Genomic DNA, 72,089 nt, shown 5'->3' with positions numbered 1-72,089 from the left:
TCTTCTCTGAAGAAGAAAAAAATGGCCTATAGACACATGAAGACATGTTCAACATCTCTGGTCATAAAAGAAGTGCAAATCAAAACTACTCTAAGAGTCCACTTCACTCCAGTTACAATGGCCGGGATCAGGAAAACGAATAACAACAGATGCTGGAGGGGATGTGGCCAGGAAGGATCACACTACACTGTTGGTGGGTGTGCAAACTCGTTTAACCACTATTTAAAGCAGTGTGGCAATGCCTCAAAAGGCTAAAAATATAACTACAATATTACCCAGCAATTCCACTACTTGTCATTTACCCAACCATCCAGAAACAAGGGCATACTAAATGCACTACCACAACAATGTTCATTGCAGCACTATTTACCATAGCAAGGATATGGAACCAACCTAGATGTCCCTCAGTTGATGAGTGGATCAACAAGTTGTGGTATTTGTACACAATGGAATTCTATGCTGCTGTCAGAAAACATGACATTGCCCCATTTGTTAGGAAATGGAAAGTCTTAGAAAAACTCATATTAAGTGAAGTAAGCCAGACTCAAAGGAACTTAGGTTCAATGGTTTCCCTCATTTTTCATAATCAGTAGAAACCTTGGGCTCTACTAGCAGAGATCTGCAATAGAGCAAAACCTTGATATATAAGGCCATATAGGATGAAGCTAATTGAAAGGGCCTCCAGGATATTGAAACCAAGTCATATAACGAATGATTGTTGTCCTTAATGTACTATGTTATCTCTCATCTCCTTTGCTGTCCCTTGGTTATCTCATATTGTTACAGTACCTCACTTTGTTATCTGATGTATTAAATTTATTTGTATTTGGTTATTTGAAATTGGATAGGGAAAGGGGAAAACCAAGACGGGTGGGGGTTGGGGGGGAGGTAATGGGTACGAAGACATGTGAAAGGGTATCAATGTATGTGAATTAATGCACCTTCTCTCTGGCAAATATCATGTAACTCTTTTATTAATTACAATAAAAAACTGAGCCATGAAGCCAGGCTCTGGTGTCCCACTTCTGTAATCCTACCTACTCCAGAGACTGAGATCTGAAGATCATGGTTCAAAGCCACCCTTGGCATGAAGTCTGTGAGATGCTTATTTCCAATTAAACATCAGAAAACCAGTAGTGTCACTGTGATTCAAGGAGTAGTGCAGTAGCCTTGAGCTGAATTCTCAGGAACAGCCCTCAGACTCTGAGTTCAAAAAGAAAAATTCAAACTGATCTCAGAGATAATCACATGGCATTCTGTCAACCATGGCTCATTGTTGTGTGGTGTTCCTCTCACAGACAGAAGCAGCAGCCTCCAACACCTCCTCCATCTCATCGTCATCATCATCATCATCATCATCATCATCATCATCATCATCATCATCATTATCATCAACATCCTCTCAGTAAAGCCATCCTCATGGTCCACAAAACACACCTCCAAATCCCTTCTCCATTCACTCTCAGCACTCACTGGCTTAAGCTGCCTCTCTCTTCAGCCATGATCCGGGTGGACAGGCCTGAGGACCCCAGACTTGCCGTGTAGCACCAGTTCATCCTCTGTCCTCAGAGTGGATGTGAAGACACCATGGAAGCAGAGCTGGGGGACGCTGACAAGGAGGAGGCAAGTCCTGCAGGCAGGAGAGTGAAGGGCACAGAGCACTGGCTCCCCCTCCAATTCTAGGTGGCCTTGGAGGACTGAGGCCCATAGCTCCCAATTAGCCAAGTTGAACACATCAATGACCAAGTCTCTGTGGACATTTCAAACAGAGAGCTGAGAGTACCTAAAGGAAATCCATGCTAGGTTCAAGACTCTCTGTCTATACAGGTGATTAATACACTAAAACTTCTATCACTTATGCTTATCTGATGGAGAGATGGCATGGACTTTTCACACTCCTTATAACTGATCTCCAAACTGGGGTGACTTTTAATGAATTTTCATTGTTCTCTATCCATACCATGTATCTTCAGAATTATTATGATTCTAACTTCAAAGTTTACATTTTTTCTAATTTTATTTTGTTTTATTATTCATATAAACATTTAATCAAACATTTTCTTTTCTTCCCACCCCCAAATGCCTACAGACAACATTCCATGATTTAAGGATATATAAACCCTGAAGCAGTATAAACCCTGAAATTACAAATACAATAAAGACAACGAGTTGAGAAGTTGGGTATTAATTTTCCAGGTCTGTCTATTCCCTCACAAACAGTACAATATATTTTTTTCTGATGGGTGTATACAATTTCATTGTGGGTTTTTTTGTATTTTTTTATTGTAATTACTAAAGGAGTTACATGATATTTGCCAGATAGAAGGTGCATTAATTCACGTACATTGATACTCTTTCACATGTCTTGGTACCCATTTCCCTCCCCCCCCCCCCACACCACCCAACCTTCTTGGTTTTCCAGGTCTCTCTATTCCCTTACAAACAGTACAATGTATTTTTTTCTGATGGGTGTATACAATTTCATTGTGTTTATAGACCACATTTTCTTGAGTCATTCATCCACCGAGGGGTATCTCGGTTGATTGCATATCTTGGATAAGCAAACAATGTTTCCATGAAAATGGTGGTACTGGCAGTTGCAGTGGGGAAATGTTTGTAGTGGATTTTTATCAAATGACCCAGAGTGGGAATGCTGGGTATTGAGAATCTCTGTTCAGTCTTTTAAGGAATCTCCATAGCTTTCCAGAAATTTTACCAACAACATAGGAATGTCCCCTTCTGGCCACAACCCCAACAGCATCTGTGATTATCAGTTTTCTTCATAATGGTCATCTAACTTAGGTTTGGTGGAATCTCAAAGTTTTTTGATTTGAATTTTTTGTCAGTAATGGGGCTTGAACTTGGGGCCTGGGCACTGTCCTTAGACACTTTTTAGTACTCTGCCATTTGAGGCACAGTGCCACTTCCAGCTTTTTCTTTGTGTATGGTGCCAAGAAATTGAATCCAGGGCTTTGTGCATGGGAGGTGGGCACCCTACCATTAGGCTATGCTCACAGCCCCACTTCCTACTTTTTTCCGTGCATGTGGCACTCAGCAGTTGAACCCAGGCTCTATGCATGCTAGCTAAGCAACCTAATATCAGATTAACATTTGTCCATTCAATAAAATCTTCACTGTTACCATACCTCTGCTGTGTTGACGAGTGCAGGAATTCCCTCGGCTGTAAGAGATGTTGTGGCAGATCCTAAGCAGATGGCAGGGAAATGAGGCAGAGGCTAAAGCTTTATGCTTCTCACATGAGGAAGGAAAGAAGTTGTTTTCTGATACACAACAAATCTACATAGGGATCTAGAAATGGACATCCTTATGTGTTGGAGAAAGACAACAAGACTCTGACCTTCAATTAAACACCAAAAAAGTTGAAAGTGTTGTTATGTCTCAATGAAAGGAGGGCCAGCCTTGACAAAAAGAGAAAAAAATCAGGAACAGGGTAAGGTCCAGAGTTCAAGACCCAGAAAAAAGGATTGCAGTGCTAAATTTCAGAAATCTTAACAGCTTCAGTTTTGAAATCTCACTGCTTGAGATCTCATAATCTCTGTGACTTCTTTCTTTTCCCTTTTTTCAAAATTTTACTACGGTTAAAAGCTGTACCAGAGGATTCAACTTGTCATGTTTAATTATGAATTCTATGATCAAAGTCATTCATTTCACGGTTCTTATAGACTCTCTCATGCCCTGCCAATCCCCTCACTTTGTCTGGATCCCTTTCCACATATGTACCTGAGCAAATGCAGTCATGATATTCTTTTGAACTCAGGATCTGGGTGTTGTCCCTGGTGCTGGTTTTGAACCATGACCCTCAGATCTCAGCCTCCTGAGTAGCTAAGATGACAAGCATAAGCCAGCATCACACAGCTTTATTTCCCTTTAGAGTTTCCTGATGTTTTTAACCATTCTGAGTATATTTTATTTTGTTTATTCCAGTTTCAATAAATAATGAAAATCCCAACTATGTGTCAAATAATACCTGTAGCACCACTATACATTACAACAAAAAATAAAAAGATAAATTTTGAAAAGTGGACACAAACAGATCATTTTTGTTTTGGTAGCACTGGTGTTTGAACTCAGGGCTTTCTGATTTCTTGGCAAATGCTTTCTTTGTTTTTAGTAATTTACAGATGGGATCTGGGACTTTTTGTTTTTTTTTTAAGGAATTTATTAATGTTGATTTTTTACATCGTATTTTAAATGACAAGTTTAACAAACAAGTGTTCAAGAGGGAATCTCTCTTTACAATCACTGGGACTTAGTATGTAGAACTTAATCAAAATTAGGCTAAGGTTTTGTATGTCATAGAAACATATTAATTTAAGAAATAAGACATTTTGTCTATAGAGTCATAGGTTTTTATGTCTATATAGTTACGTTTATATTTCCAATACCATGTCCATAGCATTGGGTATGCAAATATTGTGTCCTGCTCTTGTACTCTTAATAGCCACATATTAGGGATACCAAACGCCTTTTGTTCCTTAGGTCTTGACTTGTCTCACTCAACATGATTTGCTCTAGATTCATCCATTTCCCTGCGAATGCCATTGTTTTATCTTGTCTGTTGGCTATGTAGAATTCCATTGTGTATACATACCCCATTTTCTGTATCCATTTATCTGCAGTAGGACATCTGCATTGTTTCCATCGCCTGGCTATTGTGAATAGTGCAGAGATGAACATAGCTGAGCAGGTGTCCTTGTAATATCTTGGGTCATGATGTTTAGGATAGATGCCGAGATGTGGTATGGCTGGATCATAGGGAAGGTCTATTTTCAGTTCTTTAAGAAACCTCCACACTGCTTTCCAGAGTGGCTGAACTAGTCTGCATTCCCCCCAGCAGCGTACTAGGGTTCCTTTTTCTCCACAACCCCACCAGCAAATGTAAAAATATGGAACACTTTATGAATTTGCGTGTCATCCTTGCGCAGGGGCCATGCTAATCTTCTCTGTATAGTTCCAATTTTAGTATATGTGCTGCCGAAGCGAGCACGATCTAGGACTTTTTTAATGCACAGGTCTGCCCTGATGTTTATATCTCAGGGATGAGCCTCTAACTGCCTGCTCATAAAAGCAAGGTTAATGATTTTTGTTGTTTGCTTGCTTCTTTGCATCTTGGTTTGTACCATTCCTGGGGTTTGAACTCAAGATGTGGACACTTTCTCTGATTTTTTTTCCTCAGGATTATTTTTCTGCTTCTTGAGCCATAGCTTGACTTTTGCTCTGTGTGTGTGTTGTAATTGAATTTAAAACTCATAGGTGATGATGGGAGGGAAGAACTGGGACAGTGGGAAGTTAGGAATTACATTATCCAGAATGAAATGCACTCTTCGCCTGACTTATGTAATGGTAGCCCATTTATATAACACCTTTAAAATAACAAAAGTCATCAGGGGAAAAATTAAGGCACTAGTTTATAATTTTTAAATTAACTCAAGCTAAAACACAGGACAGAGTAGCTGGCTACAAAATAACATGTTCTGCCTTCAAAGTCTGTCCAATAGTATTGAGGTAAAATGTACATATTACAAAATTTGCCACTCAATACTTGCAATATTCTTTGTTGGGACTGACATCTGTAAACATTCATCATTCTTTACAAACTAACAATTTAAACATTACAAAGATATATTCCTCCTTAAGGAATCCATCCTGACATATCCAGAATGGTTTTCCACTGCCAATGGATTGTACTAATTAAACTAGATGCATACAGTATTCAGACAGGTAGAATTTATAGGACTATATGCTGAAGATTCTTGCTTCTGTCAAAACCACATAACAAATGAACTTCCTACCTGCTGGTGTCTACTCCTGGTTTTTACAACCTGCTCAGGGCACTTTTGAGGTCCCTGTTCCTCAGACTGTAGATGAAAGGGTTCAGGAGAGGAGTGTCCACTGTGTACATTACTAAGAACACAGCGCTGCCCTTGGGAGAATGTGACACAGCTGACTCAAAGTAGACACCAAATGCTGTCCCAAAGAATAAGCAGACCACGGACAGGTGAGAACCACATGTGGAGAAGGCTTTGTACTTCCCGCTTGAAGATGACGTTCTCAGTACAGAAGAAATGATCTTGTACTAAGAGAAAAGGATCCCTAAGAAAGGAAGGAAACCATATATGGTACCCATGATGTATTTAAATAAATTACTTCTGAATGTATGCTCACAGGCAAAATCCAGAACTTGAGAAGGGTCACAAAAAAACATGGGATTTCCAATTGCTTGAAATCGGTCATCTGTAACACCATCCACACATGCAGTTGTCCTTCCAAGGTGCTGGCGACAAATGACAGCAGAATCAAGAAGACAAAGAGACAAGGGTTCACGATGAGTGGATAATTCAGGGGGTGACAGATGGCCACAAAGTGGTCATAGGCCATGGCAGTAAGAAGCAAACATCCATACAAACAAAAATGAGAAAAATAGACATCTGTTGAGGCAGCCCACATAGGAGATGGCTCTGCTGTGAGTCTGGATGTCCACCAGCATCTTGGGGACTGTGGTGGAGGTGAAGCCAATGTCAGCTAAGGACTGGTTGGAGAGGAAGAATTACATGGGGGTGTGGAGGTGGGGGTCAGAGGTGACAGCCAGGATGATGAGCAGATTTCTGACCACAGTGATCATGTACATGGACAGGAAGAGCCCAAAGAGCATGGGTTGTAGCACAGGGTCATCTGAGAGTCCCAGGAGGTAAAATTCTGAGATGTGTGTTAGATTACACATCTCTGCATTAGTTGGAGATCTTCGATATAAAGAGAGAGCAATACTTAATGAAGAAGTCAGAATTCAATAATCATTCTGAACTCAAATATGCACAGTTCATAACAATATTCTGTCCGATACTTTTCAATTATCACAAACTCAATCATCCTAGATTTTTTTCTTTCTCATTGATTCCCTTTCATGTATTCATTTTAAATACTCAACTGTGTTAGGACATTATAGGTAGTGTTTTCTGATCACAGGAAATACAGCTTATTCTTTATTACAGTCTATTTCACAGGTGTGATTTTTTAATCTGTAAAATTCATTTTCATCCAATATGTAAAGAAGCATACCTACATGCTTCATTTTATGATACGAAAATAGTGAATAGGGCCATAGTGAAAAATTCGAATTGACCTACTCATTAAAACTCTGTAAAATATACAGAGCTGCATGATCCAAAGCAATTTCACATCAAGAGTCCAGGACTAGAACATCCTCTACCATTTCTGCAATACCCCAGGATATTTCTTCATCCTTGCTTTTTTTTTCTAACTTTCATCTTTGTTTCCCTGCATCCCCCCTTTTTCTCCCTGTCTTTCTCTGTCTCTGTCTGTCTTTCTCTGTCTCCGTCTCTCTGTCTCTGTCTCTGTCTCTCTGTCTCTCCGTTTCTCTCTCTGTCTCTCTCTGTCTCTTTCTGTCTCTCTCTCTCTCCCCCCCTCTCTCTCTCTCTCTCTCTCTCTCTCTCTCTCTCTCTCTCTCTCTCTCTCTCTCTCTATCTATCTATCTGTCTCTGTGACATTCTATAGAGCAGACTAATAATTTTTACATTTTTCCCTACTGCTATTCCTGAGACTCCTCTAACAGGATACCAAATTACTGGCTTGTCTTCATTATATTCATTATGTAGAAGCAGTCCTTGCAGCTGTTAGCTCTTTAGTTAGGAAACAAGGCATTTGACTGTATTTCTTGACAAGAAGGAAAACTCTAAATCACGAGGAATCTTGCAGAAAGCACACTTGTATGAATTGTGTGGTACACTCACTACACACTTGGTTGTGTTGCTTCTCTGTTGGGTCAAGTTCATGAAGTACAGATGAAAAGAGTGTTCCATGCCTGAAGTGTATGAAATCCTCAGGCTCAATCCTAACACTGGACCATGAGTAGGGCAACACATGAGTATTTCCAACTGGGGCTAATATTGCATTGGAGATATTTAGGGAGATGTCAGGGGACTGGCTGGTAACAGGCTCTTCAATGATTCTGGATGCAAAATTCACAGAGCTCACAATTTGCCAAACTGATGCCGAACAAATCATCTCTAGGCAACCCATAACATGGAGGGGATGAGGGAGAACAAATGCTTTAAATATAGTTTTCAAGCATGTCCTTTGGTAAATGAAACTGGTCTGTCTATGCAAAGATGACAAGATGAAAAGTATGAGTAATTATAGACTATACAGGAAGGCTATTCTGCATTGCAAACCCTTTGGAGAGTTCCTAGACAGTTCATAAAGGAAATATCTAGAATATCAGTGTCTTGAATAGGGGACTGGCAGGAAGGAATAAATCACATGGAATCATTGAACAGAGAGTGAGAGAATTTTTGTCACCATATTCAATGTGCATGTATAAAAGGAAGGGTGGATATTAATGTGGCAGGTGGGGGAGGGGGAGAGGGAGTATTTTGGAAGGTGTGATTGGGTTTAAGATGCGTTATACATGTACATGAATGTCTTAAATGGAAAGTTCTGTCTACAAGCAAGTGAAGAATTAATATCTCCACAACGAGGCTGCACTGCTGGGTCACATCTGTGATCCTACCTACTCAGGGTGCTGTGAGTGAAAGAAAAGGATTTTTTTTCATTAAAGATTTTATTAACATTGATTTTTACATCATATTTCAAGTAACAAACAATTGCTTAAGAAGGGAATCTCTATATACAATCACTGGGACTTAGGTTTTAGAATTTAATCAAAATTAGGCTAAGGGTTTGTATGTCATAGAAACATATTAATTTATGAAATAAAACATTACGTCTATAAAGTCATAGATTTTAATGTCTATATAGTTATGTTTATATTTCCATTACCATGTCCATAGCATTGGGTATGCAAAAATATTGTGTCCTTGCTTTTCTACTCTTTGGATCTAATAGCCACATATTAAGGACACAAGGCACCTTTTATTCTTTTGTTCTTCACTTGTCTCACTCAACATGATTCTCTCTAGATTCATCCACTTCCCTGTGAATGCCATTATTTTATCCTGTCTCTTGGCTCTGTAGAATTCCATTGTATACATATATATATATATATATATATATATATATCACATTTTCTATATCCATTCATCTGCAGTAGGACATCTGGATTGTTTCCATCACCTGGGTATTGTGAATAGTGCAGAGTAAACATAGCTGAGCAGGTGTCCTTATCATATCTTGGGTTATGATGTTCAGTGTAGATGCCTAGAAGTGGTATGTCAGGATCGTAGGGAAGGTCTATTTTCAGTTCTTTAAGAAAATTCCACACTACTTTCGAGAGTGGCTCAATTAGTTTACAATCCCACCAGCAATGTAGTAGGGTTCCTTTTTCTCCAAAACTCCACCAGCAACTGTCATTGTCTGAGTTCAAAATCTTGAATTCTCTCTTTACTTCCCTTGCCTATTTGGTGACTGGTTTGTTGGGTTTCGGGGGGGGGGGGGAATAGTTTCTCGAGTTCCCTGTAGATACTGGATATTAATCACTTGTCAATTGTATTATTCGTAAATATCTTTTCCCAGTTGGTTGGCTATCTCCCTATTTTGAGATTATATTTTTATCTGTACAGAGTATTTTATTTTTTATTGGCACTGTTATTTTCAATATATTTTTATTGTAATTCATAGAAGGGTTACATTACATTCACCAGATGGAAGATGCATTACTACACATACATTGATACCCTTTCTCATGTCTTGGTGCCCATTTCCCACCCATATTCACCCCCACCCTCATCTTGTTTTCCCCACTTTCCTATCCAATTTCAAATAACCAAATATGCATACAGCCAATATATCAGATAACAAGATGAGATACTGTAACAATATGAGATAACCAAGGGACAGCAAAAGAAATGAGAGATAACATAGTACATTAAGGACAACAATCACTCATTATATGGCTTTTGTTTCTATATCCGAGAGGTCCTTTCATTTAGTGTCATACTGTATGGTCTTATGTATCTACGTTTTGCTCTATGGCAAATCTCTGCTAGAAGAGTCCAAGTTTTCTACTGATTCTGGCAAATGAGGGAAACCAATGAGCCTATGTTCCTTTGAGTCTGGCTTACTTCACTTAATATGATTTTTTCTAAGTCTTTCCATTTCCTAACAAATGGAGCGATGTCATTCCTTCTGAAAGCAGCATAGAATTCCATTGTGTACAAATATCACATCTTGTTGATCCACTCATCAACTGAAGGACATCTGGGTTAGTTCCATATCTTTGCTATGGTAAATAGTGCTGCAATGGGCATTGTTGTGCTAGTGGATTTAGTATGTCCTAGTTTCTGGATGATTGGGTAAATGCATAGCTGTGGAATTGCTGGGTCATAAGGGAGCTCTATGTGTAGTCTTTTGAGGGACTGCCATACTGCTTTCCATAGTGATCGAACGAATTTGCACTCCCACCAGCAGTGTAGTAGTGATCAATCCTGGCCACATGCCCTCCAGCATCTGTTATTATTAGTTTTCATGATCCTGGCCATTCTAACTGGAGTGAGGTGGAATCTTAGAGTTGTGTTGAATTGCATTTCTTTTATGACCAGATATGTTGAGCATTTCTTCATGTGTCTATAGACTATTTTTGTTTCTTCTTCAGAGAAGACTCTCTTTAAGTCTTTGGCCCATTTTTTAATGGGATGGTTGTTACTTTGGAGGTTAGTTTTGGAGTGATTTAACTTTTTGAGCTGTTGATATATTTTAGATATGAGGCCTTTGTCTGTTGTATGGTTAGCGAAGATCTTCTCCCATTCTGTAGGGTTACTAATTAATTTGCTAGCTATGTCCTTTGCCATACAAAAGCTCTGCAGTTTAATGCAGTCCCACTTATACAGCCTTTCTCTGATTTGTTGTGATTCTTGGTCCTTATTAAGAAAGTTTCGACCTGTGTCAAGGAAGCCAAGTGTATCTCCTATTCCTTCCTGTAAAGTTTTCAGTGTGTCAGCTTTTACCTCGAGGTCTTTGATCCATTTGGAGTTAATTCTACTGCAGGGTGACAAATAAGGATCCAATTTTAGATTTCTGCAGGTGCTTAACGAGTTCTGCCAGCACCACTTATTGAAGAGGCTGTCTTTCTTCCATTCTATTTTTTTGGCTTCCTTGTCCAAGATTAGATGGCCATAGGTCTGTGGTTTAATATTTGGGTCCTCAGTTCTATTCCATTGGTCTTCAGGCCTGTTCCTGTGCCAGTACCAAGCTATTTTGATACTTATAGCTCTGTAATGGAGTCTAAAGTTTGGTATTGAAATTCCTCCTTCGCTGTTCCTTCTGCTAAGAAGTGTTCTTGCTATACAGGGTCTTTTATTATTACATACGAAATGTGGACTACCTTTTCGATTTCTTTAAAAATGATATTGGGATATTGATGGGTATTGCGTTGAATTTGTAGATAGCCATTGGCAAGATTGTCATTTTCACGATGTTGATTCTTCCAATCCAAGAGCATGGGAGATTTTTCCATTTCCTCACTGCTGCTTTAATTTCCTTTTTCAGGGTTTTAAAGTTTTCATCAAAAAGGTCCTTTACATTCTTAGTTAAGATAATTCCTAGGTACTTTATTTTTATTAAGGCTATTGCAAAAGGAGTTGCTGTCCTGATTGTTGTCTCATTCCCCTCACTGTTGGCATAGGCGAAGTCAGTTGATTTTTGAGGTTTAATTTTATACCCTGCTACCCTTCTGAAGTTTGGAATCAGCTCAAGAAACTTGGGAGTGGAGTCTCTAGGATTCTTTAAATACAGAATCAAAAAGTAAGATCCATCGTTCTGCTGTCTTCATGAGACACATCTTGCTCAAAAACACAATCATCTTTTGAAAGTGAGAGTTTGGAACAAAATTTATCAACCTCCATAAAGAGGCTGGAGTTGCCATCTTCATATGAGATAAAATAGACTTCAAACTAAAATTAGTGAGAAAAGACAAAGAAGGTTACTACATACTAATATATGGATCTCTCCTCCAATAGGACATAACTACCTAAATATCTACACACCTAATCCTAGAGCACCGAACTTCCTCAAGCAAATTTTATATTCTTTGAAACCATACATACATCAAAACACAGTGATTGTTGGTAACTTTAATACACCATTCTCACCTATGGTCAAATCATCAAGGCAAAAACTCAACAGTGAAACCCTAGAATTGAACAACTGTATAGACCAATGAGATCTAACAGGTATCTGCAGATTATTTCAACCCGTAACAACACAATATATGTTTTTTTTAAGCAGTAGGTGGAACATTTTCCAAAATAGACCACATTTTAGGGCATAAAACAAACCTGGGCAGATTCAGAAACACTGAAATTATTCCCTTATTCCCTGCAATCTCTCAGACCACAAGGGCATCAAATTGGAACTGAACACCAGCCTCCACCAACGAAAACCCTGTAATTCATGGAGATTGAACAATACACTGTTGAATCAACAATGGGTCATTGAAGATACCAGAAGAGAAATCCAACATTTTATGAAATTCAACAAAAATGAGCACACAAAATACGAGCTCCTTTGGGACACAGCAAAGGCAGTATTCAGAGGAAAGTTGAAACCTCTGAGTCCCTACAATAACAAATTGGAAAAATCGCAAACACACAATTTAACGTGTCACCTTAATTGCCTGGAAGAAGAGCAACAAACCAACCCAGATCCAACTAGAAGGGAGCAAATTATAAAAATCAAAGCAGAATTAAATGAATTGGAGTCCAAAAAACTGTAGAAAGTATCAACAAAACAAGGAGTTGCTTCTTTAAAAAATTAACAAAATTGACAGGCCCTTAGCAAATCTTACCAAGTAAAGAAGGGAACATACCGAAATAAACAAAAAGACAGATGAGAATGGTAGTATCACGACAGAAATTACCAAAATCCAGAATATCATGAGGGAATACTTCTCAAACCTTCATGCCAACAAATTTGAGAATCTAGAAGAAATGGATGAATTCCTAGCCATTAACATACCCACACTGAACCAAGAAGACCTAAACCAACTAAATAGGCCTATTTCAAGTACTGAAATAAAAATGGCAATAAGAGAACTTACACCTAAAAAAAGCCCAGAGCCAGATGGATTCACAGCTGAATTCTATAAAGTTTTCAAAACAGACCTCACAACAATACTCCTCAAGCTCTTCAATGAAATAGAAAATGAAGGCTCTTTGCCAAACTCATTCTTTGAATCTTGTATAACCCTCATCCCCAAAACAGACAGAGATTCATCAAAGAATGAGAACTATAGACCCATTTCCTTGATGAATTTTGATGCAAAACTTCTCAACAAAATATTGGCCAACCGTCTACAACAACTCATCAAAAAATTATACGCTATAATCAAACAGCATTCATCACAGGGAGGCAAAGCTGGTTCAACATATGCAAATCAATTAATATAATTCAACACATCAACAGGAGCAAGGACAAAAATCACATGAATGTCTCAATAGATGCAGAAAAGGCATTTGACAAGATCCAACACCCTTTTATTCTAAAATCATACTTAATGGCGAAAAGCTAAAGACATTCCCTCTAAAATAAGGAAGGAGACAAGGATGCCCACTCTCTCCACTCCTCTTTAACATAGTATTAGAATTCCTAGCCAGTGCAATAAGGCAAGAAGCAAGCATAAAGGGGATCCAAATAGGGAACGAGAAAGTAAAACTCTCCCTCTTTGCAGATGACATGATTCTATATTTAAAGAACCCTATAGACTCCATGCCCAAGCTCCTTGAGCTGATTCAAAACTTTTGAAAGGTAGCAGAGTGGAAAATTAACCCTCAATAATCAACTGCCTTCCTCTATGCCAACAGTAAGAGAAACGTGGCAAGAATGAGGAAAGCAACTCCTTTTGCAATAGCCTCAAAGAAAATGAAGTATGTAGGAATTAACTTAATTAAGAAAGTAAAGGACCTCTTTGATGAAAACTTTAAAGTCCTGCAAAAGGAAATTATAGCAGAAATGAGGAAATGGAAAAACCTCCCATGCTCCTGGATTGGAACAATCAACATCGTGAAAATGACAATATTTTTAGGTAGTCCCATTTATCGTGTCTCCCTCCAATTCTGTTCAGGGTCTTTTCCCTTTGCCTACGAGTTCCAGTTTCTGTACCACTTTATCATGTAGCAGTTTCAGTTTCCAATCTGACACTGAGTTAATGCTTGTGCATGGCGAAAGGCTAGGGTGCCTGTGGCTGCCCACTTTTCCCAACACCAATAATTGAATAGACTGTGTTTGCTCCACTGTATATCTTCGGCTCCTTTGTCAAATACAAGTTGACTATAGTTATGTGGTTTTATTTCTGGGTCTTCTATTCCGTTCCACTGATCTTCTGGTCTGTTTTTGTGCCAATATCAAGCGGTTTTTCTTATTATGGATCTATAGTAGAGTTTAAGTCTGGTTGTAATACCACCTAGAATTGTTTTGGCTATTCTAGGTCTTTTCTTGTTCCATATGAAACCTTGGATTATATCTTCTATTTCAGTAAAGAATGTCTTTGGCATTTTGATGGGGATTGCATTGAATTTTATATCAATTTCTGCAGTATAGCCATTTTCATTATGTTGGTTCTCCCTATCCATGATCATGGGATGTCTTTCCCATTCCTAGTGTCTTCTTGAATTTTTTTCATTATGCTTTTATAGTTCCAAGATCAGGCTTTTAAGCCAACATGGGCAGGAAAGTCTATGAGACTCTGATATCCAATAAACAACTCAGCAATGGCTGGAAATGGCACTGTGGCTCAAGGTGTAGAACACTGGACTTCAGCCAAAAAACTCATGAGCAGTGTCTAATCCCTGAGTTCAACCACAAGGACCAGCAAAAAAAAAAGGTTAAAAACAGAATGTAACTTGTATTTAACTCTCATCAATAATTTGTGTGATATGCAAAATTTTATTTTAAAATGTCAGTTAAATGCACGTGGTAGTATGCTATAGCAGATTCCAGAAGTGACATCAGGACTCTCATAGCCTCCCCATAATTAAAAACTTTGAATTATGAGGCACACATATCATATGATTTATTTTAGGCCGTTTCATTTGTTTCAACCATATTCTACAGGCCCATGAACTTTCTGTCATGTGAGAGAATGTAGTTAGCATTTTTCTAGGTAAATTTGCAAGGAAAGGTCATTTATTATTTTTTCTCCTGATCCAAAACACTAACAGCCAGGCTCTGTTGGTCCACGGTTTCTACCCTAGCTGCTCACAAGGAAGAAATCTCACGATTTGCATTTTGAGGTCAGCCACAGTTGGGAATCCCATAAAACTGTTATTTCCAACTAAACACACACACACACACATACACACACACACACACACACACACACACATATACACACAGACTCAGAAGTGGGGTGTAGTTCCAGTGATAGGTCACTAGTCTTCAGAAAACAAATTTATGAATAGTAACAAGTCCTGAGGACTGGTACAAACAAATAACTAACTCTCCACACCAACATAAGATGCAACTTTTATTAACCATGAGACAGAGGCTCACATGTGCCATAGTAACATCACAGCATCTGGCCAGATCTGTAGATAAAGGCTTTTAAGGTTTCAGATTGAGTAATTCGGCGTATAAGTGACCATTGAAATCAGCATGGAAATAACCACACTCCTTTCAAGGAATAGTTTTATTGTTTTTAAGTGGATGTCAAAGTGTTCACAATTTAGTATGTCACTTTATGTATCTGGATCCGCGTCACACCTTTCATCATTCCACCCCATATCTCTCAACCCTACACATCCCCTGATTGTCCTACATTCATTTTCACATATAGTGGATAATATTGAATATGCTTACTGAATATCATGAGTGTTTTCTCCCTTACCATTCCATCTTCACCCTTCTACACCCTTCCTCTTGGTTTGATCCCCATCCCCAACACCGCAAGTAAAAGCTACTTCATAGTTTTTAGGTTACCTAATAAGTTCATGGCTCAAAGAATCACACCATTGCAATCGTCCCCTGTATAGTCCATTGTTTGTCAATGCATTTGTTCATAGTCACCTGTGATCCAGCAGGTCTTTATATGTATATTTGTAAAATGGTACTCTATTCCACATTGCTCATTTCAAACAACTTCTAGGTACTCATGTTAGACATTCAAATATATTAGAATAGAAGGGGGTGGGCATGTGGCTTTGGGGTAAATGCTTGCCTAGCAAGTAGGAAGCACTAGGTTGACCGACTCTGTACCACATACACAGAAGACTCTACAAGTGGTGCTGTGACTGCAAGTGGTAGAGTGCTAGCTTTGAGAACAGAGAGGCTCAGGACAGAGCCCAGGCCCTGAATTCAATCCCCAGGACTATGAAAAAAAAACAATCAGGAAAGAAAAAAGAACGAGAGAAAGAAAGAAATACAGAAAGAAATACAGAGAGAAAGAAAGAAAGAAAGAAGGAACTAAAAGAGAGAAAGAAAAAAGAGAGAGAAAGAAAGAAAATGAACATTATATGGAATGTTTTTGGATCAAAGAACAATAGAGGCTCCTCTTCCAAGATCACTGGAGAAAAATCCACAGAAGTCATCCTGGTTGGTGAAACTCAATCTCATCCAACCTATAAAGAAACACCCATGTATACTTTCTTTATTAATAAAGAAATAGTGGTATTTTCTGAAGATATGACCCTTGTAAACGTTCTGGAAAACATAGACAATTGGTTTCCCACCCTTAATTCATACAGAGAATTCAGCACTAGAAAATACTATGCTGAGCTGTCTATCTCTAAGGAGGTTTCGTTTCTTCATCCTGATTCTTCTTCCTGTTTTTCTAATTCCCATCCTGGTTCCTTCCTTTTCTTCCTTTCTTCCTTCTTTCCTTCCTTCCTTCCTTCCTTCCTTCCTTCCTTCCTTCCTTCCTTTCCTCTTTCTTTCTTTCTTTTTTTCTTTCTTTCTTTCTTTCTGTCTGTCTGTCTTTCTTTCTTTCTTTCTTTTTTCTGTGTGTATGATAGCTGAAGGACTTGTATTCAGATTCTAGGAACTTCACTGAGATTTTTCTTCTCTTTCTACCCCTTGAGTCACACCTCTACTTTTGGCCCTTGGATGGTTAATTGGAGATAAGTTTCTCATGGCATAGTTGCCTCTTTTGGCTTCGAATTGGGATCCTAAGATCTCAGTGCTTTGAATAGCTAGGAACACAGGTGTGAACCATAGGTACACAAAATAAACTATACTTTAAGAAAACAATCACTAATTATATGGCTTTTTTTCCTATATCCTGGAGTTCCTTTCATTTAGCGTCAAAATGTATGGCCTAATGTATCTAGGTTTTGCTCTATTGTATATCTCTGCCAAGAGATCCCAAGGTTTCTACTGAGTATTTCTCATCTCTTTTGCTATCCCTTGGTTATCTCATATTGTTACAGTATTTTACCTTGTTATCTAATATATTGTATATATGCTTAGTTAGTTATTTGACATCAGTTAGGGAACAGGGCAAAAAAGATGAGGGGTGGAAGTGGGGGGAGTGAAAAGGGGACCCAGACATGAAAAAGGGTATAAATGTTTGTGAAGTAATGTACCTTCTATCTGGTGAATATAATGTAACCCTTCTTTTATTTACAATACAAATAGATGAAAAAGTAACCAAAACTTTTTTCCAGTTTACACAACCTAAATGCCTCAAGTGGGAGAGCAATGTTCTTGAGAATAAGAGTATCAGGGACAATGCACAGGCCCCAAGTTTAAGCTCCACAGCTGAACAAAAAACACAGCTTTCTCTCTTCAGAATGGATTATGCAGTGCTGAGAGCATGCTTAGGTGATACAGTGCTTGCCTAGCATGCACAAAGCTATGGGTTTGATTGTTTGGTACCACATTGATAGAAAAAGGAAGACGTGGCTATGTCTCAAGTCGTAGAGCACTAGCCTTGAGAAAACCCAAGGACAGTGCCCCAGAGCTCAATTTAGGCTGCAGGATTGGTAAAGAAGAAAAGACAAGAAAAGAAAAGGAAAAAGAGGGCCGGGAGTTTGGCCTAGTGGTTAAAGTGCTTGTCTAGTGTGCATGAAGACCCGGGTTCGATTCCTCGGTACCACATACATAGAAAAAAAAGCCGGAAGTGGTGCTGAGGCTCAAGTGGTAGAGCTCTAGCCTTGAGAAAGTCCAAGGCCAGTGTTCAGGCCCTGAGCTCAAGCCCAGGACTGGAAAAAAAAGGAAAAAGAATCTCACAGAATATATTCTGGATAGGTGGACATGGAGGATTTCCAGCTGCAGGATCATATGGTGTTGGAGATTTGATGAGATGCCAGAGGACAGACTGATGACAGGCTCTCCTACCATCATGGAACCTGATTTACAGAACTCACAATTAGAAAAATTAATCCAAAGCTTACAAATCCAAAACAAGTCACTAACTTCGATGAGAGGTAAAAAAAATGTCCCAAACAATAGATTTTATATTTGTCCTCTGGAAAGCAAAGCTTCCAAGTTCTATGCCTAGATGACAGCATCAAAAATATGGCTAATTGGGGCCAGGAATTTGCCCTGGTGATGGAATGTATGCCTAGCATACATGAAAATCTGGATTTGATTTCTCAGTAGAAAAAAAAGTTGGAAGTGGTGCTGTGGCTCAAGTGGCCTTGAGCTCTAGCCTTGACAAAGCCCAAAGACACAAAGACAGTGTCCAAACCCTGTGTTTAAGACCCAATACTGGCAAAAATGTGGCAAATTATACCATATAGGGGAATGCAATTCCAAGGTGTAAGACTTTTGAGTAGTCCCCAGACAATTTAACCACAGAAATATTCTGAATATCACTGTCTTGAGTAGGGTTCCATTAGGAGGTACGAGAACGAATGGAAACAATGAGCCATAGGAGAATGCAGTTGTCGGGGTCCTTCGTCCCCAGTCCCTCTTGAGGAGGGATGGAGAAAAGCACACCTCAACCAGTCCAAGCTGCGAGAGGAGAGGGCCCACTGTCCTCCCGCACTCAGCCTTGCTTCTCCGGAGCACGAACACAAACGCCACGCAGCTTCATCAAGGCAGGAATCTCTCTAAAACTCCCCTCCTTATATTGGGTGTGGGAGCCTATCAGCACAACAGATGGGCAGGATAAAGAGGTCTACTTGTTTACCCCTACTACAGGTCTCAGCAGAAAGTTATTAGAATGTAAGTAAAGTTTGCTTGATGAAGTTTGGAGCTCCGGGATTGGGTGTGTAAATATTTAGGATCGTTATATCTTCCTGGAGGAAAGATACCTTTAGTAGTATGTAGTAACCTTCTTTGTCTTTTCTTACTAATTTTGGTTTGAAGTCTATTCTATGCTGCTGTCAGAAAGAATGACATCGCCCCATTGGTTAGGAAATGGAAAGACTTAGAAAAAATCATATTAAGTGAAGTAAGCCAGACTCAAAGGAACTTAGGCTCAGTGGTTTCCCTCATTTGTCATAATCAGTAGAAACCTTGGGCTCTACTAGCAGAGATTTGCAATAGAGCAAAATCTTGATGCATAAGGCCATATAATGTGAAGCTAATTGAAAGGACCTCCAGGATATTGAAACAAAAGCCATATAATGAATGATTGTTGTCCTTAATGTACTATGTTGTCTTTCATCTCCTTTGCTGTCCCTTGGTTATCTCATATTGGTATAGTATCTCACTTTGTTATCTGATATATTGAATTTATTTGTATTTGGATATTTGAAACTTGATAGGGAAGGGGGGAAAACCAAGACAGGTGGCGGGTGTGAGGGTGGAGGGAAATTGGTACCAAAACATGTGAAACGGTATCAATGTATGCACATTCTATCTGGCAAATATCATGTAACCCTTTTACTAATTACAATAAAAAATATAAAAAAATAAAGATACACATGCACAAACACACACACACAAAAACACACACACACACACACACACAAACCCAGAAGTGCAGTTATGCATCAAGTAGTAGAAGAATAGGCCTGAGCAAAAAAGCTCAGGGACAGTGTCCAGACCCTGAATTCAAGCACCAGCACTGCTTCAAACAAACTAACAAAAAAACAAGGAAACCTCAAAAATAACACCCATCTTACTTTTGTTAGTCAGGATCTAGAGGCTCATCCCTGAAATCTGGGCATTTGGCTGGTCCTGTTCTTTAACAAGCACTAGATCCTAGCTGGTGGGGTGGCTCAAGCCAGTAATCCTAGCTACTCAAGTGGATCTGTGGATTAAGGTCCAAAACCAGCCTGGGCACGAAAGGACTTGAGACTTTTATCTCAAAATTACCTCTAGAAAATGTCAAGTGGGGCTTTGGTCAAAGGTGGGCTTGGACTTGATCTAAACAGCTCAGGGAAGGCACTCACGCTGAGTTCATCCCCTTGAACCACCAAAAAATCCCTGGAACCTATGTATAAAATAACTAAAAACAACGTATTGGTCATAAATCATTTGCCAAGAAATGAGAAAGCTCCAAGTTCAAACACGAGTGCTACCAAAACCAAAATAATCTCTTTTACACGACTATTTTTGAGGATAAATATCGATGACAGAAACTTCATATCTAAACCACTGTAAAATTCAGATGGACTATCATTTTCAGGCATGTGTCATCTTTGCAAACTAAAATTTTATGCATTTAAATCATTTGAATTCTGACGATTAATATCCTTGACATGGCCAGCAATTTTCTCTAGTGCTCCTGTGTCATCAATTATATTGATGAAACCAGACAAATACAAAGAATGTGCACAGACAGGGATGTACAGTAATTTCGGTTAAATTTTCTTCCAATGCAAAACCATATTAGAGATGGATTTCCTACCTCCTGGTGTCAGCTCCTCGTTTGAAGAACCTGATCAGGACACTTTTGAGGTCCCTGTTCCTCAAGCTGTAGATGAAGGGGTTCAGGAAAGGAGTGATCACTGTGTACATCACTGAGGACACAGCACTGCCCCTGGAAGAATGTGCCACAGCTGATTCAACATAAACACCCAGTGCTGTCCTAAAGAATAAACACATCACTGACAGGTGAGAGCCACAGGTGGAGAAGGCTTTGTACTTCCCTCCTGATGATGGAATTCTCAGCACCGAAGAAATAATTTTATCGTAAGGGAGAAGGATTCCAAAGATTGTAGGAAATCCATAAATGATAGCAACAACATATTTGAAGACATCATTTGAGAGTGGGTCTCTACAGGAAAGATCCAGGATTTGAGAAGGGTCACAGAAGAAATTTGGGATTTCCAATTCCTTGAAATCGGTCATCCTCAATGCCATCCACACGTGCAGCTCTCCTTCCAAGAAGCTGACAACAAGAGACAGCAGAACCAAGGAGACACAGAGACGAGGGTTTATGAGGAGAGGGTAATTCAGGGGGTGACAGATGGCCACAAAGCAGTCATAGGCCATCACAGTTAGAAGCATAACATCCATGCGGCAAAAAAAGATGAAGAGGCGCATCTGTGTGAGGCAGCCTACACAGGAGATGGCTCTGCTGTGACTCTGCAGGTTCACTAGCATCTTGGGCACGGTGGTGGGGATGAAGCAGATGTCATCTAAATAGAAGATGGAGAGGAAGAAGTACATGGGGGTGTGGAGGTGGGGGTCAGAGCTGACAGCCAGGATGATGAGCAGATTTCCCATCACAGTGATCAGGTACATGGACAGGAATAGCCAAAAGAGCACTGATTGTAATTTTGTATCCTCTGAGATTTTCAGGAGAAGGAAATCTGTAACATGGGTTAGATTTTGTGCTTCTTTATCACCTGGACATCTGCTCAAAAGCAAAAATGTCTTGATATAAAGGAAAACAAATATCCAGGTATTTTCAGCTCTAAATATTTGAAACTGAAGTATTGACAAGTTTGAACCATGTACCACATATGAAGTACACTATTTTATGGTTTGTGAACTGTGGCAATGACTTACTTCTACAATTTTCTCACTCTGTGATGCCTATTCCTGTCTTTTGGGTACAAGTATGCCCAGTGACACACAGCTCTGTTGGAAAGCCAAGAACATAAATGCTGGCTAGAGAAAGATCACCTGACAGTACAGCCCACCCTTTTGTAGTGTGGGGGAGCAGGTTCCAGGGCAGCAGAAGTGATCTAAGAGTTTTACATGTTAATGATGCATATCTCTGACTAGGGGCCTATTTTTTGGAGCCAGAGCCCTGCCCTAGGTTCTTGGAAGGCCATCCACTCACAGGGTGGGAGAGTGGGATTTTATGTGTAGACTGAGATTCTGGGTTGTAAACTGGGCTGGCGGATTTCAGGAAGATTCCCCTGGGGGAAGGGCCAGCAGTAGTTCAAGCCCCTAGAACGATGTTGAGTTAGGAGAGCAAAACAGTTTCCCATCCATTAGTGCAGTGACTATTTTTATCCCACTGAAAAGAAAATCCAATCCCATGGATAATCACTCCTTATTCATCACTATTCTTTCAACAGGCAGGCAGGAATCTACTTCTGATTCCTCTGGACTTGCCTCTTCTGGTATTATGGCATTTACAGGGAAATGGGCAGGCCTGGAAATGTGGTATTGAGTGAAATAAGTCAGGCTCAGAGAAACAAAAGGTATTTGTCCTTCTCTAAACCATAGAAATTAAATCTCAATTTTCAGGATCTATGAATACACATTGGGTCATGTGGATCAATGCACACACAAACTGAGTAAAGTGTGGCAGAAAAGGATTCTGATGGAACAACTCCTCTGTATAGTTTAACCACATGAATAGGAGGAAGCTGAAACAGCCTGCTCCTTAAAAATATACAGTGTTCCAGGGGCAGGTGGCTCACACTTCTAATCCTAACTATTCCAGAGGCTGAGGTCTGAGATTCACAGGTGGAAGCCAATCTTTGGCAGGGAATTCTGAGAAACCCTTGTTTTCAATTAACTAGCAAAAAGCAGGAAGTTAGGAGGAGGCAAAATGAAAGGACCTCCCGGAACTTATGAAAGTGGTTTGAACCATATATATGCTGCTACATTTGTTGACCCACAAATGAGAATGGAAAAGCAGAGTAGCTATAGAATTCTCCATTACATATACTGGTACCCCTAACTTTCAACCCCTACCTGCAAATTCACTGACATACACTTTCCAGACTTCTTGTGTGTAAGGTTTTACAAGAGCATCCTCCCCACCTGTGATGCCCAAACCATCCTACCTGTCTTCATGCTGCAGTGAAGAAACCCCTTCACCACCCATCCCACCCCACTCTACTGTTTAAGCTGCTTCCCTCTTCAGCTATGGCCCAGGTAGACAGATCTGAGCACCCCAGATCTGGTGCCCAGCATAAGTCCAGCCTCTGTCCTCAGGAAAGTGATGAAGACACAGAAGGAACAGAGACGGTGTTGATGAGGAGATAGATATAGGACCAGTGTCCTGGAGACAGGAAAGGGATGGTTTATCCTTGGGCTCTACATGGCCTTGAAGGATTAATACCCACAGGTCACAATTAACCAAACTGTGTGTATTAATAAGTCCAGTCTCTGGACATTTCCAACACAGGGATGGCAGAATCATGAAGACAATACATGACATGTGGCCAGGAGTGTGGCCTAGAGTACTGTCCTCACCTATTATGCACAGAGCCCTACATTCGATTCCCTTGAAACTCATAAAGAGAAAAAAAAACACAAGTTGTGCTGTGACTCAAGTGGAAGAATAGTGTCATTGAGAAAAATGTGTTCAAGGACAATGCCCAGGCCCTGAGCTCAAGACCCTTGACTAGCAAAAAAAAGAATACGATTTTTAAAAAATATTTTTATTGTATTTAATAAAAGGGTTACATGATATTTGCCAAATAGAAGGTGCATTAATTCACATACATTGATACCTTTCCACATGTCTTGGTCCCCATTGCCCTCCCCCCAACCGCCCTCTTGCCTTTCCCCCCTTCCCTGTCTAATTTCAAGTAAACAAATACAAATGTATCCAATATATCAGATAACAAAGTGCGATATTGTGACAATATGAGATAAAAAAGGAACAGCAAAAAAGATGAGAGATAACAGCACCTTAAGGACAGCAATCATTCGTTATATGGCTTTTGTTTCAATATCATACTATTCATACTATATGGCCTTATGTATCAAGTTTTTGCTCTAGTGCAAATCTTTGCTATTAGAGCCCAAGGTTTCTACTGGTTATGATGAATGAGGGAAATCATTGAGCCTAAGCTCCTTTGAGTCTGGCTTACTTCACTTAATATGATGTTTTCTAAGTCTTTCCATTTCCTAACAAATGGGGCGATACCGTTCTTTCTGACAGCAGCATAGAATTCCATTGTGTACAAATACCACATCTTGTGGATCCATTCAGCAACTGAGGGACATATAGGTTGGTTCCATATCTTTGCTATGGTGAATAAAGCTGCAATGAACACTGATGTGCTAGTGGATTTAGAATGCCATAGTTTCTGGATAGTTGGGTAAATGCCAAGTAGTGGAATTGCTGGGTCATAGGGGAGCTCTATGTTTAGACTTTTGAGGCACTGCCATGTGCTTAAAATAGTGGATGAATGAGTTTGCACTCCCACCAACAGTGTAGTAGTGATCCCTCCTGGCCACATCCCATCCAGCATTTGTTGTTATTAGTTTTCATGATCCTGGCCATTCTAACTGGAGTGAGGTGGAATCTTAGAGTTGTTTTGATTTGCATTTCTTTTATGACCAGAGATGTTGAGCATTTGTTCATGTGTCATTTTTGTTTCTTGTTCAGAGAAGACTCTCTTTAAGTCTTTGGCCCATTTTTAATGGGATGGTTGTTACTTTGGAGATTAGTTTTGGAGTGATTCAATTTTTTGAGCTATTCATATATTTTAGATATGACACATTTGTCTGTTGTATGGTTGGTGAAGATCTTCTCCCACTCTGTAGGCTTCCTAAATAGTTTACTAGCTATGTCCTTTGCTCTACAGTTTAATTCAGCCCCACTTATCCAGGCTTTCTCTGATTTGTTGTGATTCTTGATCTTTGTTAAGAAAGTTTAGACCTGTGCCAAGGAGGCCTAGTGTAGCTCCTACGCCTTCTTGTAAAGTTTTTAGTGTGTCAGCTTTTACCTCCAGGACTTGATCTATTTGGAATTAATTCTAGTGCAGGGTGACAAAGAAGGATCCATCTTTAGTTTTCTGCGGGTGTTTAACCAGTTCTGCCAGCACAACATGTTGAAGAGGCTGTCTTTCTTCCATTCTATTTTTTTGGCTCCCTTGTCAAAGATTAGGTGGCCATAGGTCTGTGGTTTAATATCTGGGTCCTCAGTTCTATTCCATTGGTCTTCAGGCCTGTTCCTGTGCCAGTACCAAGCTGTTTTGATAATTATGGCCCTCTAATAGAGTCTAAAGTTTGGAATTGAAATTCCTCCAGTGCTGTTCTTTCTGCTAAGAAGTGTTTTTGCTATACGGGGTCTTTTATTATTCCATATGAAATTTTGGATTGCATCTTCTATTTCTTTAAAGAATGACATTGTGATACTGATGGGTATTGAGTTGAATTTGTAGATAGCCCTTGGCAAGATTTTCATTTTCACGATGTTGATTCTTCCAATCCAGGAGCATGGGAGGTTTTAAAATACCCACACTGAACCAAGAAGAACTGACCCAACTAAATACGCCTATTTCAAGCTCTGAAATAGAAATGGCAATTAGAGAACTTCCACCTAAGAAAAACCCAGGGCCAGATGGATTCCTAGTGGAATTCTATAAGGTCTTCAAAGCAGAGCTCACACCAATACTCCTCAAGCTCTTCAACGAAATTGGAAATGAAGGTTCCTTACCAAACTCATTCTATGAAGCCAGTATATCCCTCATCCCCAAACCAGACAGAGATTCATCAAAGAAAGAGAACTATAGACCTATTTCTTTGATGAACATCGATGCAAAACTTCTCAACAAAATACTGGCCAACAGTCTACAACAACTCATCAAAAAAATTATACACTATGATCAAACTGGATTCATCACAGGGATGCAAAGCTGGTTCAACATACGCAAAACAATTTATATAATTCAACACATCAAGAGGAGCAAGGAAAAAAATCACATGATTGTCTCAATAGATGTGGAAAGTCATTTGACAAGATCCAACACCCCTTTATGTTAAAACCTCTGGAGATACTAGAAATCAATGGAACATTACTTAATTTAATAAAGGCTGTTTATGACAAACCCACTGCTAGTATTACACTTAATGGTGAAAATGTAAAGCCATTCCCTCTCAAATCAGGAAGGAGACAAGGATGCCCACTCTCTCCACTCCTCTTTAACATAGTAGTAGAATTCCTAGCCAATGCAATAAGGCAAGAAGCAAGCATAAAGGGGATCCAAATAGGGAAAGAGGATGTAAAAGGATTCCTCTTTTCTGATGACATGATTCTGTATTTAAAGAATCCTATAGACTCTACTTCTAAGCTCCTTGAGCTGATTCTAAACTTTGGAAAGGTAGCAGGCTATAAAATTAACCCTCAAAAATCAACTGCGTTCCTTTACACCAACAATAAGAGGAACGAGGCAACAATCAGAAAAGCAACTCCTTTTGCAATAGCCACAAAGAAAATAAAGTTCCTAGGTATTAGCTTAACTAAGAATGTAAAGGATGTTTTTGATGAAAACTTTAAAACCCTGAAAAAGGAAATTAATGCAGAACTAAGAATAGGATTTTAAGTAGTTGTGCACTGGTTTCTTCATTACCATATTAATATTAATTTGTTGTACCAAGAGGTTACATTTAAACGTATCAGTTTATGAGTACAATATATTTTGGTTGTTGACACCCTTTCTGTCTCCCCAACTGTTCCAGCTTCAACAATATCTTCAATATTCTATTCTTTAAAAAGATAAACATTTGAATTACATTAAAGTAATTGTCCAAGGAGTTTTCACTCAATAAAACAGTTGATGAACACAATGCATCTTGATCTTTATCAACACTTTCATTCTCCTTCATTCTACCCAAACTCCCCTCCCTTAAATTGTCTTCATTTTGAAGGGTATGTATAAAATCTTTAACAACATTTCTCCCCTTCTGTCTTCATTCTTCTACCATCCTCTGTCCTACCCTCTAGATTTCCATTACCCCATTATCTGATACTCAGAAACATAATGATAAATTCTTCATTATGTAGAAATAAATAGGGGTTTTCTTAAGACATATGTCACGGTCCTTCTACTATAATATGAATATGTGCTCTCAAATTTGACCTTAATATGGGGGAGAAGTCAAAGCTTTGTGTTGTATGATTTCTCGCAGTGAAATGGAAAGAAGCAGATGGATCATTAAAAAGTTAAAGGCCGGGAGTTTGGCCTAGTGTTTAAAGTGCTTGCCTAGCATGCATGAAGACCCTGGTTCGATTCCTCGGTACCACATATGTAGAAAAAAGCTGGAAGTGGTGCTGAGGCTCAAGTGGTAGAGCTCTAGCCTCGAGAAAGTCCAAGGACAGTGCTCAGGCCCTGAGCTCAAGCCCAGGCCTGGCAAAAAAAAAAGTTAAGAGCAAGGAGAGAGTGAAGGCACGAGTAGAGGAAGGTGACATTTTTGGAAAAGTGATATTGATGGAGATATATTATATTCAAAAACTGCTTTGGTAACTGTCAAATCCTTAGTACAACTACTACTACTACTACTACTAATAATAATAATAACAATAATAATAATAAGGATAAAAGAACTTGTCAGTGGCGGAAGATGGTGGCGGTTCAGTGTGAGCTTTTCTGTGCTCTCTCCAAGATACCTGGTCTAGAATCATAGGTGAAAGTTCATACCCAAAAGATCATCATTAAGTAAGCTTTAGCACCACAGCGATCTCAGGCAGAGGGGAAAAAGGCAGAAAACTGAAGCAAAAAGACAGTGTGGAGCGCTGCCAGCTGCTCAGAGCCAGCACGGAGAGAAAGCCTTTCTACTTAACCTGAGCACACAGCTCTTCTTGGCAGCACAGACCAGTGCCAGACAGAGCCAGACAGAGCCTGCGAAAGCCCACAGCCATCACCCAGCCGTGTCACGGAACTACCAGCTTCATGGAACCAGTGAGGAGCACAGAGAATATCTATATATTTTCTATAAACCTATGCTAGCCATTTATATTTTTATACTTCTATTCATTTGTATTTTTATACTTGTGTTTCCTTAACTTGCCTTTCTGCTTTTGTCTATCTGCTTGCTAAAACCCTGAGAAATGCAACTGCTGTCCTTGTGGCTAATCTACAAACACCCATTTGTCCTTGGTTCCCAGACTGAGCTACACTGTAGTAAGGAGTATACACATTCCAAGCCGGGAGCTAGAGATAGTAGCCATCTGGTACCTACAAGGTCGGACTTTCGAGGGCCAGCAAACTAGTGCAAATGTCAACCAATCACAAGTCCATTACCATGGAGATCCCCATCGACTCATATCTGGCATAAAACCATCCTCTTAAAATGACAGCCAGCTAGACTGACTAATGATTAGCCATGACCCCTTTCCTGCTTTGTATTGCACCAATCATTTAATGGAATTATAGTATAAATTTCCCACGTGGTGTATTTATTTCTTGCTATTACTTGCTGGGGCCTTCCCCCTACCTAAAAATGTATAAAAGGGGCTGTAATCTTGTGCTCAGGGGCTCTGGTTTGCACTCGACTGTCAGTGCGCAGAGACCCGTGCTCGGGCTCGTCAATAAACAACTCATTGCAATTTGCATTGACCTTTGGTCTCTGGCTAAGGGGGGGGGCTTCACATTTCTCTGCACAACACCAGAAAACCCATCAATTTTTCCATAGAAAGACATTGGGAAGGGATCCTCTTCTCCACCAGCCTAGAGCAGCGCCATCGTGACTGCTGGCAAAGACCCAGCCAAAACAACTGTAGTCTGAGAAGTGGTGCTGGCAGCGCCACCATTCAAAAGGGCAAATGTATTCCCAGAGGCAGCTTGGCTGGTGCTCTGCCACTTGAGTCACAGTACCACTTCTGGATTTTTCTGTGTACATGATGTCAGGGAATCAAAGATAGAGCTCTGTGCATGCTACGTGAGCACGCTACCCTAGGCCACACTCCCAGCCATGAGGCATGGAAATTTTTTATGATTCTGTCATGGCTCTGTTTGAAATGTCCAGACACTTGGCCTGTTAATACACACAGGTTGGTTAATTGTGACCTGTGGGTATTAATCCTCCAAGGCCATATATAAGGCAAGGATTAGCCTTCCCTCCCCTGTCTCCAGGACACTGGTCCTATATCTGTCTTCTCATCACCACCATCTCTGCTCCTTCTGTGTCTTCATCTCTTTCCTGAGGTCAGAGGCTGGATTTGTGCTGGGCACCAGATCTGGGGTCCTCAAATCTGTCTACCTGGGCCATAGCTGAAGAGAGAAGCAGCTAAGCAACTGAGTGGGGCAGGATGGGTGGTGAAGGACTTGGAGACAAAGTGTTTGTCCTTATTGAATTTGCAGTTAGGGGTTGAAGGTTAGGGGTACCAGTATATGTAATGGAGAATTCTTTACCTACTGTGCTTTTCATTTTCATTTGTGGCTCACCAAATGTAGCAGGATATAAATGGTTCAAACCAGGTTCCAAAGTTCTCCTAAAGGCTCTCTGAAAGGAAGAGAGAGAGGAGGAAGAAGAAGAGGAGAAAAAGGAGAAATAGGAGGAGGAGGAAAAAAAGGAGGAGAATGAGTAGGAAGACTGTGATGATGGTGAAAATGACAAGAGGACATTCCATCAATGAAACTTTTGGCAGAATGCCCTGTGTTCTTCTCAGAGCTCTGGATTTTAGGTCATTCATTCTCATTTCATATCATTCACCTTCGGTAGTGTGTGCATGTGTGGGCGTTCACACACACACACACACACACACACACACACACACACACACGTGGGTTCTGTGGCTTGAAGAGAGGTCATGTGTGCAGTCCCTGAGGTTCTTGCTCAAAGCTACAGCTCCACTTCCTGCTTTTATTCCTTCCTTTGTAATTGTAATTAATAGAAAAGTTACCGTTATATTTGCCAGATAGAAAGTGCATTATTTCCCAAACACTGATACCCTTTCTCATGTTTTTGTGCCCTTTTGCCTCTCCCAACCCACTCCCTTCATCTTGTTTTCCCCCTTCCTATCCAATTTCAAATAAACAAATGAATGAATATAGAATAAAACAGATAACAAGCTAAGACAGTGTAACAATATGAGAATAACCAAGGGACAATAAAAGAGATGAGAAATAACCTAGGACACTAAGAACAACAATTACACATCATATGGCTCTTATTTCCATATCCTGGAGGACTTCTTATTTAGCCTCCAGCTCCTAACTTCCTGATTTTTCCTAGTTAATTCAAAACAAGATATTCTCAGAATTCCCTGCCCCAGACTGGTTTCTTCTACCTGTGAATCTCAGACCTCAGCCTCTGGAATAGTTAGGATTAGAAATTTATTGCCACCTACTCCTGGAACACTGTATATTTTTAACGAGAGGCTGTTTCAGCTTCCTCCTATTCATGTGGTTAAACTATAGCATACTTGATGAGAGTTGTTCCATAAGAATCCTTTCCTGCCACACTTTACTCAATTTGTGTGTGCATTTATACACATGACCCTATGTGCATTCATATATTGTAATAATTGAGATTTAATTTTTATGTTTTATATTATACATGTCCTTTGTTTCTCTGAACCTGACATATTTCACTCAATATCACATTTCCAGGCTTACTCATTTCCCTACAAACGCCATAACACAAGAAGAGGAAAGTCGAGAGGAACCAGAAGGAGATTTGTGCCTGCATGCTGTCACAGTGGAGATAAATAAGGAGTGACAGTTCTTGGGATTTGATTTTCTTTTCAGTGCGATAAAAATATTCACTGCACTAATGGATGGGAAACTGCTTTGTTCTCCTACCCCAGTATTGCTCTAGTGGCTTGACCTACTGCTGGCTCTTCCCCCAGGGGAATCTTCCTGAAATCCTCCAGCCCAGATTACAACAAAGAATCTTAATCTACACATGAAAGCCCATTCTCTAGCCCTCTCAGTGGATGGGCTTCCTAGAGTCTAGGACAGGGCACTGGCTCCATCCACTGAGAGGGCTGGAGAGTGAAACTCCTGAGTCACAGCAGAGCCATCTCCTGTGCAGGCTGCCTCACACAGATGTGTCTCTTCACATTTTTGGCTGCATGGATGGTATGCTTCTTACTGTGATGTCCTATGACCGCTTTGTGCCCATCTGTCACCCCCTGAATTACCCTCTCCTCATGAACCCTCGTCTCTGTGTCTCCTTGGTTCTGCTGTCATTTGTCACCAGCTTCTTTCAAGGACAGCTGCACGTGTGGATGGCATTGAGGATGAGCGATTTCAAGGAATTGGAAATCCCAAGTTTCTTCTGTGACCCTTCTCAAGTCCTGGATCTTTCCTGTAAGCACACCCTCACAAATGGTATCTTCAAATATGTTGTTGCTACCATATATGGATTTCCTCCAATCTTTGGAATCCTTTTCTCTTACTATAAAATTATTTCTCAGTTCTGCGAATTCCATCATCAGGAGGGAAGTAAAAAACCTTCTCCACCTGTGGCTCTCACCTGTCAGTGGTGTGTTTATTCTTTGGGACAGGATTGGGAGTATATTTTGCATCAGCTGTGTCACATTCTCACAGGGGCAGTGCTGTGTCCTCAGTGATGTACACAGTGGTCACGCCTTTCCTGAACCCCTTCATCTACAGCCTGAGGAACAGGGAACTCAAAAGAGCCCTAAGCAGGTTGCACAAACCAGGAGCCGACATCAGGAGGTAGGAAATACATCTGTAATATGGTTTTGCAGAAGGAAGAATAGTTGACCCTCAGTCCTGTAAATCCTACCTCTCTGAACACATTATTTGTATTGTCTGGTTTCATTAGTATCATTAACGACACACGAATACTGGAGAAAGTTGCTGGCTAGGTCAAGGTGTTTCTTGAAGTAGGGGTTCAGTTTTTTGTTTTTTTCATATATTTTTTATTGTAATTAATAGAAGGGTTTCATTATATTCACCGATAGAAGGTACATTACTTCACAAATATTGATACCCTTTCTCATGACATGGTCCCCATTTCCCTTCCCCCTTCTCCCCGCTCATCTTGATTTCCCCCTTCCCTCTCTTATTTCAAATAACCAATTAAGCATATATAAGATATATCAGATAACAAGGTGAAATATTGTAACAATATGAAATAACCAAGGGACAGCAAATGAGATGAGAGATAATAGTATATTAAGGACAATAATAACTCATTATATGGCTTTTGTTTCCTTATCCCGGAGGTCCTTACATTTAGTGTCATACTATTTGGCCTAATGTCTCCAGATTTTGTTCTATTGTAAACCTCTGCCAGGAGAGCCCAAGTTTTCTACTGATTATGACAAATGAGGGAAACCATTGAGCCTATGTTCCTTTGAGTGTGGCTTACTTCACTTGATATAGTTTTGTGTTGCAAAAATTTTAAATTTGTATAAGCAGCATATGTCTGCAGATGGTTGCCCAACAAACTGAATTTTACAGTGTTTGAGATGTTAATTTTCTATCAAGGATAACTTATCTCAATCAAAGTGCACAAAAGGAGATCTTTTTTTTTTATTTTGGTAGCACTGGTACTTGAACTCAGGGCTTTCTTCTTTCTTGGCAAATGATGTACAACCAGATTTTTTGTTTGTTTGTAGTCATTGTAATGCACAAGTGTGTTCAGATGCTCATATCTCATGGTCAGCCTCGAGCTGCTGACTAATGAAAGCAAGGTGGGTACTTTTTGCTCTTGTTAGCTTGCTTGTTTGCTTGTTCATTTGTACCTGTCCTCGGGATTGAATTCAGGGATTGGACACTTTCCCTGAGCTTTTTTGCTCCAGGCTATTATTCTCCTACTTCAGACATAGCTCGACCTCTTGTAGTCTCAGTGTGTATGAGTGTGTGGTGTGTGTGTGTGTGTGTGTTTAATTGGATATAAAATTCTAATGGACTTCCCAGCCATGGATGGCTTTGAAATGAAATTCCCAGGTCTATGCTTCCTGAGTGTCTAGGATTCTGGGTGTGAAGCACAGGCACACAGGGAAAGCCATAAATGAACATTACTTGTGACTTGGTAGGAAAATTAATACATAAGCTATTTTACATTGATGAAGGTTTATTGATTTAGAGAACATGGTTGAGACAAATCAAATGATGTAAGATAAATAATGTAAAAGGCCAGGCTCATCATGTATTTTTAATTATGGAGAGATGAATGTGTTTTGGTGTCACTTGTGTGCTTGGCTCTCCACATATACTTTATTGAAACAGTTTAACAAAAGTTTGTATTTCACAGAAAACACTGATAGAATATCATTCAATAACTTGCCTAAGCTACTTTCTCTCTTTAACACTTTTTTTCTTGACTTACTTGAACAACAGATTTCAGATTAACATGTCCCTGTACTTGTATAATGTATGTTCATCTGAGTCATCTGTTCCATCATTCTCCTCTTCCACCTGCCTTATCACCAATAGACACATTATTATCCAGATTTTATTTTTAAACAAATAAACAGTGAGTATTATCACGGCATTCACCTTTGGCTCCTTGTTTCCATTCATTCCACTACTTCCTAATGGAACTCCACTCAAGATACTGATATTCAGGATATTTCTGTTGTTAAATTCTCTGGGGACTATTTGATAGACTTAAAACATGGAATTGAATTCCTGCATATGCTGTAATTAGCCATATTTTTTGCCGGTCCTGGGGTTTGAACACAGCTCAAGGTCACATGAGTCACAGCACCACTTTCAGCTTTTTCTGTGTATGTGGTACCGAGGAATACAATCAGATCTTTGTGAATGCTAGACAAACAGTCCATCAACAGGCCAAACTCCTGGACCTTATTAGCCATATTTTAGAGGCTGTCATCTGGGCATAGAACTTGGAAGCTTTGCTGTCCAGAGGACACCGCTAAAATCTGTTGTATTGGACATTCTTTCCCCCCATCCATGTTAGTGAGTTCATTGAGATTTGTAAGCTTTGGATCAATTTTCTAATTGGGCATCTGTCTCATTTCTCTCAGAGTTCCAGGAAGAGAATATCTTATTTAGGGGATTATAGACTGATCACAAAACAGAGCCATAGGGGTCACAGTTAGAAACCAGTATAGGAAGTGCAATAATCAGATAGATGATTGAAAAGGAAGAAACCCAGTAACTAAATGTCAATCACCATTGCCTACATGCCAGGAATCCTTTGCTACACTGTCAGCAAATTCCTCAATTCCTGAAATTACTTCAGGAAGAAGCAGATATCATATCGGGGATCTTGTAGGAGACTGAAGACTTCATGTTTTTTTAAGTATAATTCAGTCCCAGCCCTGGTATCGCATACCTGGAATCCTAGCTACTTAACTGGCTGAGTTCTATAGATAGAGGTTCAAAGCCAGCATGTGCAGCAAAGACTTGTGAGCTCTCATCTCCGGTTAGCTACCAGGAAGCCAAAAGTGGAATTTCTTACTGAAGTGTTCGAGCTTTCCTTCGGGCAGGAAAGCCTCAAGACCTGTACCCAGGCCCAGAGTCAAAATCCTAGGATGCACATGGACACACACACACACACAAACACACACACACACACACACACACACACGGCAGGGGGAGACAGACAGACAGACAGACAGACAGACAGACAGACAGACAGACAGACAGACAGAATTAGAAAACAAAGCAATGATGCAGAATCTCCTGGGAGACTGCAGGCACATTGGATCAAAATGAAGTTCACAGATTTAAAAAAAATCACTGCTGTGAACTACCCTGTAATGCAGAATAATCTGTATTTTCTCTGATCAGAAAACACTGCATATAATGTTCTAACATAGTTGAGTATGTACAATGAATACAAAAATGGTAATAAATGAGACAAAAAAATCTAGGATGATTGTGTTTGTCACAACTGAAAAGTGTGGGACAGAATGTCAATATCAACTATGCGTACTTGAGTTCAAAATGATTGTGGAATTCTGACTTCTTAATTATGTATTGCTCTCTCTTATATCAAAGGTCTCCAATTAATGCAGAGTTGTGCAATCTAACACACATGTCTGAATTTTATCTCCTGGGACTCTCAGATGGCCTTGAGCTACAATTCATGCTCTTTGGGCTCTTCCTATCTATGTACCTGATCACCGTGCTCGGAAATCTGCTCATCATCCTGGCCGTCACATCTGACCCTCACCTCTACACACCCATGTACTTCTTCCTCTCCATCCTGTCCTTGGATGACATTGTCTTCACCTCCACCACCGTCCCCAAGAAGCTGGTGAAACTCCTGAGTCACAGCAGAGCCATCTCCTATGCGGGCTGCCTCACCCAGATATCTATTCTTGTCACTTTTGGTTGTATGGATGTTTTTGCTTCTTAGTGTGATGGCCTATGTCCGCTTTGTGGCCATCTGTCACCCCCTGAATTACCCTCTCATCATGCACCCTTGTCAATGTGACTCCTTGGTTCTGCTGTCATTTGTCACCAGCATCTTGGATGGACAGGTGCACGTGTGGATGGCTTTACATATGACTGATTTCAAGTGGAAATCCCAAGTTTCTTCTGTGACACTTCTCAAGTCCTGGATCTTTCCTGTAAGCACACACTCACAAATGATATCTTCAAATATGTTGTTGCTACAATATATGGATTCCTACAATCTTTGGAATCTTTTTTCTTATTATAAAATTATTTCTTCAGTGCTGAGAATTCCATCAACAGGAGGGAAGTACAAAGCCTTCTCCACCTGTGGTTCTCACCTGTCAGTGCTGTGTTTATTCTTTGGGACAGGATTGGGGGTCTACTTTGCATCGGCCATGTCACATTCTCCCAGGAGCATCATTGTGTCCTCAGCAATATACACAGTGGTCACTCCTCTCCTGAATCCCTTCATCTACAGCCTGAGGAACAAGAACCTCAAAAGTGCCCTGAGAAGGTTGTTCAAACCAAGAGCTGTTTTGCAGAAGCAACAAAGTTGACGTAGAATCAGATAAATTCTACCTGTTTGAATAACTAATTGCTCTAGTTTCATTAGTACAATCCATTACTAGAAAAGAATCTAGAAGGATAGATTCTAAATGGAAGAATGTATCTTTTTAATGTTTAAATTGTTAGTTTGTAGAGAATGATGAATGTCTGCAGATGTGGGCCAAACAAAGAATGTTTCAAGGATTGAGTGGCAAGTTTGTAATATGTAAAATTTACCTCAATAAAATTGGACAGAAACATACCTTTTTGTTTTTCTTTTTTAAGCAGTCTTTGAAGTAATAACTTTCTAATTGGTAGTCAGATATCCTGCCTACTCCCCTTTGGTTTTGAGTTATTTTCTAGTTATAGGTTAGTCCCATAATTGTTTCCTGTAATGCATTTTTTTATTTTAAAGGTGATATGTAGATGGGCTACCATTATGTAATTCAAGTAAAGAGTGCATTTCATTCTGGACAGTGTAATTCCTCCCTTCCCTTTCTTCCATAATATCTTTCAAAGAAAATTGAAAATCTTGTTTCCTAGTGAAATTATGTGAGGATAGACAAACCTAATGCACTGGCATCTACATTTGGTTCTAGCCTGCTTGATTTTCTGGGTACATGAACTCTATGATATGGGGGTCTCGTAATGCTTGAGTGAGCTGGGGGAAGCAATGAAAGAGCTATCCATTACCTAATCTACAGGGATGTGAGTGGTGCCTTGGAAAGACATTGGAGTGTTCATCTCAAATTCACCTGTAGAAAAACCAAGAGTAAGGGACATCGGCTTGGACTTGGCCTTCCAAGACTCAACCAGCCATCGCTAGCCCACACTTTATCCCATCCTTCATCTGTCAGCTGCATTCTTACTGTGCACTTATCATTGTCAAGACAGGGACACTCAGGAACATCAACTGAAATGCAGTGAACAGTCCCCATGTTTGAAGGAAGGTTCTCTCATGGCTATACCTAACATCCAGTGTTGGTTAATGCACAAACGCAAAGGACTAGCTGGCCTTGCTGGGTCAGTCCAGGCCAAGCTGAGCAGTCACCCAAAGTGTGGAGCGTTTGACGGGACTGGCTGAGACCACTGCATCCCATGTCAACTACTTTTTACATACTTGCTTTACTTTTCAACTCAAGAGGTTCCTGCAAGAAACATTTCTGTATGCAATTTTCACCGCAAAGTCTTTCCATGGATTTCAATGGCAGTTTCCTATGAAGTCTTTACATACTTGTATATGTATGGTACATTGTGGTACTAATACTTTGGAACATTTTGGAGAAAACTTATATCCCCTTAACTCCATTAATGTCCCAAGAGTACCACGAAATATAGATAATCAAGTCCATAACATACTCAACATTTCCCTATGTCAAAACCTACTGTACTTGGACACTTCAACTAGCAGATCCAATGTCTACCATCAGAATTACCAGTGATGATGTTTAAGACAAGTGACAATTGTAGTGCTTTGCCTACATTGCCTTAGTTTTTATTCTTACTTTGTGATAATAATTTGTATATATGTGTGAAATAATATTGTTCTTAGGACATCATTATCTCATTGTGACTTCACACAACTAGTGCAAAATCATAATTTTTGACATCACATTGATGGAATGACATCACTGACCTACCATAAAATCCTAACCATTGTGATATAACATGGCTATTTTTACATCAGAGAAGCTTTTACTTCATATCCTGATTTTAGCCTAAGAAAGTTTCAGACATGGCAGGCATTGTGACAGTAAAAAAGATAATCATGACCTCATATCAGAATTTTGGCATCACTGTCCATTGTGACGTCATTGTCACATTATGACATCATAAAACTACTGTGACACCACAGTGCTTGTGGCAATCCATTAATTAAAACTGAATTAAAAGCATCGGTGCCTCACACGTGGAGATGAAAGAAACTCCTGCATTAGTCATACTCTCATGCTCACAATTCACACATATGCCCAGATACTATTTGTATAGGTTTCTAGTTATGAATATGGAGAGGTAGTACTTCTCTGATCATAATATCTGAGGTATTCTAAGTATGAATATATGCACAATTACAATTTCATGGATTGACATAAAAAATAATGGTAACACCAGTGGGTTTTTCTCTCCAATACCAGGGCTTAAATTCAGGATCTCCTGTTTCTATCCTGTTTGCTTAGTTTGTTTGCTCATTTGAACTACATCTCCAGCCTGCCTTTTTGCTGAATAATTAAAATGAGTTTCAAACTTTTTTGTCTAGCCAGACTAAATGACATTTACAGGACAGATAGAAAATCCTGAAAATAGAAGAGGAAAATGCAAGTGACACAAGAAGCAAGTAAAAGTACACCTATATCATTGACATATATTCAAAAGAAGTGGTTTGGCTTGGCTCTGATATTAAACTACCCCAAATCCTGGACTTGTGATAAGCCATGCACAAGGAAGCAAGTTATGGTTTTATGAGGCCCAAACCACTGCTTTGTATGCATTGGTCTGATACGTTACATTACGCCATAGGAGAAGTTACGTAGGCCAATCTCTGAAGGCATACTGCTGGTCTGTTCCTGACAGGCTTATTTCCATAACACAGGAAGATGGCATACTGTGGTGGGTAGGTAGATTCTGTAACAGCATAAACGTAAAAGACTCTGAACTTTACTTATTTAGAGTTTTGAGGTTCATGGGGTTTGAACTTAGCCTGGGCACTGTCTCTGAGCTCTTAGGCTCAAGGCTACCACCCTACCCCTGGGCCTGGGTTCTGTCCCTGAGCTTTTCAGCTCAAGTCTACCACCCTACCCTTGAGCCAAGGCCCCCTTCCATTTTCTAGAGGTTAATTGGAGATAAGAGTCTTAGGTCATTTTGTGCCCTAGCTGGCTTTTAACCTTGATCCTCAACTCTCAGCCTCCATAGGAGCTAGGATAAGAGTCTGAAGTTTGTTTGAGTGCTTCTCCAGTATATTCTTAGTTGATAGTTTTACTGTTCTTGACAGAAAGCATCTTTCTATCTATTTCCTATGTTCATGACAAAAAGTTATTTCACTCCAACAATGAATATTTCACTATCGTAGACCAACTATTAGAAATTTATAATAGTGGCTTTTCTCTTCTAGTAAATTATAGCCTTAGACTGAGGGTATAACATCAGTCTAGTATTTCACTGGCACTTAGGTCAGCTTTATATTGCAGTCCAACCAAAAAAAATACATGAATGAGTGTTGGGTCTTCAGTACCAACGAACTGAGCAACTAAATCTTTACAGTAGAAAATTAGTTGTTGAGGTTTCCTTGCTTAAGATGGTGCTTTACTACTGAGTCAAAACTCTCATTTCCTCATTTTTTGAAGGGGGTATACATTTTGAGGAGCTTACTTCATTAGGGAAAACAGGCCCCTGCAATTCTCCAGTAGCCTTGTTGGAACCATGAACTACAGATTGCCATTTCCAGAGGAGCTAGGATTGCTAACTTGATCCAAAGGTCATCTATCCTTTCCTGTGTTTTGAACACGTTTAATTACTGTCCCCTCACCAGAGGCCCACTTAGTATACAGTACAATATTTGATTCAGAGACACAAAGACAGAGAGAGAGAGAGAGAGAGAGAGAGAGAGAGAGAGAGAGAGAGAGAGAATGATTTTGTGTGTGTGTGTGTGTGTGTGTGTGTGTGTGTGTGTGTGTGTGTGTGTGTGTGTAGATTATGGCCTAACCAGATATTCACTGTGATATGAATTTCGCGGGATATATTGTAAAAATTCAATTCTGTATTGGTAGATAAAAACTATTTCTTAGATTTGGATAGTATAATACACTCTGTTAAGCACCAGGACCAGAGTCCAAGAACTAAATTCACAAATAAATAGTGACACCAATTTTAAAAAATTAAAAATATTTGGTAAATAAAAGAGTTAAAAACATTTTAACTACATCACTGGGATAGATGATTGATAGAAAGGCAGGGGACACAGTGTGGGATTCAGCCTGTGACGTGGTAGACACACACTGGAGCCAGGTGGTTCACCACCAGGCTGCTGGAGAAAACAGCAATTTCTGTCCATGAAATCACTGGGAGGAGGGCAGAGGGAAGAGGAGGAACACACAGAGGAGCACTTCCACGGCCAATGGCACCACATCTGGGGGCCTAACACATCTAAAGGGACCACCTGTGTCCTCGCCACACCGTTTTCACCTAGAGGGTTCAACCTAGTGGGGGGGGGGTTCTAGACACTGCCCATCATCCCACCCAGCTCATCACATCACCAACTCTGCAGTCAGCAGTATAGACCCCACTGAGCCAGCTTCTCCTTCCTGTCCCCTACAGTGCTGGATAGTGGTTGTGTGAGCCATTCCCATTTCCCCTACTTCATTCTGCAGAACATCCAACACAGACCCAGAAAAAGATCCAGATACGCAGTGTAAACCAGCTCAAAAGGAAATTCCTTCCCCTACTCAGCCAACTTTCTACTTGACCAGACGCAACCTTCTGCATGTAGGCTCAACTGACTCAAAGGCAGCATTTACCTATCCTGATTCAGTTCTGGTCCAGTTTACAGTGGATTCAGGTTCAATGTGGGTTCATTTTGTACACAGAACATAAAATACTCACTAGTGGTGCCAACATGTTTCAGTTAACACGAGAGACACTTCACAAGTCTCTTTCAACCAGTGCCAAATAGGTTCAGTAGGTCCAGCAGTGGGGCAACATCTCACCACCACCTCAGCTCAGATGAACAGCCATGTCCAGCTCACCCACAGGCCTAGACAAGGCCCATACACACCGGCAGAGTTCAACCTCCATAACAGACAAAACATATTCCTGACCTTCAGAGTTAAAATTATTAATATTCTCTTGCCAATGGTTTTCTTCTTGATGAAAAATGACCTTGAGTGCACATGACTTCATCTACCCATCCAGATCATGACAAGGGAATATTTACTCCAAACCTCCCTGCACACTGGGGGTGGACGAAAGCTTCAGGCTCAACTCTAGGGTTCCTGTGAAGGCAGCAAGTGTCCAGCGTCAGGACGCAAAAACCACAGGCACGAGATACTCAGCTGTGAGCCCATCAGAACTGCAGTCATTCAAAATGAAGGTGGATGCAGACCAGGACTATTAGCTACTGTAAGGAGCCTTGAAGTTACAACACAGACCTCAAAAGTACCCAGTCTCTCAGAATATATGCTTGCGCTTGAAGAAGAAAAAATTGGAAAAGTTCCACAGAAGAATTTGTTTAGACTTTTCCTATATCCCAGAAGCAGCTCAAAGGTCAAATGAATTTCATTCTATTCATCCCTTCTCTATCATTGCTCCTTCCAGGAAAATTATTTTTTTCATATATTTTTATTGTAATTAATAGAAGGGTTGCATTACATGCACAGAAAGAAGGTGCATTACTTCACAAAAATTGATACCCTTTCTCATGTCTTGGTCCTCATTTCCCTCCCACCACCCCACCCCTCATCTTTTTTTCTTCCCTTCCCTATACGACTTCAAATAACCAAATACACATATATATACAATACATCAGATAACCAGGTGAAATCCTGTAAGAATATGAGATAACCAAGGCAGCAAAAAGATGAGAGATAACATAGTACATGAAGGACAACAATCATTCATTATATGGCTTTTGTCTCTATATCCTGGAGGTCTTTCATTTAGTGTCATTCTATATGGCTTCATGTATCTAAGTTTTGTTCTATTGTAGATATCTGCTGGGAGAGCCCAAGGTTTCTACTGATTATGACAAATGAGGGAAACCATTGAGCCTATGTTCCTTTGTGTCTGGCTTACTTCACTTAATATGATTTTTTTTCTAAGTCTTTCCATTTCTTCCAGGAAATTCTTAGAGTCTAAAATACCATTGTAATTTTCTTCTGTGCACATTCTATTTACATCAATTGCATTGAGAACCTCACAGGCACTACTCCTCTGCAGAAAAACCTTTTGTTCTCCAGAACTGAATCTTTGCATCTGTCTATAGCAACCCAGTCTCCAGAATCCTAAGGCTCTTAACTACTGTGCAACAAGGGAACAAGATGGGGAATTAATTAGCCAATTACTCTTCACATTTTCCACATGGAAGAAGAAGCAGAGAGCTGCCTAATTCTTCCATTTAGTTAAGTGTCCTACCCAAGTCCTGAATTCCAAGGATCCTGCTGCCCAGCCTCCTCAGAGTCCTGCTAATGTCCCTGTTCCTCAGGCTGTAGATGAAGGGGTTCAGCATGGGGGAGACCACTGTGTACATCAGCGAGGCCACCACAAGATTCTTGGAGCCGTGGAACACAGTGGAACCACAGTACACACCAAGCAAGGTGCCGTAGAAAAAGCAAACCACCGACAGGTGAGTCCCACACATGGAGAAGGATTTGTGCCTCTCACTTTCTGTGGGGATCCTGAGGATGGAAGAGATAATTTTGTAGTAAGAGTAAAGGATCCCTGAAAGAGGAAATAGCCCGAAGATGACAGTACTTACATATATGAACAAGTTATTTGTAAGGGAACCAGAACAGGACAGTTTAAATATTTGAGAAGCATCACAGAAGTAATTTGGGATTTCCACACTTTTAAAGCAAGTGAATTGTAAGATCAATATATTGTGTGACTGGGAATCCAGAAAATTAAACAAAGCAGACACCAGTACTAAGATGTGACAGCAGAGAGGGTTCAAGAGGACCGGGTATTGCAGCAGGCGACAGATGGCCACAAAGTGGTCATACGCCATGACAGTCAGAAGCAAGTCATCCATGCAGTCAAAAAAGAGGAAGAAAGACATCTGGGTGAGGCAGCCCCCATAGGAGATGGCTCTGCTGTGATTCTGCATGTTCACCAGCATCTTGGTTACCGTGGTAGATGTGAAGCAGATGTCAGCCAAGGAGAGGTTACAGAGGAAGAAGTACATGGGGGTCTGGAGATGAGGGTCAGAGCTGACGGCCAGGATGATGAGCAGATTTCCCAGCACGGTGGTCAAATACATGAACAGGAAGATCCCAAAGAGGACTTGTTGTAGTTCAGGGTCATCTGAGAGGTCCAGGAGATAGAACTCAGAGACTGTGTTTAGATTTTCTGTTTCGAGATCACTCGAACACCTGCGTAAAGAAGAAATGTCATTAGAAAAACAAAATATGTGTCCAGTAATTCTCAACTGTATATACCTGATATCCAAATATTTATAATTTTAAATGTATAACATACTTGAGGTGCAGTGTACATAGAAATATTTCTCTGTTATGGCAATCCCCCACTTCTAGCCTCTTCTGACCCAGAAGTTTGCCTATCCTCCTGTCCTACTGGTGAACAGCATTGTTAGAAATCACAGAACAATTTTTAAATGACTTTGTTGTTCTTGGACGGTTTATTAAGGGGAGGTTTAATTTGTTGAGCTCTAGAGAGACTTATCTGAAGAAGAAATAAGAATAGCCAGTAGACACATGAAGAGATGCTCTCCATCTCTGGCTATAAAAGAAATGCAAATCAAAACAACTTTGAGATTCCACCTCATTCCAGTTAGAATGGCCATGATCAAGACATGTAATAACAACAGATGCTGGCAGATATGGGTACAGAAGGGAACACTACTACACTGTTGGTTGGAGTGTAAATGTGTGAGCCAGTGAAGAGAGCAGTATGGAGAGCAGTATGGAGGGCTAAACATACAGCTTCCCTGTGACCCAGCAATCCAACTTGTGGGCATCTACCCAAATGTCCATAAACAAGGCCCCAGTAAATCTACCACCACAGCCACGGTCACTCAGCATTATTTACCATAGCTAAGATATGGAACCAACCGAGAAGCCCCTCAATCAATGAACAGATCAAGAAAATGTGCTTCATATACATCACCGAATTCTATGAACCATGAGAAAGAATGGCATCAACCCATTCATAAGGAAATGGAAAGGCCTGGAATAATCATATTAAGTGAAGCGAGCCAGACCCAAAGAACCGTAGGCTGCTTGGTTTCCCTCATTTGTGATAATTAGTACATGTCTAGGATTTTCCAAGCAGAGGATCACAATAGCTCAAATCTATGTGCATATGACCATATAGGATGATGCTAAGGTCAATGAACTCCAGGATATGGAAACAAGAGGGTTTTCTTCATGATTTTAATATAGCAAGTGAAGGTATTTCTTGTTTCTAATGCCACCCCCCATTATGATTTTTCCCTTCTTGTCACTGAATCTGATTTTGGTACCTGGTGAATTGTATAAATATATATATGTACTTGAATTAGGAAAGGGAAGCGAAACAACAAAATGGTGAGACAAAGGACAAAGGATTACCCCATGTAACAGTAACACACAAGACCATGTGTTGAAAATGCACTCTACAACTGGGGATGTGGACAGAGGGAAAGTGGGAGAAAAACATGGGTGGGCTTAACAATGTCCAACAAGAAATGCACTCACTAGTTTACATATGTAACTGTAACTCCTCTGTACATTACCCTGGCAATAAAATGAAATTGAAAAGGGGGAAGGGATGGTAATGTACTTACCTAAATTAATTTTTTAAAGAAATCCAAAAACAGAACAGAAATGTGAGTTAGAGCATGTTGATATGATACTACAGCTTACTCATGTCTTGAGTCAAGAACAGATTCATTGAAGATCATTCTCATAAGAATCATCTAAAGGATACAGTTCCATCACTTATAATGCATTCACAATGAGGCAGCTATGAACATAGTCAAATTTTACCATTCTGAGAAGAAATCCAGACCCCTGAACAGTCACTCCTTATTTCACTGCAACCCTAGGCAGACACAAATCTACTTTCTGGTCCCCCTGGACTTGGCTATTCTGGTATTATGCCATTTGCAGGGAAATGGGTGGACCTGGAAATGTGCTATTGAGGAGAGTAAGTCAGGCTCAGAGACAAAGAGCACTTGAGTTCTCTCAGACATGGCTGTTATATGTCACATATCAACATGCAATGATCAACATGTCAGTGCATCTATACAAAAAGTGAGCAAAGTGTGAGGGGTAGGAGAGGATTCTCAGGGTGTCAACTCCTGGTTCACCTAAGCTACAGATTAATAAAAATAAACATCAGAAAGCAAAAACAGCTATTTAATATATATATATATGTGTGTGTGTATATATATATACATATATATATATATATATCTTCCGGTTTCCAGTGGCTCCTGCCTGCAATTGTGAGATCTGAGGAAGGCAGTTCCCAGTCACCTGAGCAAGAATGTTCATAAGACTCTTACCTCCAGGGAACCACAAAGACAGCTGGAAATGGTACGAGCTATGGCTTAGGTGATAAAGGGCCAACTTCAATCAAAACACCTTAAGGACATCTTCCAGGCCATGGGTAAAAGATCTGAAACCAGCGCAGGCATGCACACACACATACCCACACCCCCCCCACACACACAGGGAGGAAGTTGAAGCATATGAAATGAGAAAAAATGACATAAAACTGGGCTCAGAAGTGAGCACAGGGTAACATGTCAACCGTGGATCATTGTTGTGTGGTGTTCTTGTCACCAACAGCAGCAGCAGCAGTAGAAGCATCATCACCATACATCTCCTCCTCCTCTTCCTCATCCTCCTTCTCATCATTATCAACATCACCATCATCATCATCATCATCATCATCATCATCATCATCATCATCATTATCAACATTCTCTCAGTAAAGCTGTCCTCATGCTCCACAAAACAAATCTCCAAAGCCCTTCTCAGACTCCACCCTCAGTACTGACTCGCTTAAGCTGCCTCTCTCTTCAGCCATGACCCAGGTGGACAGATCTGAGGACCCCAGATCTGCTGTGCAGCACCAGTTCAGCCTCTGGCCTTCAGGGTGGATGTGAAGACACCATGGAAGCAGAGCTGGGGGACGCTGACAAGGAGGAGGCAGATGGAGGAGCAGGGTCCTGCAGGCAGGAGAGTGAAGGGCAGGGAGCACAGGCTCCCCCTCCACTTCTAGATGGCCTTGGAGGATTGAGGCCCACAGCTCCCAATTATCCAAATTGAGCACATCAATGACCAAGTCCCTGTGGACATTTCACACAGAGATCTGAGAGGACCTAAAGGAAATTCATGCTGGTTCAAGACTCTCTGTCTATGCAGATGATTAATACACTGAAACTTCTATCAACTATGCTTATCTGATGGACAGGTGGCATGGACTTTTCACAATTCTTATAAGTGATCTCCAAACTGGGGTGACTTTCAATAAATTTTCATTGTTCTCTATCCATACCATATATCTTCAGAAACATCATGATTCCATATTCAAAGTTTATATTTTTTCTAATTTATTTTGTTTTATTATTCATATAAACATTTATTCAAATAGTTCCTTTCCTTCCCACCCCCAAATACATTCAGAAAACCTTCCGTGATTTAAGGTTAACATTACAGTACAAACCCTGACATTACAAATACAATACAGGTGAAGAGTTGAGAAGTTGGGTATTAATTTTCCAGGTCTGCATATTCCCTTACAAACTGTACAATGTCATTATTTCTGATGTGAGTATAGAATTTCATTGTGCATATAGACCACATTTTCTTGATCCATTAATCCACTAGGGGGTATCTCTGTTGATTGCATATCTTGGATAAGTAAACAATGCTTCAATGAAAATGTTGGTACGGGCAGTTGCAGTGGGGAAATGTTTGTAGTGGATTTTTTCATAGATCGAAATACAGTGATTGTTGGTGACTTTAACACACCACTCTCACCTATGGACAGATCAACAAGGGAAAAACTCAACAGAGAAACCTTAGAACTGAACAACTATATAGACCAATTAGATCTAACAGACATCTGCAGAATATTCCACCCAGCAACATCACAAAATACGTTTTTCTCAGCAGCGAATGGAACATTTTCCAAAATAGATCACATCTTAGGCCATAAAACAAACCTGGACAGATTCAGAAACACTGAAATTATTCCATGCACACTCTCAGACCACAAAGGCATCAAACTGGAACTGAACACACATCTCCACCAACGAAAACCCTGTAAATCATGGAGACTGAACAACACATTGTTGAATCACCAATGGGTCATCGAAGAGATCAGAACAGAAATCCAACAGTTTATGAAATTTAACAGTAAGGAGCACACAAAATACCAACTCCTTTGGGACACAGCAAAGGCAGTACTCAGAGGAATATTTCTAGCGCTGAGTGCCTACAACAACAAGTTGAAAAAATTGCAAATGAAGAAGTTAATGTCTCACCTTAAGCTCCTGGAAAAAGAGCAACAAACCAACCCTAATCCCAGTAGAAGAAAACAAATTATTAAAATCACAGGAGAATTAAATGATTTGGAATCCAAAAAAACTATAGAAAGAATCAACAAAACAAGGAGTTGGTTCTTTGAAAGAATTAACAAAATTGACAAGCCCTTAGCAAATCTTACCAAAAAAAGAAGAGAGCATATCGAAATAAACAAAATCGCAGATGAAAATGGTAATATCACGACAGAAATTACCAAGATCCAGAATATCACGAGGAAATACTTCTCAAAACTTTACGCCAAAAATTTTGAGAATCTAGATGAAATGGATGAATTCCTAGCCAATATTAACATACCCAACCTGAACCAAGAAGAACTAAGCCAACTCAACAGGCCTATTTCAAGCTCTGAAATAGAAATGGCAATTAGAGAACTTCCACCTAAGAAAAGCCCAGGGCCAGATGGATTCACAGCTGAATTCTATAAGGTCTTCAAAGCAGAGCTCACACCAATACTCCTCAAGCTCTTCAACGAAATTGAAAATGAAGGTTCCTTACCAAACTCAGTCTATGAAGCCAGTATAACCCTCATCCACAAACCAGACAGAGATTCATCAAAGAAAGAGAAGTATAGACCTATATCTTTGATGAACATCGATGCAAAACTTCTCAACAAAATACTGGCCAACCGTCTACAACAACTCATCAAAAAATTATACACTGTGATCAAACTGGATTCATCACAGGGAGGCAAAGCTGGTTCAACATACACAAATCAATTAATATAATTCAACACATCAACAGGAGCAAGGACAAAAATCACATGACTGTCTCAATAGACGCGGAAAAGGCATTTGACAAGATCCAACACCCCTTTATGTTAAAAGCTCTGGAGAAACTAGGAATCCATGGAACATTCCTCAATGTAATAAAGGCTGTGTATGAGAAACCTACTGCTAGTATTACACTTAATGGTGAAAATCTAAAGCCATTCCCTCTAAAATAAGGAAGGAGACAAGGATGCCCACTCTCTCCACTCCTCTTTAACATAGTACTAGAATTCCTAGCCAGTGCAATGAGGCAAGAAGCAAGCCTAAAGGGGATCCAAGTAGGGAAAGAGGAAATAAAACTATCCCTCTTTGCAGATGACATGATTCTGTATTTAAAGAATCCTATAGACTCTACTCCCAAGCTCCTTGAACTGATTCAAAACTTTTGAAGAGTAGCAGGCTATAAAATCAACCCTTAAAAATCAACTGCCTTCCTTTACGCCAACAGTGAGAGGAATGAGGCAATAATCAGGAAAGACACTCCTTTCACAATAGCCTCAAAGAAAATAAAGTACCTAGGAATTAGCTTAACTAAGAATGTAAAGGACCTTTTTGATGAAAACTTTAAAACCCTAAAAAAGGAAATTAAAGCAGAACTAAGGAAATGGAAAAACCTCCCATGCTCCTGGATTGGAAGAATCAACATTGTGAAAATGACCATCTTGCCAAGAGCTATCTACAAATTCAATGCAATACCCATCAACATTCCAATGTCATTCTGTAAAGAAATAGAAGAGGCAATCCAAAATTTCATATGGAATAATAAAAGACCCCGTATAGCAAAAACACTTCTTAGCAGAAAGAACAGCGCTGGAAGAATTTCAATTCCAAACTTTAGACTCTATTACAGAGCTATAATTCTCAAAACAGCTTGGCACTGGCGCAGGAACAGGCCTGAAGTCCAATGGAATAGAACTGAGGACCCAGATATTAAACCACAGACCTATGGCCACCTAATCTTTGACAAGGGGGCCAAAAAAATAGAATGGAAGAAAGACAGCCTCTTCAACAAGTTGTGCTGGCAGAACTGGTTAAGCACCTGTAGAAAACTAAAGCTGGATTCTTCTTTGTCACCTTGCACTAGAATTAACTCCAAATGGATCAAAGACCTGGAGGTAAAAGCTGACACACTGAAAACTTTACAGGAAGGAATAGGAGATACACTAGGCCTCCTTGGCACAGGTTGAAACTTTCTTAATAAGGACCAAGAATCACAACAAATCAGAGAAAGGCTGGATAAGTGGGACTGCATTAAACTTCAGAGCTTTTGTATGGCAAAGGACATAGCTAGTAAACTAATCAGGAAGCCTACAGAGTGGGAGAAGATCTTCACCAATCAAACAACAGACAAAGGCCTCATATCTAAAATATATCAACAACTCAAAAAATTGGATCACTCCAAAACTAACCTCCAAAGTAACAACCATCCCATTAAAAAATGGGCCAAAGACTTAAAGAGAGTCTTCTCTGAAGAAGAAACAAAAATGGCCTATAGACACATGAAGAAATGCTCAACATCTCTGGTCATAAAAGAAATGCAAGTCAAAACAACTCTAAGATTCCACCTCACTCCAGTTAGAATGGCCAGGATCAGGAAAACAAATGACAACAGATGCTGCAGGGGATGTGGCCAGGAGGGATCACTACTACACTGTTGGTGGGAGTGCAAACTCGTTCAACCACTATGGAAAGCAATGTGGCAGTGCCTGAAAAGGCTAAACGTAGAACTCCCCTATGACCCAGCAATTCCACTACTTGGCATTTACCCAACCATCCAGAAACAAGGACATACTAAACCCACTAGCACAACAATGTTCATTGCAGCACTATTCACCATAGCAAAGATATGGTACCAACCTAGATGTCCCTCAGTTGATGAGTGTATCAACAAGTTTGGTATTTGTACACAATGGAATTCGATGCTGGTGTCAGAAAGAATGACATCGCCCCATTTGTTAGGAAATGGAAAGACTTAGAAAAAATCATATTAAGTGAAGTAAGCCAGACTCAAAGGAACTTAGGCTCAATGGTTTCCCTCATTCGTCATAATCAGTAGAAACCTTGGGCTCTAGTAGCAGAGATCTGCAATAGAGCAAAATCTTGATACATAAGGCCATATAATTTGAATCTAATTGAAAGGACCTCCAGGATATTGAATCAAAAGCCATATAACGAATGATTGTTGTCCTTAATGTACTATGTTGTCTCTCATCTCCTTTGCTGTCCCTTGGTTATCTCATATTGGTATAGTATCTCACTTTGTTATCTGATATATTGAATTTATTTGTATTTGGATATTTGAAATTTGATAGGGAAGGGGGAAAACCAAGACGGGTGGGGAGTGTGGGGGGGAGGGAAATGGGTACCAAGACATGTGAAAGGGTATCAATGTATGTGAATTAATGCACCTTCTATCTGGCAAATATCCTGTAACCCTTTTACTAATTACAATAAAAAAATTTAATAAAATAAATAAAATAACAAAAGGCATTGGGGGAAAAATTGAGGTACTAGGTTATGATTTTAAAATTAACTCAAACTAAAAGGGCAGGACAAGATAGCTGGATACCAACTAGAAAGTTTTGAATTCAAAGACTGTCCAATATTATTGAGGTAAAATCTACATATTACAAAATTCATCACCCAATCCTTGCAACATTCTTTGTTGGGCCTACCATCTGTAGACATTTATCTTTCTTTACAAACTAACAATTTAAACATTACAATGATGTATTCCTCCTTAAGGAATCCATCCTGACATAGTCAGAATGGTTTTCCACCTCTAATGGATTGTACTAATTAAACTAGACACATACAGTATTCAGACAGGTAGAATTTATAGGACTATATGCTGAAGTTTCTTGCTTCTGTCAAAACCACATAACAGATAACCAAATACAAATAAATAAAATTATTTCCAATTGATTATCTGAAACTTGATAGGGAAGGGGGAAAAACAAATACGGGGAGTGGGTGGTGGTTGGGGGGGAGGGTAATGGGTACCAAGACATTTGAAAGGGTATCAATGTATGTGAATTCATGCATCTTCTGTCTGGCAAATATCATGTAACCCTTTTATTAATTACAATAAAATATATTTTAAAAAAAGAACTGACATGGTGTCAGAGGCGCTAAGGGCTGATGCCCATAATCGTAGTTACTCAAAAGGCTGAGATCTGAGGCTCAAAGTCAGCTCAGCAAGAATTTCCAGGGCATTCTTATCTCCAATTAACCGCCAAAAAGCTGGAAGTGGCGCTATGACTCAAGTGGTAGAGAACCAACTTTGAGCAAACAAGCTGAAGAACAGTACCCAAACCTGGGAGCTGAGGCCCCAGGATCTGCATGAATGTGTGCAAGTGCATGTGCATACACACATGTGCACACAGACAGACAAACAGACAGACAGACAGACAGACAGACAGACAGACAGACAGACAGACAGCTGGCATCTTGCTCTACACAGCCCAAACTGTACTCATGAAGTCCAAGTTCAACTCTTGAAATATGCAGATGTGTCTCACACTCAGTGTGGCTGGAGAATTGAATGTGGCAAAATTACCTCTTCCCATTCATGATTTTCTAAACTTTTTAAACATTTTTATTGTAAAGACAATGTACAGAGGAGTTCATTATGGAAGTCAGGTAATGAGTACATTTTTTTTGAACTGTGTCAACTCTTCCCTCGTTTTCTCCCAGTTATTTTCCTTCCCATACCCCCTCTTCCACAGTTGTATAGTTCATTGCCAACATAGTGTCTAGTGAGTCTCACTGGCTGCATTAGTTTTCCCTTTGTCCCACTATTTCTGCTCTGCTTCCCTTCCCCAAATCAGATAAACTTATATACAAGATGTAAAATACAGAAATCATGAACAGCAACAAAAGTGGAAAAACAGAACAACAGAAAACCCCAAAAGAGTACTATAAAAATTATTTCATCTCTTTTCCTATCCCTTGATTATCTCATATTGTTACACTATCTTACTTTGTTATCTGATATAGTATTGGATATATTTGTATTTGGTTATTTGAAATTGGATAGGGAAGGGGGGAAAACAAGATGAGGGGTGGGGGTTGGGGGGGAGGGAAATGGGGACCAAGACATGAGAAAGGGTATCAATGAATGTGAATTAATGTACCTTCTATCTGGCAAATGTAATGTAACCCTTCTATTAATTACAATAAAAATATATGAAAAAACACCACATAACAAATAAACTTCCTACCTCCTGGTGTCACCTCCTGGTTTGTACAATCTGCTCAGGGCACATTTGAGTTCCGTGTTCCTGAGGCTGTAGATGAAAGGGTTCAGGAGAGGAGTGACCACTGTGTACATTGCTGAGAACACAGCAGTGCCCCTGGGAGAATGTGACACAGCTGACGCAAAGTAGACACCAAATGCTGTCGCAAAGAATAAGCAGACCACGGACAGGTGAGAGCCACATGTAGAGAAGGCTTTGTACTTCCTGCTTGAAGATGACATTCTCAGCACAGAAGAAAGAATCTTGTAGTAAGAGAAAAGGATCCCTAAGACAGGAAGGAAAGTGTATATGGTACCAATAATGTATTTAAATAAATTATTAGTGAGTGTTTGCTTACAGGAAAGATCCTGGACATGAAAAGGGTCACAGAAGAAATTTAGGATTTCCAATTCCTTGAAATCGGTCATTTGTAAAGCCATCCACACATGCAGCTGTCCTTTGAAGAAGCTGGCGACAAATGACAAGAGAGGTAAGGAGACACAGAGACGAGGGTTCAAGATAAGAGGGTAATTTAGGGGGTGACAAATGTCCACAAAGCGGTCACAGGCCATGACAGTAAGAAGCAAAACATCTGTGTTTCCAAATAAAATGAAAATAGAGATCTGGGTCAGGCAGCCGCAGTAAGAGATGAGCCTGCTGTGAATCTGCAGGTTCACCAGCATCTTGGACACGGTGGTAAACATGAAGCAGATGTAAGCCAAGGACAGGTTGGAGAGGAAGAAGTTCATCGAGGTGTGGAGGTGGGGGTCACAGGTGACAGCCAGGATGATGAGCAGATTTCCAGACACAGTGATCAGGTACATGGAAAAGAAGATCCCAAAGAGCATGGGTTGTAGTTCAGAGTCATCTGAGAGTCCCAGGAGATAAAATTCTGAGATGTGTGTTAGATTACACAGCTCCGCATTGATTGCAGACCTTGGATAAAAAAAGAGAGAGAGAAAGAACAACACATAATGAAGAAGTCAGAATTCCACAATCATTCTGAACTCAAATATGCACAGTTCATAACAACATTCTGTCCCACACTTTTCAGTTGTCACAAACCCAAGCATCCTAGAATTTTTTTCTTTCTCATTGATTCCCTTGAATGTATTCATTTTAGATACTCAACTATGTTAGGACTATAATGTTTGATCACAGAATATACAGCTTATTCTTTATTACAGGCTAGTACACAGCTGTGATTTTTTATTTTATTTTCAATATATTTTATTGTAATTAATAAAAGGGTTACATGATATTTGCCATATAGAAGGTGCATTAATTCTATACATTCATACCATTGCACATGTCTTGGTACCCTTTACCCTCCCCACATTGCCCCCCGCCTCTTGGTTTTCCCCCCTTCCCTATCAAATTTCAAATAACCAAATACAAATAAATTCAATATATCAGATAACAAAGTGAAGTACTGTAACAATATGAGATACCCAAGGGACAGCAAAGGAGATGAGAGATAACATAGTACATTAAGGACAACAATCATTCATTATATGGCTTTTGTTTCAATATCCTGGAGGTCCTTTCAACTAGCTTCATACTATATGGCCTTATGTATCAAGGTTTTGCTATATTGCAGATCTCTGCTAGTAGAGCCCAAGGTTTCTACTGATTATGACAAATGAGGGAAACCATTCAGCCCAAGTTCCTTTCAGTCTGGCTTACTTCACTTAATATGATTTTTTCTAAGACTTTCCATTTCCTAAAAAATGGGGAGATGTCATTTTTTCTGACAGCAGCATAGAATTCCACTGAGTACAAATACCACAACTTGTTGATCCACTGATCAACTGAGCGACATCTAGGTTGGTTCCATATCTTTGCTATGGTGAATAGTGCTGCAGTGAACATTGTTTTGGTAGTGGATTTAGAATGCCCTAGTTTCTGGATGGTTGCGTAAATGCCAAGTAGTGGAATTGCTGGGTAATTGGGGAGTTCTATGTTTAGCCCTTTGAGGCACTGCCATACTGCTTTCCACAGTGGTTGAACGAGTTTGCACTCCCACCAACAGTGTACTAGTGATCCATCCTGGCCATATCCCCTCCAGCATCCGTTGTTATTCGTTTTCCTGATCCTGGCCATTCTAACTGGAGTGAGGTGGAATCTTAGAGTTGTTTTGATTTGCATTTCTTTTATGACCAGAGATGTTGAGCATTTCTTCATGTGTCTATAGGCCATTTTTGTTTCTTCTTCAGAGAAGACTCTCTTTAAGTCTTTGGCCCATTTTTTAATGGGATGGTTGTTACTTTGGGGATTAGTTTTGGAGGGATCCAAATTTTTGAGTTGTTGATATATTTTAGATATGAGGCCTTTATCCGTTGTTTGGTTGGTTAAGATCTTCTCCCACTCTGTAGGCTTCCTAATTAATTTACAAGCTATGTCCTTTGCCATTCAAAATCTCCGCAGTTTAATGCAGTCCCACTTGTCCAGCCTTTCTCTGATTTGTTGTGATTTTTGGTCCTTATTAACACGTGTGCCAAGGAGGTCTAATGTATCTCCTATTCCTTCCTGTAAAGATTTCAGTGTGTCAGCTTTTACCTACAGGTCTTTGATCCCTTTGGAGTTAATTCTAGTGCAGGATGACAAAGAAGGATCCAACTTTAGGTTTCTGCAGGTGCTTAACCATTTCTGCCAGCACAACTTGTTGAAGAGGCTGTCTTTGTTCCATTCTATTTGTTTGGTTCTCTTGTCAAAGATTAGGTGGCCATAGTTCTGTGGTTTAATATCTGGGTCCTCAATTCTATTCCGTTGGACTTCAGGCCTGTTCTTGTGCCAGTACCAAGCTGTTTTGATAATTATAGCCCTGTAATAGAGTCTAAAGTTTGGAATTGAAATTCCTCCAGCGCTGTTTTTGCTATACGGGGTCTTTTATTATTCCATATGAAATTTTGAATTGCCTCTTCTATTTCTTTAAAAAATGCCATTGGGATATTGAGGGGCATTGCATTGAATTTGTAGATAGCCTTGGCACGATTGTCATTTTCAGAATGTTTGTTCTTCCAATCCAGGAGCATAGCAGGTTTTTCCATTTCCCCACTTCTGATTTAATTTCTTTTTTAGGGTTTAATACTTTTCATCAAATGGGTCCTTTACATTCCTAGTTAAGAAAATTCCTAGGTACTTTATTTTCTTTGAATCTATAGTGAAAGGAGTTGCTTTCCTGATTATTGCCTCATTCCTCTCACTGTTGTCATAAAGGAAGGCAGTTGATTTTTGAGGGTTAATTTTATAGCCTGCTACCCTTCCAAACTTTTGAGTCAGCTCAAGGATCTTGGGAGTAGAGTCTATAGGATCCTTTAAATACAGAATCATGTCATCTGCAAAGAGGGATAGTTTTATTTCCTCTTTCCCTACTTGGATCCCCTTTAGGCTTGCTTCTTGCCTTATTGCACTGGCTAGGAGTTCTAATACTATGTTAAAGAGGAGTGGAGAGAGTGGGCATCCTTGTCTCCTTCCTTATTTTAGAGGGAATGGCTTTAGATTTTCACCATTAAGTGTAATACTAGCAGTAGGTTTCTCATACACAGCCTTTATTATATTGAGGAATGTTCCATGGATTCCTAGTTTCTCCAGAGCTTTTAACATAAAGGGGTGTGGATCATGTCAAATGCCTTTTCCGCATCTATTGAGACAATCATGTGTTTTTTGTCCTTGCTCCTGTTGATGTGTTGAATTATATTAATTGATTTGTGTATGTTGAACCAGCTTTGCCTCCCTGTGATGAATCCAGTTTGATCATAGTGTATATTTTTTGATGAGTTGTTGTAGACGGTTGGCCTGTATTTGGTTGAGAAGTTTTGCATCGATGTTCATCAGAGAAATAGGTCTATAGTTCTCTTTCTTTGATGAATCTCTGTCTGGTTTGGGAATGAGGGTTATACTGGCTTCATAGAATGAGTTTGCTGAAGAACCTTCTTTTTCAATTTCGGTGAAGAGCTTGAGGAGTATTGGTGTGAGCTCTGCTTTTTAGACCTTATAGATTTCAGCTGTGAATCCATCTGGCCCTGGGCTTTTCTTGGGTGGAAGTTCTCTAATTGCCATTTCTATTTCAGAGCTTGAAATAGACCTGTTGAGTTGGGTTAGTTATTCTTGGTTCAGGTTGGGTATGTTAATATTGGCTAGGAATTCATCCATTTCTTCTAGATTCTCAAATTTTTTGTCGTAAAAGTTTGAGAAGTACTCCCTCATGATATTCTGGATCTTGGTCATTTCTGTTGTCATATTACCATTTTCACCTGCCGTTTTTTTATTTTAGTATTCTCTCTTCTTTTTTTGGTATGATTTGCTAAGGGTTTCTCAACTTTGTTAATTCTTTCAAAGAACCAGCTCCTTGTTTTGTTGATACTTTCTATATTTTTTTTTGGATTCCAAATCATTTAATTCTGCTTTGATTTTAATAATTTGCTTCCTTCTACTGGGATTAGGCTTTGTTTGTTGCTCTTTTTCCACGAGCCTAAGGTGAGACATTAACTTGTTGGTTTGCAATTTTTCCAACTTGTTGTTGTTCCTGTGAGTACTGCCCAAAGGAGTTGGTATTTTGTGTGCTCCTTTGCTAAATTTCATAAACTGTTGGATTTCTGTTCTGATCTCTTCGAAGACCCATTGTTGATTCCAGAATGTGTTATTCAGTTTTCATGAGTTACAGGGTTTTCGTTGGTGGAGATATGTGTTCAGTTCCAATTTGATGCCTTTGTGGTCTGAGAGCATGCACGGAATAATTTCAGTGTTTCTGAATCTGTCCAGGTTTGTTTTATGGCCAAAGATGTGGTCTATTTTTGGAAAATGTTCCATGTGCTGCTGAGAAAAACGTATATTGTGTTGTTGCTGGGTGGAATATTCTGCAGATGTATGTTAGATCTAGTTGGTCTATATAGTTGTTCAGTTCTAAGGTTTCTCTGTTGAGTTTTTGCCTTGTTGTTATGTCCATAAATGGGAGATATGGTAAGGCACCAACAATCACTGTGTTTCGATGTATGTATGGTTTCAGTGAAAGTAAAGTTTGCTTGATGAAGTTCAGAGCTCCGGGACTGGGTGTGTAAATGTTTAGGATCGTTATGTCTTCCTGGAGGAAAGATCCCTGTAGTAGTATGTAATAGCCTTCTTTGTCTTTTCTTACTAATTTTGGTTTGAAATCTATTTTATCTCATATGAGGATGGCAACTCCAGCCTGTTTATGGGGGCCATTAGGCTGATAGAGTTTATTCCAACCTCTCACTTTCAAAAGATTATTGTTTTTTTGGGTGAGATGTGTCTCTTGAAGACAGCAGAACGATGGCTCTTGCTTTTTAATCCAACTAGATAGTCTATGCTGTTTAATTGGAGAGTTAAGACCACTGATATTGAGAGTTAGGACTGAGAGATATTTATTAGTTCCTACCATTTTTAAAAGCTTTTATTAGGGCCTGTGTCTTGACAGTTCTTGTGGTCCTTAGATGGTATGCTGTTTAGGTGCCATTTCTTTCCCTATATTGCATTTATTTTGGTTTTCTATATATAGAACATCTTTGAGAATTCTCTGTAGTGTTGGTTTTGTTGCTCCATATTGTTGCACCTTTTCCCTGGAATGGAATGTTTTTTATTGTTCCCTCAGTTATGAATGAGAGCTTAACTGGGTACAGTATTCTTGGTTGGTATTTATTTGACTTCAGGGCATGACATATATGCTTCCAGTCACTTCTTGCTTGCATGGTCTCTGCTGAGAAATCTGGGGTTATTCTTATTGGTTTGCCATTATAGGTTACTGATCCCTTTTCCATGGCTGCCTTTAGGATCCTTTCTTTGGCTTCTATTGATCAAGTTCAGATTACGATGTGGCAGTGGGATGTTCTTTTCTGGTCAGGTCTGTTTGGGGTTCTAAAAGCTTCTTGTATCTGGATAGGCCTGCCCTTCTGGATATTTGGGAAATTCTCTGAGATGATTCCCTGAAGTATATTTCCAATACCATTGACCTCTTTCTCCAGACCCTCCTCAATACCAATTAGCCTTAAATTAGGCTTCCAAATTTATCTTGGACATCCTGAAGCGCTCTCTCATATTTCCTAGATTTGGATTGACTCATTTTCTGTTCTTTCTCTATAATAACTAAATTATCTTCAGCCCAGGAAATTCTCTCCTCTGCATTGTCTAACCTACTATCAAAGCTATCTACTTTATTTTTCATCTCCCTTGCTTCTAATTTCTCTTTTTTGATGCCTTGCATCTCTTGTTTTAGATCATGTATGGATTTCTTTAGCTCCTTGATTTCCATTTGAGTGGTTATCTCAGTAGCTTTATTTTCTTTGAACATTTGCTGGAGTTCGATCACCTTTTTGTTTGGGGATTCTATGAATTCATCCATCTTTCTTTGAAAAACCTTTATTATGGCCTCCTTTATGGCTTCTTCTTTTTCAATTATCACCTTGTTTATGGTTTCCTCTTGTTTAGCCATGGCTTCCTCCCTTATCTATTTCTTTATATTTTCACATTTTTCATTAATGATGTTTATCAATTGCATTTGTATAGCACATGGAAGACTCTCCTCTAGCTTTGCCAGTGACTGTTCTATTGTCTGTTTAGATTGGGTGGGGTATGTTGTTTCTTGATTTGACATTTTTCTTGAGTTTCTTGTTCTGCCCATTTGAAACTGGGAGCAAGATTAATGTTAAACATGATTATGGTTTTTCAGATATAACCAACCTAGACTTCTGTAGCTGGCAGACACTAGATGTTCACAATTTTTGATTGGTGTTATCACCCTTTCTTTTTGTGCACTTACAGACCACTCTAATACAACCACTGATAAGCGACTTATACCCAAAACAATAAGCCTCTCAATCCAATCTCTATTGTCTTTAAGTCCCTCTGAGCTTAAAGAGTAATTAAACACCTAGATATACAGTATTGCTCAACAGCCATGAAGTGTAGGTCCATGCATTATAAGGGTTGAAAGACGAACAAAGGACCAGGGATAGAAAAATTGAATGAGAGAGGTCAGGGGAGGTAGAAGAGGATTAATATAGGAGTGTAAGAATATTATAGTAATGTAGAAAAGTAAAGTATAAGGATAACTGACCTAAGTTGGTAAGTATGTAGCATATTTGAGTACAAAGTTTGGAAAGTATTAGAATAGAACTTATGTGTTGCTGCATGATTAGCTCTTAACCCAACCAGTGGCCTCACAGTGGATCATGGGATGAATCTGCGAGCTTCAGGCTGAGTGCGCTGGCAGACGTTTTCCTGTGCTTCTTCTAGGGGCGGCCCCCAGCCAATGGTCTGGGGTTTGAGAGTTTCCAGGGGCTCTCAACAGGACCAGCAGGAGACCACTCTGTTCCCAGGGGTAGGGCCCAGCTGAGGACCTGGGCTCCAAGGGCTGAGCCTCGCCTTTCTGATTCTCAGAAGGAGAGCTCGGCTGCTGGTTGGCCCTTCAGATCCCTGCTGTGTTTCCACTGCTTTTCAGAGAGTCTGTGACTGTCGGGGGCCCCTAGATGCTGTCTTGCTCAGGGTTCCCAGCTGGAGGATGCCCCACTCAAGATTTGAGAGTGGGGCAGATGCTGGCTGGTATTTTCCTGCACACCCTACCCGCTGTTGTAAGGCAGAGTCCCAGCGTCCTCTACTCTCCAGATCCAGTGGCCTGGCAGAGGAGCCTGGTGGGTGGGTGGGAGCTGAGACAGCTCTGCCTCCCCTGGTGGGGTTCTGAGACTTAGGTTCCACCACATGTCAGTCTCCAGTCAGAGGGCTGGGAGTTGATCCCTTTGGGCATGTTGGAGTTGGGACAGCTCCGCCTCCCTGGTGGGGTGCTGGGTCTTAGCACCAGGCACCTGTCAATCTCCAGTCAATGGCCTGAGGGAGGGTGCTGTTGAGGGAAGGGACAGGTTTCTAAATCCCTTGCCCCCCTGCTCCTGCCAGTCTTTCTCGGGCAGGGTGGAGGGGTCTGACTTAAGTTCTATTGCTTGGCACGAGCTCTGCTTTCCCGATATGTTTGGGAACCCGCTATATTACTCACGCCTCTGTGATCCATCTGTGGGTGCTCCACGGTGGTGGGGAGTCTTTCACTCCCCTTGAGTCTCCTTTGCCACCTGTGTTCCGTGTCTGGGTCCCGCTGCTTGCTGTTCTGGTTCCGCGTCTGGATTTCTGCTGCTTCCGAGGCTTGCTGGCCTGGTCCTGTGATGGTTTCTGAAGTGGTGGGGCTGCCAGGCCGGCGCCCTCTGCCTCAGCTTTTCGCGGCTTGGAGCCATGGGGAGGGGTGGAGGAGGGGTCCTCGTGATCTGAATTCTTTGAGAAAGTTGGGTGTGAGCTTTATCAGGATTTCTTTTCCACTTTGAGTCCTTCTCCATTGCTTTTTAATTTTTTTGTTGTGGATTTCTTATGATAATTGGCTCATGGGACTCCTTGGTTCTCTCTCTTTGTGACAGAGAGCTAGACAGTGTCCCTATTGTGTCGGCGCCATCTTCCTAGTCCCAGACCATCATTGCAGTTGTGATTTTTTTTAATCTGTGAAATTCATTGTCATCCAATCTGCAAAGAAGCATTCCCTCATGTTTTCTTTTATGTTAAGGAAATAGTGAGTGTTGCCATGATGAAAAATTCAAGTTATCCTACTTATAAACACTCTGTAAAATATACAGAACTTTATGAACAAAAACAATTTCATATAGACAGTGCAGAAACCCTCTACTGTGCCTGCAATCCCCCTGGAGATTTCATCCTTGCTTTTTTCTAATTTCCATCTTTCTTGAACTCCCTCCCCTCTTTCTATCTCTCTGTGTGTCTCTCTGTCTATGTCTTTGTCTGTCTGTGTGTCTGTCTGTCTCTCTCTCTTTCTATCTCTATCTGACTCTGTGTGTGTGTGTGTGTGTGTGTGTGTGTGTGTGTGTGTGTGTGTGTGTCCTAGGATTTCGACCTTGGCCTTGGAACTACCCCTGAGGCTTTCCTGCACAAAGGAGAGCTCAACCACTTGAGTAACAAACTCCACTTTTGGCTTCCTAGTAGCTAATTGGAGATGAGAGCTTACAGGTTTTGCTGCCCATGCTGGCTTTGAACCTCTGTCTACAGAACTGAGCATCTTAATTCACTAGGATTCCAAGTATGAGGACTTGGACTGAATTGTACTTTAAAAAACTCTTCTGTCTCCTACATATAAATGAATCAGCACCTGATATGATATCTGCATCTTTCTAAACTAATTTCAGGAACTGAGGAATTTGATTACAGTAGCAAGGGATTCCTGAGATATAGGAAATGTTGGTTGGCAATTAGTTACTGGGTTTCTTCCTTTTCAATGATCTATCTGACCTATTGTACTTCCTATAGTGATTTTTTGCTGTGACCACCTTTGGCCCAGTTCGTGATCAGTCCATAGTCCCTTAAAGAAGAAATTAGTATTCTCTTCCTGGAAGTCAAAGAGAAATGAGACAGATGCCCAGATTCTCACTGGGGGCTTATCAAGGCCTTTCATAAACCACATTCCAGTATTTAATATTCTATGACAGTAGACAAATAGAAAGTTAGATTCACACTGTTTTTTAATCTAATGATACACCACCAGTTCCATAAGAATCCTGTGTTCAGTCACATTCTATTAGATAACAAGGTAGACTACAGGAAAACAATAAGAGATTCGAGATAAGAATAGAACAGAGTAATAACCTACATTCTTCACTACTTCTATCCCTTGGACTCCTTTAACAGGATACGAAATTGCTGCCTTTTCTTCATTATGTAGAAGCAGTCCTTGCAGTTGTTTTGCTCTTTAGTTAGGACATAAGACATTTGACTGTATTCCAGACAAGAAGGAAAACTCTAAATCACCAGGAAGCTTGCAGAAAGCACGTTTGTATGAACAGTGTGGTACACTCACTACACACTTGGTTGTGTTGCTTCTCAGTTGGGTCATGTCCATGAAGTACAGATGAAAAGATTGTCCCCTGCCTGAAGTGTATGAAAACCTCAGGCTCAATCCTCACAGTGGACGATGAATAGGACAACACAAGAGAATTTCCAACTGGGGGTAATATTGCATTGGAGATATTTAGGGAGATGTCAGGGGACTGGCCAGTAATAGGCTCTTCTATGATTGTGGATGCACAATTCACAGAGCTCACAATTTGGCCAACTGGTGACAAACAATCATCTCTAAGGACCCACTAACATGGACGGGGTGTGGTAGAGGAGAAAAATGCCTAAAAGAATAATTTTGAAGCATGTCCTTTGATAAACAAAGCTGTTCTAGTTTATCTATGATGAGATGAAAAATATGACTAATTATAGGCTATACAAGAAGGCAATTCTGTGTTGCAAACCCTTTGGACAGTTCCCAGACAATTCATAAAGGAAATACCTACAGTATCAGTGTCTTGAATGGGGGACTAACAGGAAGGAATGGATCACATGGAATCAGTGAACAGACAGTGGGAGAATTTTGTCACAATATTCAATGTGCATGTATAAGACGAAGTGTGGATATTAATGTGACAGTTGGGGGAGGGAGGAGGGAGAATTTTGGAAGGGGTGACTCAGTTTAAGATCCATTGTACATGTGCATGAATGTGTTAATTGGAAATTTCTTTCTACAAACAAGTGAATAACAAATATCTCCAGACATGAGGCTGCACTGGAGGCTCACATCTGAGATCCTAGCTACTCAAGATGCTGTGAGTGGAAGATCAGGTTTTTAAGCCAGCATGCACAGGAAAGTCTGTGAGACTCTGATCGCCAATAAACTATTCAGCAAGGCTGGAAGTGGCACTGGACTTGAGCCAGAAAGCTCATGGGCAGTGTCTAATCCCTGATTTCAACCACAAGGACCAGCACAAAAAATTGTTAAAAACAGAATGTAACTTATGTTTAACTCTCATTCATCAATGACTAGTGTGAAATGCAAAGTTTTATTTAGAATTGTCAGTTAAATGCACGTGGTGGTACGCTATAGCAGATTCCAGAAGTGACATCAGGACACACAGATTCTCCTCATACTTTTAAAACAATAAACGATGAGACATAAATTTCATATGATTTATATCAGGCCGTTTCATTTGTTTCAACCATATTGTAGATGCCAGTGAACCTTATGTCATATGAGAGTTTATGTACCACACTTCCTAGGAACAATAGCAAGGAAAGGTCATTTATTATTTTTTCCTGACTTACAACCAGGTACTATTGGTTCATGGGCACAATCCTAGCTGCTCACAAGGAAGAAATCTAAGGATTTGAGTGTTGAGATCAGCCCTAGCAAGAAATCCCATAACTCTTATTTCCAACTAAACATGCACACACACACACAGAGAGAGAGTCAGAAGTGGGGTATAGTTCTAGTGATAGAGAACTAGTCTTGAAGAAACAATTTCATGGATAGCAGCAAGGCCTTAGAACTGACACAAACAAATAAATAACTCTCCACGCCCCAAAATATGACCCTACTTCTACTATCCAGGAGACAGAGGCTCACACTTTTAATCCTAGCTTCTCAGGAGCCTGCGGTCTGAGGATCCGGCCAAATCTTCAGATAAAAGGGCCCAAGAGCTTTAAAACAGATAAACACACGTGGGCATGTGGCAGGATATCTGCACAGCAATCCAGCAAGCCCTGATTTTAAATAACAGTGCTACCAAAATCCAACAAGATCCATTTCTGTCCATTTTATTGAGATTAAATTATTCACAATACAACCTTCACATTTAAACCAATATACAATTCAGCTTGTCTCCAGATATTCATCAGTGTATAAAATTTTATACAGAAGAAAGAGAAAAAACAAAAAAATTCCTCCACCTTCATGACTCCTCCGTGAACTGGTCAGTAACTTTTTTCTATGCTGCTGTGTCAAGAATTATGCTAGTGACAAAAAAATTCTTAGCAGAAAGAACATCACGGGAGGAATTTCAAAACTTTAGTCACTATTACAGAGCTATAGTGACAAAAAAACAGCTTCGTACTGGCACAAGAACAGGCCTGAAGACCAATGGAATAGAACTGAGGACCCAGATATTAAACCACAGACCTATGGCCACCCAATCTTTGATAAAGGAGCCAAAAAATAGAATGGAAGAAAGACAGCCTCTTCAATAAGTGGTGCTGGCAGAACTGGTTAAGAACCTGCAGAAAACTAAAGTTGGATCCTTCTTTGTAACCCTGCACCAGGATTCACTCCAAATGGATCAAACACCTCAAGGCAAAAACACATAAACTGAAAACTTTACAAGAAGAAATAGGAGATACACTAGGTCTCCTTGGCACCTGTCAAAACTTTCCTAATAAGAACACAGAAAAACAACAAATCAGAGAAAGTCTGGATAAGAGGGACTGCATTAAACTGTAGAGCTTCTGTATGGCAAAGTATATAGCTAGCAAATTAACTAGAAAGCCTACAAAGTGAGAGAAGATCTTCACTAACCATACAATGGACAAAGGCCTCATATCTAAAATATATCAACAGCTCAAAAAATTGAATCACTCCAAAACTAATCTCCAAAGAAACAACCATCCCATTAAAAGATGGGCCAGAGACTTAAAGAGAGTCTTCTCTGAAGAAGAAACAAAAATGGCCTATCAGCACATGAAGAAATGCTCAACATCTCTGGTCATAAAAGAAATGCAAATCAAAACAACTCTAAGATTCCACCTCACTCCAGTTAGAATGGCCATGATCAAGAAATTTAATAACAACAGATGCTGGAGGGGATGTGGCCAGGAGGGATCACTACTACACTGCTGGTGGGAGTGCAAACTCATTTAACCACTATGGAAAGCAGTATGGAAGTGCCTCAAAAGACTAAACATAGAGCTCCCCTATGATCCAGCAATTCCACTACTTGGCATTTACCCAATCGTCTAGAAAAAAAGGACATAATAAATCCACTAGCACAACAATGTTCACTGCAGCACTATTTGCCATAGCAAAGATATGGAACCAACCCAGATACCCTTCAGTTGATGAGTGGATCAACAAGATGTGGTATTTATACACAATGGAATTCTATGCTGCTGTCAGAAAGAATGACATCACCCCATATGTAAGGAAATGGAACGACTTGGAAAATTCATATTAAGTGAAGTAAGCCAGACTGAAAAGAACATAGGCTCAATGGTTTTCCTTGTTTGTCATACTCAGTAGAAACCTTAGGCTCACATAGCAGAGATTTACAATAGAGTAAAACCTAGATACATAAGGTCATATAGGATGACACTAAATGAAAGAACTTCCAGGATATAGAAAGAAAAGCCATACAATGAGTGATTGTTGACCTTAATGTACTATGTTATCTCTCATCTCTTTTGCTGTCCCTTGGTTACCTCATATTGTTATAGTATTTCACTTTGTTATCTGATATATTGGATATATGAGTATTTGGTTATGTGAAATTGGATAGAAAAGGGGGAAAAACAAAATGAGGGTGGGGGTGGGGAAGGGAGGGAAATGGGGACCAAGACATGAGAAAAGGTATCAATGTGTGTGAAGCAATACACCTTCTATCTGGTGAATATAATGTAACCCTTCTATCAATTATAATAAACATATATGAAAATAATGAACTCCTTCTTCATGGATCACCTTGGCCTAGCCAGCAACTTCCTTCAGTGCTCCTTGCCATGAAATATTCTAATGAATCAAGGAAATAAAAACTATGTCTGCAGAGAGGTAGGACTCAAAATTCTGAGTGTTAAATTTTCTTCCTTCTGGAAAATCATATTACAGATGGATTTCCTGCCTCCTGGGGTCAGCTCCTGGTTTGTACAATGCACTCAGGACACTTTTGAGGTCCCTGTTCCTCAGGTTGTAGATGAAGGGGTTCAAGACAGGAGTGACCACTGTGTACATCACTGAGGACACAGCGCAGCCCCTGGGCTTATGTGACACAATTGATCCAAAATAAATACCCAATGCTGTCCCAAAGAATAAACACACCACTGACAAGTGAGAGCCACAGGTGGAGAAAGATTTGTACTTCCCTCCTGTTGTTGGAATTCTCAGCACCGAAGAAATAATTTTATAGTAAGAGAAAAAATGCCTGAGATTGATAAGAGCCAGGATAGGATACAACAAAAAATTTAAATAAGTCATTTGTGAGTGAGTGCTTACAGGAAAGATCCAGGATTTGAGAAGGGTCACAGAAGAAATTTGAGATTTCCAATTCCTTGAAACCGGTTATCTGTAATGCCATCCACACGTGCAGCTGTCCATCCAAGAGGCTGATGACAAGTGTCAACAGAACCAAGAAGACACAGAGACGAGGGTTCATGATGAGAGGGTAATTCAGGGGGTGACAGATGGCCACAAAGCGGTCATAGGCCATCACAGTAAGAAGCATAACATCCATACAGCAAAAATGATGTAGAAGCATATCTGTGTGAGGCAGCCTGTATAGGAGATGGCTCTGCTGTGACTCTGCAGGTTCATCAGCATCTTGGGGATGGTGGGGGAGATGAAGCAGATGTCATCCAAGGAGAGGATGGAGAGGAAGAAGTACATGGGGGTGTGGAGGTGGGGGTCATTGGTGATGGCCAGGATGATGACCAGATTTCCCAGCACAGTGATCAGCTACATGGACAGGAACAGTCCAAAGAGCATGGGTTGTAATTTTGGATCTTCTGAGATTCTCAGGAGAAGGAAATCTGTAACCTGGGTTAGATTTAGTGCCTCTATATCACCTCTGCAACTGCTCAAAAACAAAAGCATCTTGTTAGGAAAATGAAACACATATCCAGAAATTGTCAGCTCTAAATCTTTGAAACTCAAGTATACACAAGTTTGAATTTTGCACCACCTATGCAGTCCAATATACTAATGATTGTTTGTGAATTGTTGCAACCCCTTACTTCTAGAATTTTCTCACTCTGAGATACCTTGGTCCTTAGGCTTTTGTCTACATGTGTGCTCAGTGACACACAGCTGTGTTGGAAAGCCAAGAACAACTGGGCTGGTAGAGCAAGATCCCTGACAGTACAGCATACCCTTGTGTAGTGTGGGGCAGCAGGTTCCAGGGCAGCAGGGGGTATGCAAGAGTTTTACATATTTATGATGCAGGTCTCTATCTAGGAGCCTATTTTTGGAGCCAGTCCCCTGCCCTAGGCTCTTGGAATCCCTCCCTGACAGGGTGGGAAAGTGTATTGAGATTCTGGGTTGTAAACGAGGCTGGAGGATTTGTGGATGATCCCCTGGGGAAAGGGCCAGTAGTAGGCCAAGCCACTACAGCAATATTAACTTAGGAGACCACAGTAGAGTCCCATCCATTAGAACAATAAACATTTTTTAACCTATTTGAAAGAAAACCCAATCCTATTCATTCTTATTCATCTGTACTATGACTGCAGGCAGGCACGAATATACTTCTGGTTCTTCTGCACTTGCCTCTTCTGGTATTATGACATGTGTATGGAAATGAGTAGGCATGGAAATGTTGTATTGAGTGAAATAAGTCAGGCTCAGAGAAACAAAGGATAGTTATCCTTCTCTAAAACCTGGAAATTAGATCTCAATTATCAAGATGTATGAATACATATAGGGTCATGTGTATCAATGCACAAACCAATTGAGTAAAGTGTAGTAGGAAAGGATTCCTATGGAATAACTCCATTCATCAACTCATCTGTTGTTTAACCAAATGAATAAGAGGAAGGTAATAAACCTGCTTTTTAAAAATATACAATTTTCCAGGGGAAGGTGGCTCATTATTCTAGAGAATAAGGTCTGAGAACCTTAGGTGAAAGCCTGATGGAGCAGGGATGTCTGAGAAACAGTTCTCCTCAATTAACTAGTCAAAAGCAGGAAGTGGAGCTGTAGCATTCAGCAAAAATCCCAAGGACAACATTTAGGCCCTGAGTTCCAGCCCCAGAACCTACGTGCAGAACCTGTGTGCACACACACATGTACACACCACATAAGGTGAAACATATGAAATGAGAAAGAATAGTGTAAGAACAAGAGCTATGAGGACACTGGGCATATCTGTCAATAGTTTCATTGATGTAATGCCCTCTTGTCATTTTCATCATTATCCTTCCTGTTCCTCTTCCTCTTCCTCTCCTCCGTCTCCTCCTCCTCCTTGTCCTCCTCCTCCTCATCCTTCTCCTCCTCTTTCAGGATATCTTAGGATCCTGGTTGAACCATTTATATGCTGCTACTTTTGGTGAGCCAAAAATGAGAATGAAAAGCACAGTAGGTAAAGAAATCTCCATTACATATATTGGTACCCCTAACCTTCAAACCCTACCTGCAAGTTCACTGAGGACATACACTTTTCATTCTCCTTGTGTGCAAGGTTTTACAAGGGCATCCTCACACCCTGTGATTCCCAAACCATTCTACCTGTCCTCATGCTGCAGATAAGACATTCCTGAAAGTCCTTCACCACCCATCCCACCCCACAAAATTGCTTAAGCTGCTTCTCTCCTCAGCTATGGCCCAGGTAGACAGATCTGAGGGCCCCAGATCTGGTGCCCAGCACAAATCCAGCTCTGTCCTCAGGAAAGAGATGAAGACACAGAAGGAACAGAGATGATGGTGATGAGGAGAAAGATATAGCTCCAGTGTCCTGGAGACAGGGGAGGGAAGGCTCATCCTTGACTTCTATATGGCCTTGGAGAATTAATACCCACAGGTCACAATTAACCAACCTGTGTGGATTAACAGGCCAAGTCTCTGGACATTTCCAACACAGGGCTTGAATAATCATAAAGAAAATCCATGACGTTATGAAGACTGTTTTGTCTAGCAAGAAAATTTATAGATTTAAACTTTGGTCATTTATACTTATTTGATGAAGGGCAGAACCATTCCGTTTTCATTTTCATTGCCATTAATATATGCTTTACCAAAGCCTTATGTAGTATGTACATCTATAGAGTAACATTTATAATATTTGTATTATTCTACAATTTCAAGACAGAGGAATGGAAAAATAAGGAAAAGAATCTCAAAGAATGGATTCTGTATTGGTGGAATTGGAGGATTTCCAACTGCAGTGTCATCTGATGTTGTAGATTTGGATGAGATGCCAGAGGACAGGCTGATGACAGGCTCTCCTACCGTCATGGACCCTGATTTGCAGAACTCACAATTAGAAAAATTAATCCAAAGCTTACAAATCTCAATCAACTCACTAACCTGGATAAAGTGGGGGGGAGAATATCCAATACAATAGTTTTTTGCCTTGTTCTCTGCTAAACAAAGCTTCCAAGTTCTATGACCAGATGACAGCATCAAAAATATGGTGAATTGGGGGGCTGAGAGTTTGGCCTAGTGGTACTGTGCTTGCCTAGCATGCGCAAAGACCCAGGTTCTATTCCTCAGTACCACATATATAGAAAGAAAGAGGAACTGGTGCTGAGGCTCAAGTGGAAGAGCTCTAGCCTCGAGAAAGTCCAAGGAGTGCTCAGGCCCTGAGCTCAAGCCTAGGACTGGCAAAAAAAATCTATCTATCTATCTATCTGTCTGTCTATCTATCTATCTATCTATCTATCTATCTATCTATCTATCTATCTATCTATCTATGGTGAATTGGGTCCAGGAGTATGGCCTAGGTGGAGAGTGTTTGCCTAGCATGCACATACTGTATGATATGCACAGAAAAAAGCTGGAAGTGGTGTTGTGGCTCAAGTGACCTTGATCTCTAGGCTTGAGGAAGCCAAGGGACAGTGTCATGACCCTGTGTTTAAGCCCAAGGATTGGCAAGAAAATATGGCGGATTATAGCATATAGAGGAGTACAATTCCAAATTGTAAGCCATTTGAGTAGTCCCCAAACAAATTAACAACAGAAATATTCTGAATATCAGTGTTTTCAGTGGGGTTCCATTAGGAGGTACCAAAATGAATGGAAACAAGGAGCCACAGGATAATGCAGTCATAATAATCAATGGTCATGTGTGTAAAAATGAAATTTGGATTGCAATGTGCATATTGGTGAAAGGGTAGGTGAAAGAGGAGAACGCTGGAAGAGATGAATCTGATGAAGGTACTTTGTACAAGTGTGTGGACATGTTAATCTGAAATGTGTTTCTACAAGGAAGTTAAGATAAAAAGTGTTAAAGAGAAACAGTAGCTTACTCAAATCATTAAATGATATACTTTTTAACTATCATCAGTGACGTCTGTGAAATGAAAACTTTTGTAAAAACTGTTCCAGTTCAATATATAGGGAGAGCCAAGTACACAAGTAACATCAGCACATAATCATCTCCCCATAATTAAAAATAATACATGATGAGCTACACATTTTACATTATTTATCTTACATCATTTGCTTTGTCTCAATCATGTTCTCTAAATCAATAAACCTTCTGGAACATAAGATAGCTGAAGTATTCATTTTTCTACCCATTCACAAATAATGTTCATTTATTGGTTTTCCTGATGAAAAACAATTTAGCAGTGTGCCTGTGGTTCACACCCAGAATCCAAGAAACTCAGGAGGCAGAGACCTAAGAATTTCAGTTTCAAAGCCATCCAGGTCAGAAAGTCTATCAGAATTGTATCTCCAATTTGACACACACACACACACACACACACACACACACACACACACACACACACACACAGGCAGAAGTGCAGCTATGGCTCACAGAGTAGAAAAATATCCCTGAGCAAAAAAAGCTCAAGGACAGTGTCCAGAACCTGAGTTCATGAACCAGAACTGGTTCAAACAAACAAACAAACCACAAAAAACACCCACCTTACTTTTATTAGTCAGGAACTAGAGGCTCACCCCTGAGATCTGGGCATCTGGCCAGACCTGGTCTTTAACAACTTCTCAAGGGGCTGAGATCTGTGGATCAAGGTCCAAACTCAGCCTGGGCACAGAAGGATTTGAGACTCTCATTTCCAATTTACCTCTAGAAAATGGCAAGTGGGGCTTTGGTCAATGGAGGGCAGTGGCCTTGATGTGAAGAGCTCAGGGACAGCGCCCAAGCTGTGTTCACCCACCTTGACCCAAAAAGAAAAAAAGCCCTGGAGCCTATCTATAAAATAACTAAAAACAAAAGAGCTGGCCTTACATCATTAGCCAAGAAATGAGAAAACCCTGATCTGTTTTTCTCCACTTTTATTGAGGTAAAATGTTGGGGCCTACCTCCATCTCTGAGGCCTAATTCTGGCTCAGCGGCAATTAAAGGGCTTTGACCAGGCATTCAGTCCTTTACATACCTCTCTTAAGGCATCTCTGTGTACGTGACTCGATTGAATCCCCCCGCAGCTTCGCGGGTCTCGCAGCAGCTCAGGTCTCACACGCTTTCCTGCACCTGTCCTGCCCAGTATCTGAAAGCCCCACCCAGACCCCACAGAGGCCCTCTTCCTATTGGCTAGCTTCCCAGTTCCCACCTTCTCTTACCCCAACAGTATATAACTAATTCTCTGATGCAATAAAGGCATGAGAGCATCAGAGAACATGAGAGAACAGCAGATCAGATCAGCAGAGATCAGCAGAGAGATCTGATGCGCTTTCATGGTTAACACTACTTCTGACTCAGCGTGGTTTTTTCTTCCCCAGTAATTGGGGGAGGGCTGGGTCATCGACACTTACCATCTCGCTCGGCTCCCTGGGTACTACAGGCTGGCCCTGTGTATCCCTCCCAGTTCCCGTGTTGCTGCCCCAGAGAGGAGCAACAGCTGGTGCCCCATGTGAGGAAACTTTGCAGCCCGTGTGAGGGCTCCATTTGCTCAAGAAACTCACCGCCGACAAGCTAATTGGACTGCGGGTAAGTGTACTTCCATAAGATATGGGAAAGAATCTTTCTAAGAATGACCCTTCCCTCGACTCTCTTAAGCTCTTCCTTAAGAGTCGAGGGATAGAGGTTTTAGCTACATAGACAACTAAAGTTTGGGATACTTTAGTTAAAATCACCACGTGGCTGCCAACTAGCAACTTGGTAGGCTGGAATACTTGGGACAAAATTGAGCTACTAATCGGAAAAGCCCAGATTAATCAAGGGGAGATTCCTCCAGGAGGAGTTTATCCAGTCTAATATGCTCTAAGAT

At 40.3% G+C, this 72,089-nt stretch overlaps 2 protein-coding genes and 1 non-coding gene across 3 annotated transcripts; all 3 read right to left on the bottom strand.

Moving 5' to 3' along the window:
* Window positions 1–4,901: 4,901 nt before the first annotated feature.
* On the bottom strand, window positions 4,902–5,008 carry LOC150068299 (U6 spliceosomal RNA). The gene has a single exon (XR_016538436.1). It is a non-coding gene; the product is annotated as a U6 spliceosomal RNA (small nuclear RNA).
* A 15,713-nt stretch (window positions 5,009–20,721) lies between these two features.
* On the bottom strand, window positions 20,722–21,564 carry LOC150068298 (olfactory receptor 7E24-like). Its single transcript, XM_090319117.1, has one exon. The coding sequence runs from the start codon at window positions 21,562–21,564 to the stop codon at window positions 20,722–20,724; it is 843 nt and encodes a 280-aa protein (XP_090175243.1).
* A 16,794-nt stretch (window positions 21,565–38,358) lies between these two features.
* Window positions 38,359–52,825, bottom strand: LOC150068297 (olfactory receptor 7E24-like). Its single transcript, XM_090318986.1, has 5 exons — window positions 52,666–52,825; window positions 52,107–52,281; window positions 41,976–42,931; window positions 40,787–40,837; window positions 38,359–38,474 (listed from the first exon to the last, which is right to left on the bottom strand). The coding sequence occupies exons 1-5, from the start codon at window positions 52,823–52,825 to the stop codon at window positions 38,359–38,361; spliced, it is 1,458 nt and encodes a 485-aa protein (XP_090175112.1).
* Between the last annotated feature and the right edge of the window lie 19,264 nt (window positions 52,826–72,089).

This window comes from Megascapheus bottae, chromosome 1 (genome assembly GCF_031878675.1).
Source record: "Megascapheus bottae isolate mThoBot1 chromosome 1, mThoBot2.hap1, whole genome shotgun sequence".
Classification (NCBI taxonomy): Eukaryota; Metazoa; Chordata; class Mammalia; order Rodentia; family Geomyidae; genus Megascapheus; species Megascapheus bottae.
Note: the sequence above shows the minus strand (reverse complement) of the source record. Positions and strands in the feature narration are given on the sequence as shown.

What these genes read in the sequence shown, in the direction of transcription:
- LOC150068298 (XM_090319117.1), bottom strand. Translation starts at nt 21,564, where the DNA reads ATGTACCTGATCACTGTGATGGGAAATCTGCTCATCATCCTGGCTGTC.
- LOC150068297 (XM_090318986.1), bottom strand. Translation starts at nt 52,825, where the DNA reads ATGTTTACCACCGTGTCCAAGATGCTGGTGAACCTGCAGATTCACAGC. An exon ending in CCAGGAGGTGACACCAGGAG is followed by an intron (nt 42,932 to 52,106) that starts GTAGGAAGTTTA and finishes TTCTTTACGCAG; the next exon opens with GTGTTCGAGTGATCTCGAAA. An exon ending in CACCCCCAGTGTGCAGGGAG is followed by an intron (nt 38,475 to 40,786) that starts GTTTGGAGTAAA and finishes ATGCTGTTACAG; the next exon opens with AATCTACCTACCCACCACAG.